Source organism: Carcharodon carcharias, chromosome 13, assembly GCF_017639515.1.
Source record: "Carcharodon carcharias isolate sCarCar2 chromosome 13, sCarCar2.pri, whole genome shotgun sequence".
NCBI classification, from domain to species: Eukaryota; Metazoa; Chordata; class Chondrichthyes; order Lamniformes; family Lamnidae; genus Carcharodon; species Carcharodon carcharias.
In genome coordinates this window covers 79904999-79976717 of record NC_054479.1, presented here as the reverse complement: position 1 = coordinate 79976717, position 71719 = coordinate 79904999, and the positions used below count along the sequence as shown (strand labels likewise).

Here is a 71719-nt window from a genome sequence, read left to right as displayed (position 1 = left end):
TGTCCCCTTTCTTCCTCTGTGTCTGTCCACTGTCTCCCCCAGAGACTGTCTACTCTCACTCTCAGAGCCTGACCCCTGTCTCATTCAGAGCATCTCCACTGTCTCCCTCATGTTCACTCCACTGTCTCCCTCAGAATCTCTCCAGTCTCACTCAGAGACTGTCCACGGAATCTCTCAGAGCCTGTCCCCTGTCTCTCTCATACCCTCTCCACTTTCTCCCTCAAAGTCTGTCCACTGTCACCCTCAGAGTCTGTCAACTGTGTCCCTCAGATCCTGTACCCAATCTAACTCTGAACCTGTCCACTGTCTACCGCAGAGCCTTTCCACTTTCTCCCTCAGATCCTCCCCACTGTCTACCTCAGAGTCTGTCCTCTGTCTCTCTCAGAGTCTCTCCATGGCCTCAGAGAATGTCCACGGTCTCTCACAGGATCTGTTCATCTTCTCACTCAGAGCCTGTCCACTGTCTCCCTCAGAAACTTTCCGCTGGCTGCCTCAGAGCCTCTTCTCTGTCTCGCTCAGAGTCTGTCCACTGTCCCTCATAGAGTCTGTCCGCTGTCTCCCTCAGACCCTGTCCACTGTCTACCTCAGAATCTGTCCACTGTGTCCCTCAGAATCTGTCCGCTCTCTTCCTCAGAGTCAGTCCACTGTTTCCCTCAGAGTCTGCCCAAATTCTCTCTTAGAGACTGTCCCCTGTCTCCCTCAGATCCGTCTCCCCTGTCTCCCTCTGAGTCTGTCCAGGGTCACCCTCAGAGTCTGTCCACTGTCTCCCTCAGGTTCTCCCTCAAAGTCTATCTACTGTCTCCCTCAGCGTCTGTTCACTGTCTCCCTCAGACCCTTTCCACTGATTCTCTCGGAGCCTGTCCCCTGTCTCCTTCAGATTCTATCCACTGTCTCCATTAGAGTCTGCACACTGTCGCTCTCAGAATCTGCCACTGTCTCCCTCAGAGCCTGTCGCCTTTCTCCTCAGAATCTCTCCACTGTCTCTCTTATACTCTGTCCACTGTCTCCCTCAAATTCTGTCCACTGTTTTGTTGAAAGCGACTCCACTGTCTCCCTCAGAGACTGTCCACTGCCACCCCCAGAGTCTGTCCACTGTCTCCCTCAGATCCTGTCCACTGCCACTCCCAGTGTCTGTACACTGTGTCCCTCAGAGCCTGTCCCTTGTCTCCCTCAGTATCTGTCCACTTTCTCCATCTGTGTCTGTCCACTGTCTCCCCCAGATCCTGTCTACTCTCACTCTCAGAGCCGCTCCACTCTCTCCCTCAGAGCCTGACCCCCATCTCATTCAGAGCCTCTCCACTGTCTCCCTCATTTTCACTCCACTGTCTCCCTCAGAATCTCTCCAGTCTCACTCAGAGTCTGTCCACGGAATCTCTCAGAGCCTGTCCACTGTCTCTCTCATACCCTCTCCACTTTCTCCCTCAGATCCTCCCCACTGTCTACTTCAGAGTCTGTCCTCTGTCTCTCTCAGAGTCTCTCCATTGTCTCAGAGAATGTCCACAGTCTCTCTCAGAATCTGTTCATCGTCTCACTCAGAGCCTGTCCAGTGTCTCCCTCAGAGACTTTCCCCTGGCTGCTTCAGAGCCTCTCCTCTGTCTCACTCAGAGTCTCTCCAATGTCTCTCTCTGAATCTGTCCACCATCTTGCTCAGAACCTGTCCCCTTTCATTCTCAGAATCTGCCCACTGTCTCCCTCAGAGCCTGTCCCCTTTCTCCTCAGAGTCTCTCCGCTGTCTCTCTTAAAGTCTGTCCACTGTCTCCCTCAAATTCTGTCCACTGTTTTGTTCAAAGCACTCCACTGTCTCCCTCAGAGACTGTCCACTGCCACCCCTAGAGTCTGTCCACAGTCTCCATCAGAGCCTGTCCACTGCCACCCCCAGAGTCTGTCCACTGTCTCCCTCAGAGCCTGTCCCCTGTCCCCCTCTGTGTGTCTCTCCACTGTCTCCCCCAGAGCCTGTCTACTCTCACTTTCAGAGCCTCTCCACTCTCTCCCTCAGAGCCTGACCCCTGTCTCCGTCAGAGCCTCTCCACTGTCTCCCTCATGTTCTGTCCACTATCTCCCTCACAGTCTGTCCACACTCTTCCTCATAGTCTGCCCCCTGTTTCCCCCAGATTCTGTCCACTGTCTCCCTCAGGTTCTCCCTCAGAGCCTATCTACTTTCTCCACCAGCGTCTGTTCACTGTCTCCCTCAGACCCTTTCCACTGTTACCCTCGGAGCCTGTCCCCTGACCCCTTCAGATTCTATCCACTGTCTCCATTAGAGTCTGCACACTGTCGCTCTCAGAATCTGCCCACTGTCTCCCTCAGAGCTTGTCGCCTTTCTCCTCAGAATCTCTCCACTGTCTCTCTTATACTCTGTCCACTGTTTTGTTCAAAGCCACTCCACTGTCTCCCTCAGAGACTGTCCACTGCCACCCCCAGAGTCTGTCCACTGTCTCCCACAGAGTCTGTCCACTGTCTCCCTCAGAGCCTGTCGCCTTTCTCCTCAGAATCTTTCCACTGTCTCTCTTATACTCTGTCCACTGTCTCCCACAAATTCTGTCCACTATTTTGTTCAAAGCCACTCCACTGTCTCACTCAGAGACTGTCCACTTCCACCCCCAGAGTCTGTCCACTTTCTCCCTCAGAACCTGTCCACTGCCACTCCCAGTGTCTGTACACTGTGTCCCTCAGAGCCTGTCCCTTGTCTCCCTCAGTATCTGTTCCCTTTCTCCCTCTGTGTCTGTCCACTGTCTCCCCCAGAGCCTGTCTACTCTCACTCTCAGAGCCGCTCCACTCTCTCCCTCAGAGCCTGACCCCCATCTCATTCAGAGCCTCTCCACTGTCTCCCTCATGTTCACTCCACTGTCTCCCTCAGAATCTCTCCAGTCTCACTCAGAGTCTGTCCACGGAATCTCTCAGAGCCTGTCCACTGTCTCTCTCATACCCTCTCCACTTTCTCCCTCAAAGTCTGTCCACTGTCACCCTCAGAGTTTGTCAACTGTGTCCCTCAGATACTGTACCCAGTCTAACTCAGAACCTGTCCACTGTCTACCGCAGAGCCTTTCCACTTTCTCCCTCAGATCCTCCCCACTCTCTACTTCAGAGTCTGTCCTCTGTCTCTCTCAGAGTCTCTCCATGGTCTCAGAGAATGTCCATGGTCTCTCTCAGAATCTGTTCATCGTCTCACTCAGAGCCTGTCCAGTGTCTCCCTCAGAGACTTTCCCCTGGCTGCTTCAGAGCCTCTCCTCTTTCTCGCTCAGAGTCTGTCCATTGTCTCTCTCAGAGTCTGTCCGCTATCTCCCTCAGAGCTGGTCGACTGTCTCTCTCAGAATCTGTCCCCTGTCTCCCTCAGAGCCTCTCCCTTGTCTCCCTCAGAATCTGTCCACTCTCTCCCTCAGCATCTGTTCACTGTCTCCCTCAGGGCCTGTCCATTGTTTCCCTCAGAGACTGTCCACTGTCTCCTTTAGATTCTCTCCACTGTCTCCCTCAGAGTCTCTCCACTGTCTCTCTCAGAATCTGTCCACCGTCTTGCTCAGAATCTGTCCCCTTTCATTCTCAGAATCTGCCCACTGTCTCCCTCAGAGCCTGTCCCCTTTCTCCTCAGAGTCTCTCCGCTGTCTCTCTTAAAGTCTGTCCACTGTCTCCCTCAAATTCTGTCCACTGTTTTGTTCAAAGCACTCCACTGTCTCCCGCAGAGACTGTCCACTGCCACCCCTAGAGACTGTCCACTGTCTCCCTCAGAGCATGTCCACTGCCACCCCCAGAGTCTGTCCACTGTCTCCATCACAGCCTGTCCCCTGTCTCCCTCTTTGTAAGTCCACTGTCTACCCCAGAGCCTGTCTAATCTCACTCTCAGAGCCTCTCCACTCTCTCCCTCAGAGCCTGACCCCTATCTCCCTCAGAGCCTCTCCACAGTCTCCATCATGTTCTGACCACTATCTCCCTCAGAGTCTGTCCAATGCCTCCCTCAGAGCCTCTCCACACTCTTCCTCATAGTCTGCCCCCTGTTTCCCCCAGAATATGTCCACTGTCTCCCTCAGAGTCTCCCTCAGAGCCTGTTCCCTATCTCCCAAACAGTCTGTCCACTGTCTCCCTCAGAGCCTTTCCACTGTTTCCCTCAGAGACTGTTCACTGTCTCCTTCAGATTCTGTCCAATGTCTCCCTCAGAATCTGTCCACAGTCTCCCTCAGAGCCTGTCCACTATCTCTCTCAGTCTGTCCACTGTCTCCCTCAGATTCTCCCTCAAAGCCTATATACTGTCTCACTCAGTGTCTGTTCACTGTCTCCCTCAGACCCTTTCCACTGTTTCCCTCGGAGCCTGTCCATTGTTTCCCTCAGAGACTGTCCACTGTCTCCTTCAGATTCTATCCACTGTCTCCCTTAGAGTCTGCACACTGTCTCTCTCAGAATCTGCCCAATGTCTCCCTCAGAGCTTGTTGCCTTTCTCCTCAGAATCTCTCCACTGTCTCTCTTATACTCTGTCCACTGTTTTGTTCAAAGCTACTCCACTGTCTCCCACAGAGTCTGTCCACTGTCTCCCTCAGAGCCTGTCGCCTTTCTCCTCAGAATCTCTCCACTGTCTCTCTTATACTCTGTCCACTGTCTCCCTCAGAGACTGTCCACTGCCACCCCCAGAGTCTGTCCACTTTCTCCCTCAGAGCCTGTCCACTGCCACTCCCAGTGTCTGTACACTGTGTCCCTCAGAGCCTGTCCCTTGTCTCCCTCAGTATCTGTCCCCTTTCTCCCTCTGTGTCTGTCCACTGTCTCCCCCAGAGCCTGTCTACTCTCACTCTCAGAGCCGCTCCACTCTCTCCCTCAGAGCCTGACCCCCATCTCATTCAGAGCCTCTCCACTGTCTCCCTCATGTTCACTCCACTGTCTCCCTCAGAATCTCTCCAGTCTCACTCAGAGTCTGTCCACGGAATCTCTCAGAGCCTGTCCACTGTCTCTCTCATACCCTCTCCACTTTCTCCCTCAAAGTCTGTCCACTGTCACCCTCAGAGTTTGTCAACTGTGTCCCTCAGATACTGTACCCAGTCTAACTCAGAACCTGTCCACTGTCTACCGCAGAGCCTTTCCACTTTCTCCCTCAGATCCTCCCCACTGTCTACTTCAGAGTCTGTCCTCTGTCTCTCTCAGAGTCTCTCCATGGTCTCAGAGAATGTCCACGGTCTCTCTCAGAATCTGTTCATCGTCTCACTCAGAGCCTGTCCAGTGTCTCCCTCAGAGACTTTCCCCTGGCTGCTTCAGAGCCTCTCCTCTGTCTCGCTCAGAGTCTGTCCATTGTCCCTCATAGAGTCTGTCCGCTATCTCCCTCAGAGCTGGTCGACTGTCTCTCTCAGAGTCTGTCCCCTGTCTCCCTCAGAGCCTGTCCCTTGTCTCCCTCAGTATCTGTCCCCTTTCTGCCTCTGTGTCTGTCCACTGTCTCCCCCAGAGTCTGTCTATTCTCACTCTCAGAGCCACTCCACTCTCTTCATCAGAACCTGACCCCCATCTCATTCAGAGCCTCTCCACTGTCTCCCTCATGTTCACTCCACTGTCTCCCTCAGAATCTCTCCAATCTCACTCAGAGTCTGTCCACGGACTCTCTCAGAGCTTGTCCACTGTCTCTTTCACACCCTCTCCACTTTCTCCCTCAAATTCTGTCCACTGTCACCCTCAGAGTCTGTCAACTGTGTCCCTCAGATACTGTACCCAATCTAACTCAGCACCTGTCCACTGTCTACCGCAGAGCCTTTCCACTTTCTCCCTCAGATCCTCCCCACTGTCTACCTCAGAGCCTCTCCTCTGTCTCGCTCAGAGTCTCTCCATTGTCTCAGAGAGTGTCCACGGTCTCTCTTAGAATCTGTTGATCATCTCACTCAGAGCCTGTCCATTGCCTTTCCCAGAGCCTGTCCACTGTCTCCCTCAGCGCCTGTCCACTGTCTCCCTCAGAATCTGTCCGCTCTCTTCCTCAGTGTCAGTCCACTGTCTCCCTCTGAATCTACCCACTGTCTCTCTCAGAGTCTGTCCCCTGTCTCCCTCAGATCCGTCTCCCCTGTCTCCTTCTGAGTCTGTACACGTTCTCTCTCAGAGCCTGTCCACTATCTCTCTCAGTCTGTCCACTGTCTCCCTCAGAGACTGTCCGCTGTCTCCCTCAGAGACTGTCCACTGTGTCCCTTAGAGACTGTCCACTGTCTCCCTCAGACACTCTCCCTTGTCTCCCTCAGAGTCTGTTCACTGTCTCCCTCAGATTCTTCCTCAAAGCCTATCTACTGTCTCCCTCAGTGTCTGTTCACTGTCTCCCTCAGACCCTTTCCACTGTTTCCCTCGGAGCCTGTCCCCTGTCTCCTTCAGATTCTATCCACTGTCTCCCTTAGAGTCTGCACACTGTAGCTCTCAGAATCTGCCCACTGTCTCCCTCAGAGCTTGTCGCCTTTCTCCTCAGAATCTCTCCACTGTCTCTCTTATACTCTGTCCACTGTTTTGTTCAAAGCCACTCCACTGTCTCCCTCAGCGACTGTCCACTGCCATCCCCAGAGTCTGTCCACTGTGTCCCTCAGTATCTGTCCCCTTTCTCCGTCTGTGTCTGTCCACTGTCTCCCCCAGAACCTGTCCCCTTTCTCCCTCATAGTCTGCACCCTGCTTCCCCCAGAATCTGTCCACTGTCTCCCTCAGAGTCTCCCTCAGAGCCTGTTCCCTATCTCCCACACGGTCTGTCCACTGTCTCCCTCAGAGCCTTTCCACTGTTTCCCTCAGAGACTGTTCCCTGTCTCCTTCAGATTCTACCCACTGTCTCCCTCAGAATCTGTCCACGGTCTCCCTCAGAGCCTGTCCACTATCTCTCTCAGTCTGTCCATTATCTCCCTCAGAGACTGTCCACTGTCTCCCTTAGAGACTGTCCACTGTCTCCCTCAGACACTCTCCCTTGTCTCCCTCAGAGTCTGTCCACTGTCTCCCTCAGATTCTCCCTCAAAGCCTATCTACTGTCTCCCTCAGTGTCTGTTCACTGTCTCCCTCAGACCCTTTCCACTGTTTCCCTCGGAGCCTGTCCCCTGTCTCCTTCAGATTCTATCCACTGTCTCCCTTAGAGTCTGCACACTGTCGCTCTCAGAATCTGCCCACTGTCTCCCTCAGAGCTTGTCGCCTTTCTCCTCAGAATCTCTCCACTGTCTCTCTTATTCTCTGTCCACTGTTTTGTTCAAAGCCACTCCACTGTCTCCCTCAGAGCCTGTCCACTGCAACGCCCAGAGTCTGTCCACTGTGTCCCTCAGAGCCTGTCCCCTTTCTCCCTCAGTATCTGTTCCCTTTCTCCCTCTGTGTCTGTCCACTGTCTCCCCCAGAACCTGTCTACTCTCACTCTCAGAGCCGCTCCACTCTCTCCCTCAGAGCCTGACCCCTGTCTCATTCAGAGCCTCTCCACTGTCTCCCTCATGTTCACTCCACTGTCTCCCTCAGATCTCTCCAGTCTCACTCAGAGTCTGTCCACGGAATCTCTCAGAGCTTGTCCACTGTCTCTCTCCACTTTCTCCCTCAAATTCTGTCCACTGTCACCCTCAGAGTCTGTCAACTGTGTCCCTCAGATACTGTACCCAATCTAACTCAGCACCTGTCCACTGTCTACCACAGAGCCTTTCCACTTTCTCCCTCAGATCCTCCCCACTGTCTACCTCAGAGTCTGTCCTCCGTCTCTCTCAGAGTCTCTCCATTGTCTCAGAGAGTGTCCACGGTCTCTCTCAGAATCTGTTGATCATCTCCCTCAGCGCCTGTCCACTGTCTCCCTCAGAATCTGTCCGCTCTCTTCCTCAGTGTCAGTCCACTGTCTCCCTCTGAATCTACCCACTGTCTCTCTCAGAGTCTGTCCCCTGTCTCCCTCAGATCCGTCTCCCCTGTCTCCTTCTGAGTCTGTACACGTTCTCTCTCAGAGCCTGTCCACTGTCTCTGCCATTTTGTCCACTGTCTCCCTCAGAGACTGTCCACAGTGTCTCTCAGAACCTCTCCTCATTCTCGCTCAGAGCCTCTCCCTTGTCTCCCTCAGAGCCTGTCCATTGTTTCCCTCATAATCTGTCCACTGTCTCCTTTAGATTCTCTCCACTGTCTCCCTCAGAGTCTCTCCACTGTCTCTCTCAGAATCTTTCCACTGTCTCCCTCAAATTCTGTCCACTGTTTTGTTCAAAGCACTCCACTGTCTCCGTCAGAGACTGTCCACTGCCACCCCCAGAGTCTGTCCACTGTCACCCTCAGAGTCTTTCCACTGTCTCGCTCAGAGCCTGTCCCCTGTCTCCCTCTATGTCTGTCCACTGTCTCTTCCAGAGCCTCTCCACTCTCTCCCTCAGAGCCTGACCCCTGTCTCTCTCAGAGCCTCTCCCTTGTCTCCCTAAGAGTCTGCCCACTGTCTCCCTCAGCGTCTGTTCACTGTCTCCCACAAATCCTTTCCACTGTCTCCCGCAGAGCCTGTCCACTGTCTCCTTTAGATTCTGTCCACTGTGTCTCTCAGAGTCTGTCCACTGTCTCTCTCCGAACTGTCCAGCATCTCATTCAGAGCCTGTCCCATGTCTCTCTCAGAATCTGCCCACTGTCTCCCTCAGATCCTGTCCCCTTTCTCCTCAGAGTCTCTCCACTGTCTCACTTATAGTCTGTCCACTGTCTCCCTCAGAATCTGTCCCCTTTCTCTCTCAGTGTTTGTCCAATGTATCCCTCATAGCCTCGCCTCTGTCTCTCTCAGAGCCTGTCCACTGTCTCCCTCAGAATCTGTCCCCTTTCTCTCTCAGTGTTTGTCCAATGTATCCCTCATAGCCTCGCCTCTGTCTCTCTCAGAGCCTGTCCACTGTCTCCCTCAGAATCTGTCCCCTTTCTCTCTCAGTGTTTGTCCAATGTATCCCTCATAGCCTCGCCTCTGTCTCTCTCAGAGCCTGTCCACTGTCTCCCTCAGAGCCTGTCCACTCTCTCTCTCAGATTCTGTCCACTATCTCCCTCAGATTCTCTCTCCACGGTCTATCTCAGAGTCTGTCCATGTTCTCTCTCAGAATCTGTTCACCGTCTCATTCAGAGTCTGTCCATTGTCTCCCTCAGAGACATTCCCCTGGCTACCTCAGAGCCTCTCCACTGTCTCACTCAGACCCTGTCCACTCTCCCTCAGAGCCTGTCCCATGTCTCTCTCAGAGTCTGTCCCCTTTCTCCCCCAAAATCTGTCCACTGAATCCCTCAGAGCACGTCCCCTTCTCTCTCAGAGTCTGTCCTCTGTCTCCCTGAGCGCCTGTCCACTGTCTCCCTCAGAGCCTTTCCACTGTTTCCCTCAAAGCCTGTACCCTGTCTCCTTCAGAATCTGTCCACTGTCTCCCTCAGCGCCTGTCCACCGTCTCTCCCGGAGTCTGTCCCTTGTCTCCCTCACAGCCTGTCCCCTGCCTTCCTCAGAGCCTTTCCACTGTTTCCCTCTGAGCCTCTCCACTGTCTCCCTCAGATTCTGTCCCCTGTCTCCCTCAGAGTCTCCCTCAGACCCTGTCCCCTGTCTCCCTCAGAGCATGTCCCCTGTCTCCTTCATATCCTCTCCCCTGTCTCCCTCAGCGCCTCTTTACTTTCTCCCTCAGAGTTTGTCGACAGTTTCCCTCAGAGCCTGTCCCGTGTCTCCCTCAGAGTCTGACCACTGTCTCCCTAAGAGTCTGTCCACTGTCTCCCTCATAATCTGTCCCCTGTCTCTCTCAGATTCTGCCCACTATCTCCCTCAGAGTTCGTACCCTTCTCTCTCAGAGTCTGTCCTCTGTCTCCCTGAGCGCCTGTCCACTGTCTCCCTCAGAATCTGTCCACTGTTTCCCTTAGAGTCTATCCCCTGTCTCACTCAGTGTCTGTCCGCGGTCTCTCTCAGAGTCTGTCCACTCTCTCTCTCAGAGTCTGTCCACTGTCTCCCTCAGAGTCTGTCCACTTTCTCCCTCATAGTCTGTCCACTTTCTCCCTCACAGTCTGTCCCCTGTCTCTCTCAGATTCTGTCCACTGTCTCCCTTAGATCTCGTCCCCTTCTCTCTCAGAGTCTGTTCACTGTCTCCCTTAGTGCCTGTCCACTGTCGCCCTCAGAGCCTGTCCCCTGTCTCCCTCAAAGCCGTGCCCTGTCTCCTTCAGAATCTGTCCACTGTCTTCCTCAGTGCCTGTCCACCGTCTCTCCCAGAGTCTGTCCGTTGTCTCCCTCACAGTCTGTCCACTGTCTCTCTCAGAGACTTTCCACCGTCTCCCTCAGAGCCAATCCCCTTTCTCCCTCCGTGTCTGCTGCCTGTCTCCCCCAGAATCTCTCCACTGTCTCCCTCAGAGCCTGTTTACTATCTCCCTCAGAGTCTCCCTCAGAACCTGTCCCTTGTCTCCCTCAGAGCCTGTCCACTATCTCCCTTAGGGTCTCCCTCAGAATCTGTCCCCTGTCTCCCTCAGAGCCTTTCCACTGTTTCCCTCTGAGCCTCTCCACTGTCTCCCTCAGATTCTGTCCCCTGTCTCCCTCAGAGTCTCCCTCAGACCCTGTCCCCTGTCTCCCTCAGAGCATGTCCCCTGTCTCCTTCATATCCTCTCCCCTGTCTCCCTCAGAGCCTCTTTACTTTCTCCCTCAGAGTTTGTTGACTGATTCCCTCAAAGACTGTCCTGTGTCTCTCTCAGAGTCTGTCCACTGCCTCCCTCAGAGCCTCTCCACCGTCTCCCTCATAATCTGTCCCCTGTCTCCCCCAGAATCTGTCCACTTACTCCTTCAGAGCACGTCCCCTTCTCTCTCAGAGTCTGTCCTCTGTCTCCCTCAGAGCCTTTCCACTGTTTCCCTGAGAGCCTGTCCCCTATCTCGTTCAGAGTCTGTCTTCTGTCTCCCTCAGAATCTGTCCACTGTTTCCCTTAGAGTCTGTCCCCTCTCTCCTTCAGAGTCTGTCCACTGTCTCCCTCGGAGTCTGTCCACGGTTTCTCTCAGAGACTGTCCACTGTCTCTCTCATACCCTCTCCACTTGTTCCCTCAAGGTCTGTCCACTGTCTCCCTCAGAGTCTGTCCACTGTGGTCCCTCAAATCCTGTACCCAATCTAACTCACTACTTGTCCACTGTCTACCGCAGAGCCTTTCCACTTTCTCCCTCAGATCCTCCCCACTGTCTACCTCAGAGCCTCTCCTCTGTCTCGCTCAGAGTCTGTTCACCGTCTCACTCAGAGCCTGTAGACTGTCTCCCTCAGAGACTTTCCCCTTGCTGCCTCAGAGCCTCTCCTCTGTCTCGCTCAGAGTCTGTTCACCGTCTCGCTCAGAGCCTGTCCCCTGTTTCCCTCAGAGCCTGTCCCCTGTCTCCTTCAGAGTCTGTCCACTGTCTCCCTCAGAGTCTGTCCACGGTCTCTCTCAGAGACTGTCCACAGTCTCTCTCATACCCTCTCCACTTGCTCCCTCAAAGTCTGTCCACTGTCTCCCTCAGAGCCTGTCCCCTGTCTCCCTCAGAGCCAATCCCCTTTCTCCCTCCGTGTCTGCTGCCTGTCTCCCCCAGAATCTCTCCACTGTCTCCCTCAGAGCCTGTTTACTATCTCCCTCAAAGTCTCCCTCAGAACCTGTCCCCTGTCTCCCTCAGAGCCTGTCCACTGTCTCCCTTAGGGTTCCCTCAGAATCTGTCCCCTGCCTCCCTCAGAGCCTTTCCACTGTTTCCCTCTGAGCCTCTCCACTGTCTCCCTCAGATTCTGTCCCCTGTCTCCCTCAGAGTCTCCCTCAGACCCTGTCCCCTGTCTCCCTCAGAGCATGTCCCCTGTTACCTTCATATCCTCTCCCTTGTCTCCCTCAGACCCTCTTTACTTTCTCCTTCAGAGTTTGTTGACTGATTCCCTCAGAGACTGTCCCGTCTCTCTCTGAGAGTCTGTCCACTGCCTCCCTCAGAGCCTCTCCACCGTCTCCCTCATAATCTGCCCCCTGTCTCCCCCAGAATCTGTCCACTTACTCCCTCAGAGCACGTCCCCTTCTCTCTCAGAGTCTGTCCTCTGTCTCCCTGAGCGCCTGTCCACTGTCTCCCTCAGAGCCTTTCCACTGTTTCCCTGAGAGCCTGTCCCCTATCTCGTTCAGAGTCTGTCTTCTGTCTCCCTCAGAATCTGTCCACTGTTTCCCTTAGAGTCTGTCCCCTCTCTCCTTCAGAGTCTGTCCACGGTCTCTCTCAGAGACTGTCCACTGCCTCTCTCATACCCTCTCCACTTGTTCCCTCAAAGTCTGTCCACTGTCAACCTCAGAGTCTGTCCACTGTGTCCCTCAAATCCTGTACCCAATCTAACTCACTACTTGTCCACTGTCTACCGCAGAGCCTTTCCACTTTCTCCCTCAGATCCTCCCCACTGTCTACCTCAGAGCCTCTCCTCTGTCTCGCTCACAGTCTGTTCACCGTCTCACTCAGAGCCTGTCCACTGTCTCCCTCAGAGACTTTCCCCTGGCTGCCACAGAGCCTCTCCTCTGTCTCACTCAGAGCCTGTACCCAGTCTAACTCAGAACCCTGCCCCACGGAACTCATTTCTCGTTATCTTGACTCCCTTCTCTCTCCCCTTGTCCAGTCCCTTCCCACCTACATCCGTGATTCCTCTGACACCTTACGTCACATCAACAGTTTCCAGTTCCTTGGCCCCAACCACTTCCTCTTCACCATGGACGTCCAATCTCTCTACACCTCCATCCCCCACCAGGATGGTCTGAGGGCCCTTAGCTTCTTCCTCGAACAGAGGCCCGAACAATCCCCATCCACCACTACTGTCCTCTGTCTGTCTGAACTTTTTCTCACACTGAACAATTTCTCCTTCAACTCCTCTCACCTCCTCCAAATAAAAGGTGTGGCTATGGGTACCCGCATGGGCCCCAGCTATGCCTGTCTCTTTATGGGGTATGTGGAATATTCCTTATTCCAGTCCTACTCCGGCCCCCTTCCACAACTCTTTCTCCGGTACATCAATGACTACTTCGGTGCTGCTTCATGCTCTCGTCGGGACTTGGAAAAATTTATTAATTTTGCTTCCAATCTCCACTCCTCCATCATTTTCACGTGGTCCATCTCTGACACTTCCCTTCCCTTCCTTGACCTCCTCGTCTCAATCTCTGGTGATAGACTGTCCACCAGTATCCATTACAAGCCTACCGACTCCCACAGCTACCTCGACTACAGCTCCTCACTCCCCGATTCCTGTAAGGACTCGATCCCATTCTCTCAGTTCCTTCGCCTCCATCACATCTGTTCTGATGATGCTACCTTCAAAAACAGTTCCTCTGACATGTCCTCCTTCTTCCTTAACCGAGGTTTTCCACCCACAGTCGTTGACAGGGCCCTCAACCTTCTCCGGCCCATCTCCCGCGCATCCACCCTCACGCCTTCTCCTCCCTCCCAGAAACATGATAGGGTCCACCTTGTCCTCACTTATCACCCCACCAGCCTCTGCATTCAAAGGATCATCCTCCGCCATTTCCGCCAACTCCAGCATGATGCCACCACCAAACACATCTTCCCTTCACCCCCCCCCGGCAGCATTCCGTAGGGATCGTTCCCTCCGGGACACCCTGGTCCACTCTTCCATCACCCCTACTCCTCAACCCCCACCTCCTCATGCCCACGCAAAAGATGCAACACCTGCCCCTTCACTTCCTCTCTTCTCACCGTTTCAAGTGAAGCAGCATTTCACTTGCATTTCCCCCAACTTAGTCTACTGCATTTGTTGCTCCCAATGTGGTCTCCTCTGCATTGGAGAGACCAAACATAAACTGGGCGACTGCTTTGCAGAACACCTGTGGTCTGTCCGCAAGAATGACCCAAACCTCCCTGTCGCTTGCCATTTTAACACTCCACTCTCTTGCCCACATGTCTGTCCTTGGCTTGCTGCATTGTTCCAGTGAAGCCCAACACAAACTAGAGGAACAACACCTCATCTTCCGACTAGGCACTTTACAGCCTTCCGGACTGAATATTGAATTCAACAACTTTAGATCTTGAACTCTCTCCTCCATCCCCACCCCCTTTCTGTTTCTTCCCCCTTCCTTTTGTTTTTTCCAATAATTTATGTAGATTTTTCTTTTCCCACCTATTTCCATTATTTTTAAATCTTTTATGCCCCCCCAACCCCATTAGAGCTATACCTTGAGTGCCCTACCATCCATTCTTAATTAGCACATTCATTTAGATAATATCACCAACTTCAACACCTGTGTTTTTTTGTTCTTTTGTCTGTGACATCTTTTGATTATCTGCTCCTATCACTGCTTGCTTGTTCCTACAACCACACCACCCCTTCCACTTCTTTCCCCAACCCCCACCCCCACCTTAAACCAGCTTATATTTCACCCCTCTCCTTGGATTCACCCAGTTCTGTTGAAGGGTCATGAGGACTCGAAACGTCAACTCTTTTCTTCTCTGCCAATACTGCCAGACCTGCTGAGTTTTTCCAGGTAATTCTGTTTTTGTTTTGGATTTCCAGCATCCGCAGTTTTTTGTTTTTAACTCAGATCCTGTCAACTTTCTTCCACAGATCATCCCCACTGTCTACCTCAGTGTCTGTCCTCTGTCTCTCGCAAAGTCTGTCCACTATTTTCCTGACAGCCTGTCCACTGTCTCGCTCAGAGTCTGTCCGCTCTCTCCCTCAGAGTCAGTCCACTGTCTCCCTCAGCATATGTTTCCTATCTCCCTCAGAGTCTGTCCCCTGTCTCCCTCAGAGTCTGTCCACTCTCTCCATCAGAGTCTGTCCACTGTCTCCCTCAGAGTCTGTCCTCTGCCTGCTTAAGAATATTTCCCCTCTCTCCTCAGAGCCTGTCCCAACCTGAAATCTGCTGTTGTGTCAGCCAGCACACTGCACACCTTCACTGGAGGTGGGTGTGAGAAACTCACATTTACTGTTGTCGAAAAATTTCTTCGAATCAGCACTGGAGTGAAGAAGACGTTGGTTTCTGTTTTAAAGCTTACAGCCAAGTTTAAATAATGATAATCAGCAAATTGATCTAAATTTGTATGTTACCTCCAGATTTTCAAACAGGCGTATCCTATTAGCATAGCATCCATCTAACAGCTGTGTTTACCTTTTCACCAAGATAATTACTCAGTTTTGATGCAGTTGGTTAAGAGATATGACCAGTGAGAGAACAGTACAGAGCAGTAAAAAACAGAAGATTCTCTGCATCTGTGGAGAGAAAGAAGCAAAGTAAATGTTTCAACTTATAAAAACAAAAAAACTGCGGATGCTGGAAATCCAAAACAAAAACAAAAACACAATTACCTGGAAAAACTCAGCAGGCATGGCAGCATCGGAGGAGAAGTCGAAGGGTCATGAGGACTCGAAACGTCAACTCTTTTCTTCTCCGCCGATGCTGCCAGACCTGCTGAGTTTTTCCAGGTAATTCTGTAAATGTTTCAGCTAAATGACTTTTCCCCTGTGCTTGAGGAGTCACAACCTGAGAGCCTGTGTGTTGTGTCGCAGGAGGAAGAGAGAGCAACAGGTAATGCAGAAACCTACAGGAGGAGCAAACACTCCAGGCAAGAGACAGGTCAGGCACTGAGTCTGCTGGGTGGACAGTAGACAAAGTGAAGGTTCAGGCTAGACAGAAAACAGGGGAGGAAGCTGGGTTTTGGCCCAGAGTGAAGGCAGCAAATGGCAGAGCAGCTCAGTGATCACACTCCTCCTGTCTCACAGTGGTGGTGTGCTCAATTCCAGTTGCAACTAAAACTGTTTCAATCCCTTCTGCTTCTTTACTATTCCCTTTTTGTCCTTTCCATTTACTCTTCTGTTTTATTTCCCTCTATCTCTCCACTTGCTTCCTCTCTTTCAATTGCTCTCTCTGATTCTCACAAAGTTTCTCGGTCTCTCCCTCTTCTTTGTCTTTTTCTCTCTTTTCTCCTTCCGTCTCTTTCATGTTTTAGGATTTATCACATTTGCTTTGTCCAGCGAATGCTAACTGTGCACTTGACATTAACACATTAGTTGGTGCTTGAAACAATATAGGCAGGGAGACCGTTTAACTGAACAAACACTGGTGGTTTATTGGAACTAAGAACAGAATACTAACACCACGTGTGCTTCTGCAATCACCTCTAGCTTCAGACTTCCAGTTACCCAAGGTGCCAGCACTGTGTAGTGATTGGCCAATACAGTCACATGGTCAACTAACCACATTCACTTAAAGGTACATAGCACTCCACTTTACCACAGTCTCTGTCTCTTTTACTCTCCTCACAATTTCTCTCTCCCTCTCTCTCTCTCTGTCACAGGTTAGTAAGGAGCAACAGCCCTGGTGGTCCTGTGTCTGTAGTAAATTCCAGAAGAGATGTTGAGGATTCTGTGTACAATGGCAGGGTTTGGAGCCTCTGTTGGCTGTGTGGATATGATGTTTTAGGTGTGAGGTTTTGCTTGGAGAACAGTGTGAAACAGTGGAAGAGTTCTGTCTCTGACAAGCCATCATGTGACTGTTCCTTCTATGGCCACAACCATCCTTAGAACAGCTCATATAGTTGGGTGGCAGGGGAGGGGGGAGGTGTTGCAGTCAGTTCTTTATGGTGGGAGGGTGTGTGGTTTATGGGTTTCCTCAGCCCAGGCAATAAGAGATTCCTCCCCCACCACCCTGACACACACACACACACACACACACACACACACACACACACACACACCGGATCCATATATCCCACCTGATGCCAATTGGAATTCCAAGCTGGTGCTCTGGTGCCCAGTCACAGGGACTGTCTGCAGTGGGGTTGGAACCCTGGGTTGCAGGGGTGTGGGGATGTGAGGGGGTGATGTTATCTCTGAGCCAGAGGCTTTCCTACACCCCGTCCACCCCCATGGATCAGTAAGGGCACTGGCACATTCTGAATCAGCAATTCCCTGCAATCCTTCACAGGGGCTGGTTTGGATCCAGCAGTCGCCCTAGTGTGGGCTGGGTGAACATTGATACCAGTGTCACCTCTGACCCTCACTGTGCTTTGGTGTCTTTGATAACAACTTTGGCAGAAGCTGTTTAGGGAGGCGAGGAAGTGACAAATGGCTTCTCATTGTTCCCAGTGCACCAATCTCAACCTGTGCCTCCTGCCCCAGCAGAACTGCTTGTCTCTCCCCAGTTAGCGGGAGCTTAGCCAACTGTGATCCCAAGAGGGGTGAGCAGGGCTGATGTGAGTAGGCACTGGGTGCCAGTCCACTGCCCCTTGGCTGAGAGAGCCCCTGGCTCTTGACTAACTGATTGCACCATCTCATGTGTGTGGCAGCAGGTTTACAGAGGTTGCTGCAGTTTAATTACTAACCCTCAGCTAAACCAGCCTATACTCTCTGCTAAACTGAGGGATTGGGGGACAGACAGGAAGCGGAATGAAACCCCTTGGTGATTATACAGCTTTAATTGCTTTTACACGAAAGGTGAGGCGATTAGGATGAGGTATGAAGAGAATTCAATAGACCCTGAGAGCAAAGCAAACAGGATTTACGGAAGGTTGAGAAAACACAACAAATAATCATGAAATAACTAGGAAATACACAAATCCATAAAACCTGGTTTGGCAATTCAAAATACGAAATGGTAATTGAAGCAGTCGTCTATCTTGCTGCAGCATTTAATGTTCGACAGCTATGAAAAATACTAATTATTGTGTGCAAGATGCAGCATAAAATTTTCAGCCTGCAGCTTTGGCGATATATGTGTAAATGAATTGAAGCTGCCTGTGAAATGAATGGGCTGGAGTACAGCTGTCTGAATGTGCTGCGGGGCTACTATTTCAAATTAGGACCATCAGTAATGTGATCTGTGCATACAGCCAGCAGCATGACATCCAGATGAGCCACAGCATTGCTGCAAGCTGCCCTGATAGTTACTGCAGCACTCCGAATCTGCCAGGAAGAAAGGAACAATTTGTAATTCAAAATAACAGAAAGGATTGCATTTCTATAGCGCCTGCACAACCATCAGGATGTCCCAAAGTGCTTTACAGTCAATGAATTACTTTTGGAATGTAGTCCCTGTGGAAATGTGAGAATTGCGACAGCCAATCTCTGCACAGCAAGATCCCAAATACAGGAGCGTGCTAATGACTAAGTAATCTGCTTTATTGATGTTGGTCGAGGGATAATATTAGCCAGGACACCGGGGAGAACTCTGCAGCTTTTCAAATAGTTCAAGGAGTCTATTATAGCCACTTGGTTTTTGTCTCATCCGAAAGACTGCACTTCTGACAGTGCAGCACTCCCTCAGTAATGCCACTGGGAGTGTCAGCCTGGACATGTGCTCTAGTCTTTGGAGTGGGGCCGTATTAGGATAAAAACCTTTGGGCACATTATCTTAACAACACCAACAAACAACATTATTTACTAAAGAATAGAGGCTGTGCCTGTAGCTGTCAACCAAACTGCCAGATATATCAGCATTGTATTTGCTAATGAGAGTAATGTGCTGTATAATTCTGTTCAGTGTAAGAATAGTATATTGTTTAATCTTTTGAGCATCAAAGCAAAACTAGCAGTTACACTAATTATACAAGAAGCAAGGCTGCAATAATTGCATCATTGTGTCTTATCCTTAGCCTTATAAGGTGATTTACATTATCAAAGTCAAAACTCAAAACGATAACCAATCAATCAGCTGCCTGACCTCGAGCTGCCCAATCAAAATTCTCAAGTTTTTATTTTTTTCTTCTCAAACCTTTGAACAAACCAAAGGAAAACTTTAAACCTAAATGAGAACATTATTTCCGATCCCCACCAAGCACACCAGCCCCTGCGGTGTCCGTCAGCCACTGTGAGCTTTCCACATGCCCCCAAACTTCGACACCGAGCGCTGCTCCCCCTGGGTCACCTGGACACCGAGCGCTCCTCCCCCAGGGTCACCTGGACACCGAGCGCTGCTCCCCCAGGATCACCTGGACACCGAGCGCTCCTCCCCCAGGGTCACCTGGACACTGAGCGCTGCTCCCCCGGCTCACCTGGACACCGAGCGCTGCTCCCCCTGGGTCACCTGGACAACAAGCGCTGCTCCCCCTGGGTCACCTGGACACCGAGCGCTCCTCCCCCAGGGTCACCTGGACACCGAGCGCTGCTCCCCCAGGGTCACCTGGACACCGAGCGCTCCTCCCCCCGGGTCACCTGGACAGCCACATGACTGTGGAAGTGAGGCAGAGAGCTGAAGTGACGACCACCATTCACACCCTCACCATAGGCCGTGTCTGTCCTGGGCTTGTAGATCACCACCATGGCCAGGCCCACAAGCAATAGTTAAAGAGGACTGTAAGATTTTGTGTTGCGGCAGAAATGAAAGGGTTAATCTGACAAAAGATTATTAGCGGTGGAATTATACTTTCCGTCACAGCAGACAGCTACAAAGCCAGGTGGTAAGGGAGAGGTGACAGTGGTTGGAGTTATTTCTGATTTTTGATGTTTGTGTTTTCTTCCTAGATACTATGAACTTATTGAACGATGTATTGACGCGTCCGTAGTGACTCCGCTGACTGAGGAATGCCTGCAGAGTCTATGCCTATGTCCCAACTGACCTCTACACACAACTGAAGGACCTGTGTCAGCATTCAACACAGGTTGGAGCTGAGGGGGTCTCTGTATTTACTGGTATGTTGTTTATGGGTATGACATGGTTTGTAGCCTGTGATGGCAGTGAGTGAATGGTCAACAGGTTCATTCTTGGCTATCTTAGAGGAGCTGTCAATATATTTTACATGGATTAACTTAAACTGGTATTAACTAGCAGAGAGAGGAAAGTACACAGATATTCAGAATACAGCTGATAGCCTTCAACCATCTTCTCCGGGCTTTTAGAATTATTTTAACTCTGCTTTTATTGCATTAGGAAGATCAGATTTGAGCCCTACCAGAAAGGTTTAACATCATTTTTGTGTTCAAATGTGCTCAAAAACAGTGATCATTTGACATCAAATGTTCTAATTTGGAATGAGGTTTTCATGCAGCAGGCAGCATTTTACCATCCTTCACATCAAAGGTAAAAGGCACTCAAAATGTGTTCGAAGGCAGCAAATGCAGTCAGCAATCTGCATTGAAAAATACAAGGAAATTAATGATTTAAATAATGCCTGAATTTATTAATTTTTTTCATTTAGTCCAAAAGATCTTTCTACTATACGTGCTTGAGAGCAGCATTGGATCATCAGCAGTTCTGAATTAATTTTCTCCAATCATTAATCGCCATCCTGGGAAAAAAAACATGCAGGATGTTTGGTGTGAGTGTTGGCATTCCTGGGGCCTTGCTCCCTGCCGCCCCCATGATATCCTCTCAGCATTCCCTGGTGCTTCCCTTCCCCAATCCGATCACCTCCCAGTGGCCTAGCAACCCCACTCACCCTAGTCTCAGGGCCTACATGCCCCCTCTCCCAGTCTTGGGGCCTATACCACCACCCAGCCACCCAGTCTCAGGCCTACAGCAACCCCTGCCCCCTACCCCATCCCTCCCCTCTCAGTGCCTCTCCATCTACCACCAACCTTCAAGCCCACGCCGCCGAACTCTGGGCTTCAGGTTCCCCTCTTGCATTGAACTCCAAGCCCAGGGCCCCACCGATGAATCTTTCTCCAGGCCTTGCCCCCAACCCCCATCACCACCCCCAGACAACTTTTTCTTCAGTCCACCTGCCCCCACCACCAAACTCTGAACCTCAAACCTTGGGCCTTGGGCACACCCCCCCCCCCCAACCGCCCGATGAGTCTCTCCAATCTGAACCTCTCTCCTGCAGCCATTACTGGTCACACAATGGCTGGAAAACTGCAGCTGAGCTGGCCTCAGCATCACTTCCGGTACCAGCTGGCTATGCAACCTGAGGTCTCCGCGGAAGTGGGGGAAGGGGAGAGAGAGAGAGAGAGAGAGAGAGACGGGGAGAGAAAATGTTGTAATATGTCTTTAAGGGATTGCAACATGACATCACTAGGGAGGAAGTGCATCCTGTGATCCAGTTTTAGTTTCACTTTTGCTTTCAGCAGAACACACACACAGCTCTGCAGCTCTGGTATGTCTTGAAGCTTTATGCATCTATTTAAATGTTGCCATGTGCCTAATCTCAATAAATGAACCCACAACATGTTTGCACAATTCCTTATGAGTGCTTGGTACCTTTATATCATTATAACACACACGACATGGTGGCAGCAATGGTTCCTTCTAAATGACTTGGTGCTCAGCCTGGCAGCAAGATTCACTACAGGTAAGACATAGTAACCAGTTTTAGATCATGCTACAAGGCATGAGACGACCCTAGACATTCTGGTTAGACTGCAATGGAGACGCAGCATTGGCGAGCATTGAAATTCTAGCGTGCTGACTGCACAGAAAAATCTTTGAAGACACAGTACTGAGACAGTGCTCAAATAAAGAGCCAGTAAGCAGAGAGATCCCTCGTGGTGAGATTGCAGCTGTTCAGTGAGTGGGACAGTGCGTCGAGAGGAACAGCACTGGGTTTGCTCAGTTGGAAAGGAGAGTGACCAGGATGTGGGCTGGATTGATAGTGAGCAAAGGAGAGTCAAACAAAAAAAAGTATAAAAATTGGGTAAGAGAAGGTTGTGATTGTCTGGGCAGAGCTTTGGAAAAGCATGTGTAAGCGGCTACAGTGACACTCATCCCAGGTACTATAGGAGAACAAAAGGATATTGTCAGAATGTCCATAAAATTCCCCAGTTTAAATTGGGATGCAACTTCCTACTATCTGATTTAAAATCTTTCAATAATGTACAGAGCTATGGTTTCTTGATTCAGGTGTGTCTGGTCAGACAAGCAAGCCATAAAAATTCACCTAGCAATTGGGTATGAAGGTCTAAACAGGCTGAACACAACAGGATTAACAGAAGAAGATAAAAACAAAAAAACTGCGGATGCTGGAAATCCAAAACAAAAACAGAATTACCTGGAAAAACTCAGCAGGTCTGGCAGCATCGGCGGAGAAGAAAAGAGTTGACGTTTCGAGTCCTCATGACCCTTCGACAGAACGTTCTTCGACGTTCTGTCGAAGGGTCATGAGGACTCGAAACGTCAACTCTTTTCTTCTCCACCGATGCTGCCAGACCTGAGTTTTTCCAGGTAATTCTGTTTTTGTTAACAGAAGAAGAGCTGGAGGATCTCCAAAAGATGTGGACTATATTGGAAGACAGGTTCAGAGTCAGGTTAAACCTCTGTATTCATCAGCTAGAGTTCATGTCATATCAACAACAGCCCACAGGATCCATAGGCCACTTTGACAGCAGGTGCAGAGAAAAGGCTGTGTACTGTGATGTTTCAAGCACAGAGCTAGCAGACAGAATTGTTGAGCTGGTGATTGCATCCACTCCCATAGAAGCTTTCTAGAAAGATCTGCTAGACAAACCTAAAATGTATAGCATCGAAAAGCTATTCAAGGATGGATATAAGTACAAAGCAATCCTTGCAGGTCAACAAAGCTTATAAGTGCTAAGCACAACCCCAATTGTTGATACACTCACTAGAACACCCAAACCTAGCAAGACTTGTGGAAGATGTGGACTTTCACATGCACCAAGGAAATGCCCAGCTTTCCATCAATCCAGCAAGGCATATGGCAGAAAGGGCCACTGGCAGCAGTGGTGCACTAGAACAGAGAGCCATGCACTGATCTAAACAGACCATACACAGCAGATAGCTTCAGGCAATAAGAATGACCAGCCAGTATCCTGTCAGAAACATATCCCTGAAGTGATTGACAATCCAGAGCATGATGATTATGTGCATTACGAGAGCAGTGAACATATGTTTCACAGTGTCAACTTTGTGGAAAACATAAACACCATCTCAATTGTTTGTCAAGATTCAAATTATCTTCCCTCAGAAAGTAGGTAACTACTTGTTATTTGTCAAGATTGACACAGGAGCAAGAGCCAACATACTACCTCTGCAAATTCTAAAAGATATGTATCCACAGACATGGAAAGCCATGGGGAAACTTACTACAGTGTAACTTTCAGCATATAACAGTTCCATGCCAGGATTCATAGCCCTGGAGTTCAAGCACAATCAATCCTCTGGGGTGTCACAGATGTTCTACATCATGGAAACTAAAGGCTGGTGATCAGAGGTCTACCAGCATGACATGAACTCACACTAGTGATAATCCATGGCATCAGTCAGACCTCATACCTCAGAAACTAGGCCCTCAGTTCATGACCTAACATTGAAATATCCAGAATGTTTTGACAAAATTGGCAGTTTCAAGGAAGCTGCAACATTTTACTTGCAGGAGAATACAAATCTGTCAATTGATCCACCATGTAAGTGCAGCATACACTTACAAGACAAATTGTTGGGCAGACTATATAAAATGTAGAAAGACAGAATCATTAGTAGAGTACAAGAGCACACAGTTTGGCGCAACTCAATTAAGCATGTGTCATAAAGAAGGATGAATCATTGAGAGTATGCTTCGATCCATGACATTTCAACACAGCTTTGAAACATTGTGCTTAGAAGCTATCCACATTAGAAGAGTTAAATCCAAGATTTGCAAGTACAAAATTCTTCTTGAAGCTTGATGCCAAACATGGCTACTGGTCGATACATCCCCATTCGGACGGCACAGTTTTCAACAAAGCACGAACATGACCATAATCCGCACTTATTGATGCAAGCGACACATAGGGTAGCATTTTTAGGTTGGTGTGCAGGCACACACCTAACCCGATCACACACAAAATTGCATGAGATATTTCAATCAGTGGACGCGTGCAAGTGTCAGAAGTGAGCCTGCTGACAATTAAGAAGACAATTAAAGTTGATAAAGTTCCAATTGTCCCTGATTCTTCACGCTTACGGTTGGCAGATGGGTGAATCTGCCAAGTGGACTTTGCATTTTTGCTGAAACCTCATCCAAGGGCAGGATGAGGTTTCCATTATTAAATTAAAAAAATAAAAATGTATGGACAGAAGTTTCATCATCTTTCTGTTCAGGTGACTGATTCTGATGCGTGGACATTTTTTTCCGGATTTTAAAATCTTTATTTAACTGTTTTGAAGTCTTCAGCTCCCTGAGGCAGCTCCCTACCTTCGGGTGGCTTTTGCTCAGCGCTCTCCCCACACCCGTGCTTATGTCAGTGCCCGGCCTCCTGCTGCTCCCACCCCAGCAGCGCTGAGCATTTCAGCGTGCACAGCCAGCGTGAAATCAGGGTCAGGGGCGATCGTGGGCAGTGGCACCCCAGCAGCGCTCCCTAGCTGCTCCCAGGCCTGCCAATCTCTCCTGCACTAAAAAACCTGCCCATAGTGAAGGATTGGTGTTTAACTGTCTGAAATATGGCTATAATATGCAGCAGATCAATTTCTTTGGTTCTGTTTATTCCTGTCTGCCATGTGTCCCAATCCAAGTGAAGTAGAGGATATTAAGGCCATGTCAACTCCTCAAGATAAGGACAATATTTGAAGATGTCTAGGTCTCTTTACTTTCTTGTTTCCATACATTCCCAATTTCACTCAAAAATCTTCATCACTAAGGGAATTATTGAGAAATGATGTGCCTTTCCTATGGCACAAAGACCACCAGTAGCCCTTCCAAGCCCTGAAATCGTCATTATCAGAAACATCGACATTGCAATTTTACGACCTGAGGGAGACAACTACCCTGGAGATAGATGCCTCACAGAATGGTTTGGTAACATGCATGCTACAATTAAGACAAACCGATTGCATTTGCTTCAAAATCTATGTTCATAACGCAGTCCAACGACTCCAACATCAAGTGGGAAACATTAGCTTTAGTGTTTGGTATCATACATTTTCGTACCTATCCATTTGGCAAAAGATTTATTGTGGAGACCGACCACAAGCCACTGGAGATGATGTGTTGAAAACCATTGACCAGGGCACCGCCTTAATTGCAACATCTCCTGGTAAAGATACGAGGTTACAACTGTGAGATTAGGTACAAACCAGGTCATTTAGTTGTCACATCAGACCCACAGCAGATTTCCTAACCCAGTGAAAATAGAAGATGTATCCTTGGATCTCTAAGTTGACTTTATTGCCATTGAACTTGAAGATGTTCTCCAAATTCACAGAATCACATGGTGCAGAAGAGGGCCTTCAGCCCATCGAGTCTGCACCGGCACGTGAGAAACACCTGACCTACCTACCTAACCCCATTTACCAGCACTTGGCCCATTGCCTTGAATGTTATGACGTGCTCATCCAGGTACTTTTTAAAGGATGTGAGGCAACCCGCCTCCACTACCCTCCCAGGCAGCGCATTCCAGACCGTCACCATCCTCTGGGTGAAAAGGTTTTTCCTCATATCCCCCCTAAAACTGCTGCCCCTCGCCTTGAATTTATGTCCCCTTGTGATTGACCCTTCAACTAAGGGGAACAGCTGCTCCTGATCCACCCTGTCCATGTCCCTCATAATCTTGTACACCTTGATCAGGTCACCCCTTGGTCTTCTCTGCTCAATCTGGTACATTTTGGCAATGCAACTGCCAGCAACTGCAAGAAGAAACAGTGAAAGATTCCACACACCAGAAACTGGAAAACCGTCAGTGAAGGTTGGGCTGATTCAATTCAACATGTCCATGAACACATGAGACCATTTTGGCCTTATTGGGATGAGCTAGGCATCTCCGAGGGAATCATTTTTAAAGGCAGGCAGGTTATCAGACCGGAATCTTTGCAACCTGATATTCTTCAACAACTTCATCACTCACATATGGGCATAGATCAGATGAGAAGCTTCGCAAGAGAGACCGTCTATTGGCTGAGTATGAACAATGACATTGAAGTCATCATCAAGAGTGCAAGGCAAGTTAACAGCATATTCCAAGTCAGCACAAAGCACCATTGATTCCACATGAAGCTCCTAACCACCCTTGGTCCAAAATTGGATCTGACCTCTTTCAAGTCCATGGCATTGACTTCATTGTCATCGTTGACTACATTACCAAGTACCCCATGATTAGACAATTGCACAACACGTCAACACAACTGTCATACACACTTTAAGTGCTATTTTCAGTTTATTTGGTGTGCCTAGAGAGATCATTATGGATAACAGTCTATAATTTATTTGTAAGCCATTTCAGGGTCTCTGTGAGAAGTGGAATATCGATCATTCTACTTCTTCTCCTCATTGCTCTAGATCTAACAGCCTAGCTAATGAATGAATTAATATTTTGAAATCCCTAATTCTTAAATGTAGGCAGACCAAGCAAGATCTACACATTGCCATATTACATCTGAGAGCAACACCTTTAAGTGCAACTATTCCATCACCAGCAGAGCTCATGTTTGGCAGGCCTGTGTGTACAATCTAACTATTCTATTCACTTAGAAACGAGAGAGAAACTTGTAAAACTGCAGGAGAAGGTGACCAACATGCATGATAAAAATGCAGGTACAGAATTACCAAGTTCAGAGTTGGGAAAACAAGTTTACATCCAGGATCCCACAGGAGGTACATAGTCACCTGCCAAGATGACAAGAGTTTGTTTGGAACCAAGGTCCTATGAAGTCATTACACACAAAGGTACAACGGTGAGGCGTAACTGAGGACAAATCAGATCCATCTCAGATTCTCAACCACCATGCAGTCCTATTGCATTTAGGACAAGATCCCAAATGCAACCAGGAAAAACATCCAAGAATGACAATCCCACAGATCACTGTGAGCAATTAAAGAAACCTCCAGACCAGGTTACTGTGAGAAGATCTGGATGTACCATTAGATTATCTCTATGCTTTAAAGACTCATAGATTCATCTGTTCTATACACCTATGTAATGGTGACTGAACATGTACGTGCATTGTAAATAGTTATATTTCTTCAGAAGAGGGAAAGTATCTTTAAATAGAAAGGGGGATGTTGTAATATGGCTTTAAGGGATTGCAGCATGACATCACTAGGAAAGAAGTGTGTCATGTGATCCAGTTTTAGTTTCGCATATGTTTTCAACAGAATACACACACACTGCTCTGCACCTCTGCTGTCAAGCTTTATGCCTTTGTATAAATGTTCCATGTGTCTAGTCTCAATAAATGAACCCACATGTTTTCACAATCCTTTACGAGTGATTGGTGCCTTTATATCATTATAACACACAACAGGAAATGTGGTGGGGGGGGGGGGAGGGTTTGGGAGACAGTGGGGAAGAGAGGGTTGAAAGATGGGGGGCAAAGAGAGGGGGGAAGGAGAGAGATAGGGGTGAAGAGAATGGGGAAGGAGAGGTGGGCAAAAGAGGGGGCAGAGATGGGGAAGAAAACAAAAAGTTGCAATCTGGGGGTGGGGAGAGTGCAGTGCAGGGGTTTGCTGCACTAGTTAATGGTTTTGAAGAAAAACATAAAGCTAGCTTATCAAAACGTATCTGTTAAAACCGAGTTTGCTTTTTCAAAAGTTAGCTCACTTTTAGGATGTTTGTAGGTATGGAAATTCAGGAATATGGAGAACAAACTCTGTGATTGCTTTTAGTGTCAGAATGCCTAAGCCAAATGATTTTGCTATTCACAAATGTTTGAGAGCTGCTGTTTGGGGCAATTGATGACAATAATGTCAGTTATGCTACCTGAAATGTTAATTGATAGCTAAATGATTGCTTATGATGTCAAATGAGTGCAAATGAACATTGCTGAATGCAAATGATGTCAACATTTTCTAGTAGGATTGATAAGATTAAAAATTAAACTTCAAAAAATTTCCAAGAATCACAATCCACCCACTTTTGGAAGCAATAATCTTGTTTCTCTCTTTTCCCACACTCTGCCTTTCCCTCCCACATCCTTTTCCCCTTCCTTCACCCTCCCATGATCTTCAGCTTTCCATCCCAGAGCCGTCCCCCCTTCTTAGCCCTCAAACTCATTCCACCCTGTATCCACTCCCCATCCCATACTCCTCACCCTCACCATCCTCCCCTAATTATCCATTCTCCTCCCCTTCCTTTAACCTCCCATACGCCTTCTACCTTCCCTTTTCCTTAACCCTCACCATCTCCATCGCCCTTACCTCCCAGGTCCCCTTAGCCCTCAGTCTCCTGCTCCCCTCCTCCCTATTTTTATTCTCTCTAACCCAAGGCGGCCATGTTGTTAGTCCTGTCCTAATCCTCGCTTGGGACCCTGAGCTGAACAGTTTAACACTCATTGCTGTTACCAGCTCAGCCATTTAGGGATGTAGGAACACAGGACTCAGGAGCAGGAGTAGATTATTCAGCCCCTCGAGCCTGCTCCGCCATTCAATAAGATCATGCCTAATCTGGTTGTGTCTCAACTCCACTTTCCGGCCTGCCCACATCCACCCCCCACCATAACCCCTGACTCCCTTGATGATCAAAAATCTGTCTGACTCTTCCCAGCCCCCATGGCTTTCTGGGGAAGAGAATTCCACAGACTAATGACCCTCTGAGAGAAAAATAATTCTCCACATCGCAGTCTTAAATAGTAGATCTCTTATTCTTAAACTGTGTCTCCTGGTTCTAGTCTCTCCCACAAGAGAAAACATCCTCCCGGTATCCACCCTATCAAATCCCCTCAGGATCTTATATGTTTTAATAAGATCACCTCTCATTCTTTTAAACTCCACAAATGCTGCTGATCTGCTGTGTATTTCCAGTTTTTATTCCAGTCTGTTTTTATTTCAGATCTCCAACATTAGAAGTATTCTGCTTTTATTGCAGTTGTGTTTGTGCTGGTTATTTTTGATATGTGACTGTTCCATCACTTCACTGGACTGGCTCTGATGGGATCCAGTCCCCTTATCCAAGGCCATAGAGGGAGTGCAGCAGAGGCTCACCAGACTGACTCCTGGGATGGTGGGACTGTTCTATAAGAAGAGATTGAGGAGTCTGGGCCTCTATTCACTACAGTTTAGAAGAATGAGAGATGATCTCATTGAAATTTATATAATTCTTAAGGGACTAGACAGGGTAGATGCAAAAAGGATGTTTCCCCTGGCAGAGAGGACGAGGAGACACAATCTCAGAATAAGGGGTAGGTATTTAGGACTGGGATGAAGAGGAATTTCTTCACTCAGAGGGCTGTGAACCTTTGGAATTCTCTGCCCCAGAGAGCTGAGGAGGCTCAGTCATTAAGAATGTTCAAGACAGAGATCAATAGATATCTACATGTTAAAAACATCAAGGGATATGCAGATAGTGTGGGAAAGAAGTGTCGAGATAGACAATCAGACATGATCTAGTTGAATGGTGCAGCAGGCTCGATGGACTGAATGGCCTGCTCCTACTCCTGCTCATGCTCCTACTCTTGCTCCCATTCCTACTCCTGCTCCAGCTCCTGCTCCTACTCTTGCTCCCATTCCTCCTCCTGCTCTTGCTCCTGCTCCTACTCCTGCTCCTACTCTTGCTCCCATTCCTACCCCTGCTCCTGTTCCTGCACCTGCTCCTACTCCTGCTCCTACTCCTGCTCCTGCTCCTGCTCCTGCTCTTATTTCTACTCCTACTCCTGCTCCTGCACCTACTCCTGCTCCTGCTCTTATTCCTACTCCTACTCCTGCTCCTGCTCCTACTCCTCCTCCTGCTCTTATTCCTACTCTTACTCCTGCTCCTGCTCTTATTCCTACTCCTACTCCTGCTCCTGCTCTTATTCCTACTCCTACTCCTGCTCCTGCTCCTGATCCTGCTCTTACTCCTGCTCCTTTTCTTATTCCTACTCCTACTCCAGCTCCTGCACCTACTCCTGCTCCTGCTCCTGCTCCTACTCCTACACCTGCTCCTACTCTTGCTCCCATTCCTGCTCCTGCACCTGCTCCTAGTCCTGCTCCTACTCCTGCTCCTGCTCCTGCTCTTATTTCTACTCCTACTCCTGCTCCTGCACCTACTCCTGCCCCTGCTCTTATTCCTACTCCTACTCCTGCTCCTGCTCCTACTCCTCCTTCTGCTCTTATTCCTACTCTTACTCCTGCTCCTGCTCTTATTCCTACTCCTACTCCTGCTCCTGCTCCTACTCCTGCTCCTGCTCTTATTACTACTCCTACTCCTGCTCCTGCTCCTACTCCTGCTCCTGCTCTTATTCCTACTCCTATTCCTACTCCTGCTCCTGCTCCTACTCCTGCTCCTGCTCTTACTCCTACTCCTGCTCCTGTTCATACACCTACTCCTGCTCTGCTGCTGCTCTTACGCCTACTCCTACTCCGGCTCCTACACCTGCTCCTGTTCTTACTCCTATTCCTAATCCTGCTCTTGCTCCTAATCCTCCTCCTGCATTTACTGCTACTCCTACTCCTACCCCTGCTCCTACTCCTGCTCTTACTCCTGCTCCTGCTCCTACTCCTGCTCCTGCTCTTACTCCTGCTCCTACATCTACTCCTACTCTTATTCCTGCTCCTACTCCTACTCCTGCTCTTAATCCTACTCCTACTCCTGCTCCTACTCCTGCTCTTACTCCTGCTCCTGCTCCTACACCTCCTCCTACTCCTGCTCTTACTCCTGCTCCTGCTCCTACTCCTGCTCCTAAACCTATGCCTGCTCCTACTCCTGCTCTTAGTGCTGCTCCTGTTCCTACTCCTAATCCGACTCCTACTCTTACTCCTGATCCTGCTCCTGCTCTTACTCCTGCTCCTACTCCTGCTCTTACTCCTACTCTTACTCCTACTCCTACTCCTGCTCTTACTCCTGCTCCTGCTCCTACTCCTGCTCCTGCTCCTACTCCTACTCCTGCTCTTACTGCTGCTCTAACTCATACTCCTACCCCTACTCCTGCTCCTACTTCTATTCCTGCTCCTACTCCTACTCCTGCTCTTACTCCTGCTCCTGCTCCTGCTCTTGCTCCTGCTCCTGATCCTACTCCTATTACTGCTCCTGCTCTTATTCCTACTCCTACTCCTGCTCCTACTCCAGCTCCTGCTCCTACTCCTGATCCTACTCCTGCTCTTAGTGCTGCTCCTGTTCCTACTCCTAATCCGACTCCTACTCTTACTCCTGATCCTGCTCCTGCTCTTAATCCTGCTCCTGCTCTTGCTCCTGCTGCTGCTCCAACTCCTGCTCCTGCTCTTACTCCTACTCCCACACCTACTCCTGCTGCTGCTCCTACTCCTGCTCTAACTCATACTCCTAACCCTGCTCATGCTCCTACTTCTATTCCTGCTCCTACTTCTATTCCTGCTCCTATTCCTACTCCTACTCCTGCTCTTACTCCTGCTCCTGCTCCTACTCCTGCTCTTACTCCTGCTCCTGCTCCTACACCTGCTCCTGCTCTTACTCCTGTTCCTGCTCCTACTCCTAATCCTGCTCTTACTCCTGCTCCTGCTCCAACTCCTGCTCCTGCTCTTACTCCTACTCCCACACCTACTCCTGCTGCTGCTCCTACTCCTGCTCTAACTCATACTCCTACCCCTACTCCTGCTCCTACTCCTATTCCTGCTCCTACTCCTACTCCTACTCCTGCTCTTACTCCTGCTCTTGCTCCTACTCCTGCTCTTGCTCCTACTCCTGCTCTTAATCCTGCTCCTGATCCTACTCCTACTCCTGCTCCTGCTCTTATTCCTACTCCTACTCCTGCTCCTACTCCTGCTCCTGCTCCTACTCCTGCTCCTACACCTGCTCCTGCTCGAACTCCTGCTCTTAATTCTACTCCTGCTCCTGGTCCTGCACTTACTCCTACTTCTACTCCTAATCGTGCTCCTGCTCCTACTCCTGCTTTTGCACCTACTCCTGCTACTACTCCTATTCCTGCTACTATTCCTACTCCTACTCCTGCTCCTACTCCTGCTCCTGCTCCTGCTCCTACTCCTATTCCTACTCCTGCTCTTACTCCTGCTCCTGCTCCTACTCCTGCTGCTACTCGTACTCCTACTCCTACTCCTACTCCTGCTCATATCCCTGCTCCTGCTCCTACTCCTGCTCCTGCTCTTACTTCTACTCCTACTCTTATTCCTGCTCCTACTCCTATTCCTGCCCATCCTCCAGCTCTTGCTCCTACTCCTTCTCCTGCTTCTACTCCTACTCCTGGTCTTACACTGCTCTTGCTCCTACTCCTGCTCCTGCTCTTACTCCTACTCCTACTCCTACTCCTGCTCCTGCAACTGCTCTTACTCCAACTCTTGCTCTTACTCCTGCTCCTGATCTTATTCCTACTCCTACTCCTGCTCCTGATCTTATTCCTACTCCTACTCCTACTCCTGCTCTTACTCCTGCTCCTGCTCCAATTCCTACTCCTAGTCCTACGCCTGCTCCTACTCCTACTCCGGTTCCTGCTCCTGCCCCTGCTCTTACTCCTACTCCTACTCCTACACATACTCATGCTCCTACTCCGGTTCCTGCTCCTGCCCCTGCTCTTACTCCTACTCCTACTCCTACCCCTACTCCTGCTTTTACTCCTGTCTCTTCCTACTACTCCTGCTCCTACTCCAGCCCCTGCTCTTACTCCTACTCCTACTCCTGATCCTACACCTACACCTACCCTGCTCTTACTCCTGCTCCTGCTCCAACTCCTAATCCTACTCCTACTCCTGCTCCACTCCTGCTCTTACTCCTGCTCCAACTCCTACACCTCCTCCTGCTCCCAGTCCTGCTCCTGCTCTTACTCCTACTCCTGCTCTGGCTCCTACGCCTGTTCCTGCTCCTGCTCCTGCTCTTACTCCTACTCCTACTCCTGATCCTACTCCTACTCCTACCCTGCTCTTACTCCTGCTCCTACTCCTGCTCCTACTCTTACTCCTACTCCTGCTCCTACTCCTATTCCTGCTCCTACTCCTGCTCCTACTCCTGCTCTTACTCCTGCTCCTGTTCCTACTCCTGCTCTTACTTCTGCTCCTGATCCTACTCCTGTTCCTACTACTACTCCTGCTCTTAATTCTACTCCTGCTCCTGCTCCTGCTATTACTCCTGCTCCTGGTCCTGCAATTACTCCTACTTCTACTCCTACTCCTGCTCTTACAACCACACCTGCTCCTACTCCTATTCCTGCTACTATTCCTACTCCTACTCCTGCTCCTACTCCTGCTCCTGCTACTGCTGCTGCTCTTACTCCTACTCTGGCCCCTGGTCTTACTCCTACTACTACTCCTGCTCCTGCTCCTGCTCCTACTCCTGCTCCTGCTCCTACTTTTGCTACTAATCGTACTCCTACTCCAGTTTCTAGTTCTATTCCTGTTCCTACTCCTGCACCTACTCCTGCTCCTGCTCTTACTCCTACTCCTAATACTGTTCCTGCTCCTGCTCCTACTCCTATTCCTACTCCTGCTCTTACTCCTGCTCCTGCTCCTACTCCTGCTGCTTCTCGCACTCCTACTCCTACTCCTACTCCAACTCCTGCTCCTACACCTGCTCTTACTCCAACTCCTGCTCCTACTCCTGCTCCTGATCTTATTCCTAATCCTACTCTGACACCTACTCCTGCTCTTACTCCTACTCCTACTCCTATGCGTACTCCTGCTCCTACTTCTATTCCTGCTCGTTCTTCTGCTCTTCCTCCTGCTGCTACTCCTACCCCTACTCCTGCTTTTACTCCTGCTCTTCCTACTACTCCTGTTTCTGCTCTTACTCCTAATCCTACACCTACTCCTACCCTGCTCTTACTCCTGCTCCTGCTCCAACTCCTAATCCTACTCCTACTCCTGCTCCACTCCTGCTCTTACTCCTGCTCACACTCCTACACCTCCTCCTGCTCCTAGTCCTGCTCCTGCTCTTACTCCTACTCTTGCTCTGGCTCCAACGCCTGCTCCTGCTCCTACTCCTGCTCTTACTCCTACTCCTACTCCTGATCCTACACCTATTCATACCCTGCTCTTACTTCTGCTCATACTCCTGCTCCTACTCTTACTCCTACTCCTGCTCCTGCTCCTATTCGTGCTCCTACTCCTACTCCTACTCCTGCTCTTACTCCTGCTCCTGTTCCTGCTCCGGCTCTTACTCCTGCTCCTGCTCCTACTCCTGTTCCTGCTCTTAATCCTACTCCTACTCCTGCTCCTACTCCTGCTCTTACTCCTGCTCCTGCTCCTACACCTCCTCCTACTGCTGCTCTTACTCCTGCTCCTACTCCTGCTCCTACTCCTGCTCCTGCTCCTACACCTCCTCCTACTCCTGCTCTAAATCATACTCCTACCCCTACTCCTGCTCCTACTTCTATTCCTGCTCCTACTCCTACTCCTGCTCTTACTCCTGCTCCTGCTCCTGATCCTACACCTACTCCTGCTCCTGCTCTTATTCCTAATCCTACTCCTGCTCCTACTCCTGCTCCTACTCCTGCTCTTAGTGCTGCTCCTGTTCCTACTCCTAATCCGACTCCTACTCTTACTACTGATCCTGCTCCTGCTCTTACTCCTGTTCCTGCTCCTACTCCTACTCCTGCTCTTACTCCTGCTCCTGCTCCAACTCCTGCTCCTGCTCTTACTCCTACTCCCACACCTACTCCTGCTGCTGCTCCTACTCCTGCTCTAACTCATACTCCTACCCCTACTCCTGCTCCTACTTCTATTCCTGCTCCTACTCCTACTCCTGCTCTTACTCCTGCTCCTGATCCGACTCCTACTCCTGCTCTTACTCCTACTCCAGCTCCTGCTCCTGCTCCTACTCCTGCTCCTACACCTGCTCCTGCTCGAACTCCTGCTCTTAATTCTACTCCTGCTCCTGCTCCTGCTCTTACTCCTGCTCCTGGTCCTGCACTTACTCCTACTTCTACTCCTACTCGTGCTCCTGCTCCTACTCCTGCTCTTACACTTACTCCTGCTACTACTCCTATTCCTGCTACTATTCCTACTCCTACTCCTGCTCCTACTCCTGCTCCTGCTCCTGCTGCTGCTCTTACTCCTACTCCGGCTCCTGGTCTTACCGCTACTTTTACTCCTGCTCCTACTCCTGCTCCTACTCCTGCACCTGCTCTTATTCCTACTCCTACTCCTGCTCATGCTCTTATTCCTACTCCTGCTCCTGCTCTAATTCCTAAGCCTACTTTTGTTCCTACCCTGCTCCTTTACCTACCCATGCTCCTGCTCCTAATCCTACTCCTATTCCTGCTTTTACTCCTGCTCCTGCTCCTACTCCTGCTCCTGCTCTTACTCCTACTCCTGATCCTACTCCTACCCTGCTCTTATTCGTGCTCCTTCTCCAACTCCTAATCCTACTCCTACTCCTGCTCATACTCCTACTCCTTCTCCTGGTCTTACACTTGCTCCTGCTCTGACTCCTACTCCTGCTCTTACTCCTGCTCCTGCTCCAACTCCTGCTCCTACTCTTACTCGTACTCCCACACCTACTCCTGCTGCTCCTACTCCTGCTCTAACTCATACTCCTACCCCTACTCCTGCTCCTACTTCTATTCCTGCTCCTACTCCTACTCCTACTCCTGCTCTTACTCCTGCTCCTGCTCCTACTCCTGCTCTTACTCCTGCTCCTGATCCTACTCCTACTCCTGCTCTTGCTCTTATTCCTACTCCTACTCCTGCTCCTACTCCTGCTCTTAGTCCAACTCCAGCTCCTGCTCCTGTTCCTACTCCTGCTCCTACACCTGCTCGAACTCCTGCTCTTAACTCTACTCCTGCTCCTGCTCCTGCTTTTACTCCTGCTCCTGCTCCTACTTTTGCTCCTAATCCTACTCCTACTCCAGTTCCTACTTCTATTCCTGTTCCTACTCCTGCTCTTACACCTACTCCTGCTACTACTCCTATTCCTGCTACTATTCCTACTCCTACTCCTGCTCCTACTCCTGTTCCTGCTCCTGCTGCTGCTCTTACTCCTACTCCGGCTCCTGGTCTTACTCCTACTCCTACTCCTGCTCCTGCTCCTGCTCCTACTCCTGCTCCTGCTCCTACTTTTGCTCCTAATCCTACTCCTACTCCAGTTCCTACTTCTATTCCTGTTCCTACTCCTGATCCAACTCCTGCTCCTGCTCTTACTCCTACTCCTAATACTGCTCCTGCTCCTGCTCCTACTCCTAATACTGCTCCTACTCCTGCTCCTACTCCTGCTGCTGCTCGTACTCCTTCACCTGCTCATATCCCTGCTCCTGCTCCTACTCCTGCTCCTGCTCCAATTCCGACTCGTAGTCCTACGCCTGCTCCTACTCCTATTCCTGCTCCTACTCCTATTCCTGCCCATCCTCCAGCTCCTGCTCCTGCTCCTTCTCCTGCTCCTACTCCTACTCCTGGTCATATACTGCTCCTGCTCCTACTCCTACTCCTGCTCTTACTCCTACTCCTACTCCTACTCCTACCCAACTCCTACTCTTGCTCCTGCAACTGCTCTTACTCCAACTCTTGCTCCTACTCCTGCTCCTGATCTTATTCCTACTCCTACTCCTGCTCTTACTCCTGCTCCTGCTCCAATTCCTACTCCTAGCCCTACGCCTGCTCCTACTCCTACTCCTGCTCCTACTCCTACTCCGCTTCCTGCTCCTGCCCCTGCTCTTAATCCTACTCCTACGCATACTCCTGCTCCTACTTCTATTCCTGCTCGTTCACCTGTTCTTCCTCCTGCTCCTACTCCTACCCCTACTCCTGCTTTTACTCCTGCTCTTCCTACTACTCCTGCTCCTACTCCAGCTCCTGCTCTTACTCCTACTGCTACTCCTAATCCTACACCTACTCCTAGCCTGCTCTTACTCCTGCTCCTGCTCCAACTCCTAATCCTTCTCCTACTCCTGCTCCACTCCTGCTCTTACTCCTGCTCCAACTCTTACACCTCCTCCTGCTCCCAGTCCTGCTCCTGCTCTTCCTCCTACTCCTGCTCCGGCTCCTATGCCTGCTTCTGCTCCTGCTCCTGCTCTTACTCCTACTCCTACTCCTGATCCTACTCCTACCCTGCTCTTACTCCTGCTCCTTCTCCTGCTCCTACTCTTACTCCTACTCCTGCTCCTACTCCTGTTCCTGCTCCTACTCCTACCCCTACTCCTGCTTTTACTCCTGCTCCTGCTCACACTCCTGCTCCTGCTCTTACTCCTACTCCTGATCCTACTCCTACTCCTGCTTTTACTCCTGCTCCTGCTCACACTCCTGCTCCTGCTCTTACTCCTACTCCTGATCCTACTCCTACTCCTATGCTGCTCTTATTCGTGCTCCTTCTCCAACTCCTAATCCTACTCCTACTCCTGCTCATACTCCTACTCCTTCTCCTGGTCTTACAACTGCTCCTGCTCCTACTCCTACTCCTGCTCCTACTCCTGCTACTGCTCCAACTCCTGCTCCTGCTCTTACTCCTACTCCCACACCTACTCCTGCTGCTGCTCCTACTCCTGTTCTAACACATACTCCTACCCCTACTCCTGCTCCTACTTCTATTCCTGCTCCTACTCCTACTCCTACTCCTGCTCTTACTCCTGCTCCTGCTCCTACTCCTGCTCTTACTCCTGCTTCTGATCCTACTCCTACTCCTGCTCCTGCTCTTATTCCTACTCCTACTCCTGCTCCTACTCCTGCTCTTAGTCCAACTCCAGCTCCTGCTCCTGCTCCTACTCCTGCTCCTACACCTGCTCCTGCTCGAACTCCTGCTCTTAATTCTACTCCTGCTCCTGCTCCTGCTCTTACTCCTACTCCCACACCTACTCCTGCTCTAACTCATACTTCTACCCCTACTCCTGCTCCTACTTCTATTCCTGCTCCTACTCCTACTCCTACTCCTGCTCTTACTCCTGCTCCTGCTCCTACTCCTGCTCTTACTCCTGCTCCTGATCCTATTCCTACTCCTACTCCTGCTCCTACTCTTGCTCTTAGTCCTACTCCAGCTCCTGCTCCTGCTCCTAATCCTGCTCCTACACCTGCTCCTGCTCGAACTCCTGCTCTTAATTCTACTCCTGCTCCTGCTCCTGCTCTTACTCCTGCTCCTGGTCCTGCACTTACTCCTACTTCTACTCCTACTCGTGCTCCTGCTCCTACTCCTGTTCTTACACCTACTCCTGCTACTACTCCTATTCCTGCTACTATTCCTACTCCTACTCCTGCTCCTACTCCTACTCCTGCTCCTGCTGCTGCTCTTACTCCTACTCTGGCTCCTGGTCTTACTCCTACTCCTACTCCTGCTCCTGCTCCTGCTCCTACTCCTGCTCCTGCTCCTACTTTTGCTCCTAATCCTACTCCTACTCCAGTTCCTACTTCTATTCCTGTTCCTACTCCTGATCCTACTCCTGCTCCTGCTCTTACTCCTACTCCTAATACTGCTCCTGCTCCTACTCCTAATACTGCTCCTGCTCCTGCTCCTACTCCTGCTGCTGCTCGTACTCCTACTCCTGCTCATATCCCAGCTCCTGCTCCTACTCCTGCTCCTGCTCCAATTCCGACTTGTAGTCCTACGCCTGCTCCTACTCCTATTCCTGTTCCTACTCCTATTCCTGCCCATCCTCCAGCTCCTGCTCCTACTCCTTCTCCTGCTCCTACTCCTACTCCTGGTCTTACACTGCTCCTGCTCCTACTCCTGCTCCTGCTCTTACTGCTACTCCTACTCCTGCTCCTGCAACTGCTCTTACTCCAACTCCTGGTTCTACTCCTGCTCCTGCTCTTATTCCTACTCCTGCTCCTGCTCTAATTCCTAAGCCTACTTTTGTTCCTACCCTGCTCCTTTACCTACCCGTGCTCCTGCTCCTAATCCTACTCCTACTCCTGCTTTTACTCCTGCTCCTGCTCATACTCCTGCTCCTGCTCTTACTCCTACTCCTGATCCTATTCCTACTCCTATGCTGCTCTTATTCGTGCTCCTTCTCCAACTCCTAATCCTACTCCTACTCCTGCTCATACTCCTACTCCTTCTCCTGGTCTTACACCTGCTCCTGCTCCTACTCCTACTCCTGCTCCTGCTCCAACTCCTGCTCCTGCTCTTACTCCTACTCCCACACCTACTCCTGCTGCTGCTCCTACTCCTGCTGTAACACATACTCCTACCCCTACTCCTGCTCCTACTTCTATTCCTGCTCCTACTCCTACTCCTACTCCTGCTCTTATTCCTACTCCTACTCCTACTCCTGCTCCTGCTCCTACTCCTACTCCTGTTCCTACACCTATTCCTGCTCCTGCTGCTGCTGCTCATACTCCTAGTCCTACTCTGGCTCCTACTATTACTCCTACTCCTAATTCTGCACCTGCACTTACTCCTGCTCCTACTCCTGGTCCTGCTCTTACTCCTACTCCTACATCTATTCCTGCTCTTACTCCTGCTCCTACTCCTGCCCCTGCTCTTAATCCTACTACTACTCCTACTCCTGCTCCTACTCCTTTTCCAAATCCTAATCCTACTCCTGCTCATGCTCTTACTCCTCCTCTGCTCCTAGTCCTGCTCCTGCTCTTGCTCCGAGTCCTGCTCCTGCTCCTACTTCTGCTCATGCTCCTGCTCCTGCTCTTACTCCTACTCCTACTCCTGCTCCTACTCCTACTCCTACCCTGCTCTTACTCCTGCTCCTACTACTGCTCCTACTCTTACACCTTCTCCTGCTCCTACTCCTATTCCTACTCCTGCTCCTACTCCTGCTCCAGCTCTTACTCCTGCTCCTGCTCATGCTACTCTTACTGTTCCTACTCCTGGTCCTGCTCCTACTCTTGCTCCCATTACTACTCCTACTCCTGCTCCTGCTCGTTGTCCTGCTCCTACTCCGGCTCCTACACTTATTCCTACTTCTACTCCTGCTCCTACTCCTACTCCTGCTCCCGCTCTTATTCCTACTCCTACTCCTACTTCTGCTCCTGCTCCTACTCCTGCTCTTACACCTAAGCCTGCTCCTACTCCTATTCCTGCTACTATTCCTACACCTACTCCTGCTCGTACTCCTGCTACTACTCCAGCTCCTGCTCTTACTGCTACTCCTGATCCTACTCCTACTCCTACCGTGCTCTTACTCCTGCTCCTGCTCCAACTCCTAATCCTACTCCTACTCCTTTTCTTACTCCTGCTCCTGCTCCAACTCCTACTCCTACTCCAGCTCATGCTCTTACTCCTCCTCCTGCTCCTACTCCTGTTCCTGCTCTTATTCATACTCCTGCTCCTGCTCTAATTCCTAAGCCTGCTCTTGCTCCTACCCCTGCTCCTACTCCTACTAGTGCTCCTGCTCCTATTCCTAATCCTCCTACTCCCGCTCCTGCACTTATTCCTACTCCTACTCCTGCTCCCGCTCCTACTCCTGCTCCTGCTCCTGTTCCTACACCTATTCCTGCTCCTGCTGCTGCTCATTCTCCTAGTCCTACTCCAGCTCCTCCTATTACTCCTAATCCTAATCCTGCACCTGCACTTACTCCTACTCCTACTCCTGGTCCTGCTCCTGCTCTTACTACTGCTCCTGCTCCTACTCCTGGTCCTGCTCTTATTCCTACTCCTACATCTACTCCTGCTCTTACTCCTGCTCCTGCTCCTACTCCTGCCCCTGCTCTTAATCCTACTACTGCTCCTACTCCTGCTCCTACTCCTATTCCAAATCCTACTCCTACTCCTGCTCATGCTCTTACTCCTCCTCTGCTCCTAGTCCTGCTCCTGCTCTTACTCCGAGTCCTGCTCTGGCTCCTACTTCTCCTCCTGCTCCCGCTCCTGCTCTTACTCCTACTCCTACTCCTGATCCTACTCCTACTCCTACCCTGCTCTTACTCCTGCTCCTACTACTGCTCCTACTCTTACTCCTTCTCCTGCTCCTACTCCTATTCCTACTCCTGCTCCTACTCCTGCTCCAGCTCTTACTCTTACTCCTGCTCCTGCTACTCTTACTGTTCCTACTCCTTGTCCTGCTCCTACTCCGGCTCCTACACTTATTCTTACTTCTACTCCTGCTCCTGCTCCTACTCCTGCTCTTACACCTAAGCCTGCTCCTACTCCTATTCCTGCTACTATTCCTACACCTACTCCTGCTCGTACTCCTGCTACTACTCCAGCTCCTGCTCTTACTCCTACTCCTGATCCTACTCCTACTCCTACCCTGCTCTTACTCCTGCTCCTGCTCCAACTCCTACTCCTACTCCAGCTCATGCTCTTACTCCTCCTCCTGCTCCTACTCCTGTTCCTGCCCTTATTCGTACTCCTGCTCCTGCTCTAATTCCTAAGCCTGCTCTTGCTCCTACCCCTGCTCCTACTCCTACTAGTGCTCCTGCTCCTACTCCTACTCCTGCTCCTACTCCCGCTACTGCTCTTATTCCTACTCCTACTCCTGCTCCCGCTCCTGCTCCTATTCCTACACCTATTCCTGCTCCTGCTGCTGCTCATACTCCTAGTCCTACTCCGGCTCCTACTATTACTCCTACTCCTAATCCTGCACCTGCACTTACTCCTACTCCTACTCCTGCTCCTGCTCTTACTACTGCTCCTGCTCCTACTCCTGGTCCTGCTCTTATTCCTACTCCTACATCTACTCCTGCTCTTACTCCTGCTCCTGCTCCTACTCCTGCCCCTGCTCTTAATCCTACTACTACTCCTACTCCTGCTCCTACTCCTATTCCAAATCCTACTCCTACTCCTGCTCATGCTCTTACTCCTCCTCTGCTCCTAGTCCTGCTCCTGCTCTTACTCCGAGTCCTGCTCCGGCTCCTACTTCTCCTCCTGCTCCCGCTCCTGCTCTTACTACTACTCCTACTCCTGATCCTACTCCTACTCCTACCCTGCTCTTACTCCTGCTCCTACTACTGCTCCTACTCTTACTCCTTCTCCTGCTCCTACTCCTATTCCTACTCCTGCTCCTACTCCTGCTCCAGCTCTTACTCCTACTCCTGCTCCTGCTACTCTTACTGTTCCTACTCCTGGTCCTGCTCCTACTCTTGCTCCCATTACTACTCCTACTCCTGCTCCTGCTCCTTGTCCTGCTCCTACTCCGGCTCCTACACTTATTCCTACTTCTACTCCTGCTCCTGCTCCTACTCCTGCTCTTACACCTAAGCCTGCTCCTACTCCTATTCCTGCTACTATTCCTACACCTACTCCTGCTCGTACTCCTGCTACTACTCCAGCTCCTGCTCTTACTCCTACTCCTGATCCTACTCCTACTCCTACCGTGCTCTTACTCCTGCTCCTGCTCCAACTCCTAATCCTACTCCTACTCCTTTTCTTACTCCTGCTCCTGCTCCAACTCCTACTCCTACTCCAGCTCATGCTCTTACTTCTCCTCCTGCTCCTACTCCTGCACCTGCACTTACTCCTACTCCTACTCCTGCTCCTGCTCTTACTACTACTCCTGCTCCTACTCCTAGTCCTGCTCTTACTCCTACTCCTACACCTACTCCTGCTCTTACTCTTGCTCCTGCTCCTACTCCTGCCCCTGCTCTTAATCCTACTACTACTCCTACTCCTGCTCCTACTCCTGTTCTTACTCCTGCTCCTGCTCCTACTCATACTCCTGCTCTTAATCCTGTTCCTGATCCTACTCCTGCTCCTGCTCTTACTCATATTCCTACTCATACTTCTATTCCTGCTCCTGCTCCTATTCCTACTCCTGCTTCAATTCCTGCTGCTGCTGCTGCTCCTGCTCCTGCTCCTACTCCTATTCCTGCTCCTACTCCTGCTCCTGCTCCTACTCCTGCTGCTGCTCGTACTCCTACTCCTGCTCATATCCCTGCTCCTGCTCCTGCAACTGCTCTTACTCCTACTCCCACACCTACTCCTGCTGCTGCTCCTACTCCTGCTCTAACTCATACTCCTACCCCTACTCCTGCTCCTACTTCTATTCCTGCTCCTGCTCCTACTCCTACTCCTAATCCTACTCCTGCTCTTACTCCTGCTCCTGCTCCTACTCCTGCCCCGCTCTTAATCCTACTACTGCTCCTACTCCTGCTCCTACTCCTGTTCCTACTCCTGATCCTACTCCTACTCCTATGCTGCTCTTATTCCTGCTCCTTCTCCAACTCCTAATCCTACTCCTAATCCTGCTCATACTCCTACTCCTTCTCCTGGTCTTACACCTGCTCCTGCTCCTACTCCTACTCCTGCTCTTACTCCTGCTCCTGCTCCAACTCCTGCTCCTGCTCCTGCTCTTACTCGTACTCCCACACCTACTCCTTCTGCTCCTACTCCTGCTCTAACTCATACTCCTACCCCTACTCCTGCTCCTACTTCTATTCCTGCTCCTACTCCTACTCCTACTCCTACTCCTGCTCTTACTCCTGCTCCTGCTCCTACTCCTGCTCTTACTCCTGCTTCTGCTCCTACTCCTACTCCTGCTCCTGCAACTGCTCTTACTCCAACTCCTGCTCCTACTCCTGCTCCTGATCTTATTCCTACTCCTACTCCTACTCCTACTCCTGCTATTACTCCTGCTCCTGCTCCAATTCCTACTCGTAGTCCTACGCCTGCTCCTACTCCTAGTCCTACTCCTACTCCTACTCCTGTTCCTGCTCCTGCCCCTGCTCTTACTCCTACTCCTACTCCTACGCATACTCCTGCTCCTACTTCTATTCCTGCTCGTTCACCTGCTCTTCCTCCTGCTCCTACCCCTACCCCTACTCCTGCTTTTACTCCTGCTCTTCCTACTACTCCTGCTCCTACTCCAGCTCCTGCTCTTACTTCTTTTGCTACTCCTGATCCTACATCTACTCCTACCCTGCTCTTACTCCTGCCCCTGCTCCAAATCTTAATCCTACTCCGACTCCTGCTTCTACTCCTACTCCTTCTCCTGGTCTTACATCTGCTCCTGCTCCTACTCCTGCTCCTGATCTTATTCCTACTCCTACTCCTGCTCCTGCTCCTACTCGTGCTCCTGATGTTATTCCTCCTCCTATTCCTAATCCTACTCCTGCTCTAACTCCTGCTCCTACTCTTATTCCTACTGCTACTCCTGCTCCTACACCTACTCCTGCTCCTGCACATATTCCTACTCCTACTCCTGCTCCCGCTCCTACTCCTGCTCTAACTCCTGCTCCTACTCTTATTCCTACTGCTACTCCTGCTCATACTCCTAGTCCTACTCCGGCTCCTACTATTACTCCTACTCCTTCTCCTGCTCCTACTCCTATTCCTACTCCTGCTCCTACTCCTGCTCCAGCTCTTACTCCTACTCCTGCTCCTGCTACTCTTACTGTTCCTACTCCTGCTCCCGCTCCTACTCCTGCTCCTGCTCCTGTTCCTACACCTATTCCTGCTCCTGCTGCTGCTCATACTCCTAGTCCTACTCCGGCTCCTACTATTACTCCTACTCCTTCTCTTGCTCCTACTCCTATTCCTACTCCTGCTCCTACTCCTGCTCCAGCTCTTACTCCTACTCCTGTTCCTGCTACTCTTACTACTCCTACTCCTGCTCCTGCTCCTTGTCCTGCTCCTACTCCGGCTCCTACACTTATTCCTACTTCTACTCCTGCTCCTGCTCCTACTCCTGCTCCCGCTCTTATTCCTACTCATACTCCTACTCCTGCTCCTACTCCTGCTCTTACACCTAAGCCTGCTCCTACGCCTATTCCTGCTACTATTCCTACACCTACTCCTGCTCCTACTCCTGCTACTAATCCAGCTCCTGCTCTTACACCTACTCCTGATCCTACTCCTACTCCTACCGTGCTCTTACTTCTGCTCCTGCTCCAACTCCTAATCCTACTCCTACTCCTTTTCTTACTCCTGCTCTTGCTCCAACTCCTACTCCTACTCCATCTCAAGCTCTTACTCCTCCTCCTGCTCCTACTCCTGCTCCTGCTCTTATTCCTACTCCTGCTCCTGCTCTAATTCCTAAGCCTACTTTTGTTCCTACCCTGCTCCTTTACTTACCCGTGCTCCTGCTCCTAATCCTACTCCTACTCCTGCTTTTACTCCTGCTCCTGCTCCTACTCCTGCTCCTGCTCTTACTCCTACTCCTGATCCTACTCCTACTCCTATGCTGCTCTTATTCCTGCTCCTTCTCCAACTCCTAATCCTACTCCTAATCCTGCTCATACTCCTACTCCTTCTCCTGGTCTTACACCTGCTCCTGCTCCTACTCCTACTCCTGCTCTTACTCCTGCTCCTGCTCCAACTCCTGCTCCTGCTCTTACTCGTACTCCCACACCTACTCCTTCTGCTCCTACTCCTGCTCTAACTCATACTCCTACCCCTACTCCTGCTCCTACTTCTATTCCTGCTCCTACTCCTACTCCTGCTCTTACTCCTGCTCCTGCTCCTACTCCTGCTCTTACTCCTGCTCCTGATCCTACTCCTACTCCTGCTCCTGCTCTTATTCACACTCGTACTCCTGCTCCTACTCCTGCTCTTACTCCTACTCCAGCTCCTGCTCCTGCTCCTACTCCTGCTCCTACACCTGCTCGAACACCTGCTCTTAACTCTAGTCCTGCTCCTGCTCCTGCTCTTACTCCTGCTCCTGGTCCTGCACTTACTCCTACTTCTACTCCTACTCGTGCTCCTGCTCCTACCCCTGCTCTTACACCTACTCCTGCGACTACTCCTATTCCTGCTACTATTCCAACTCCTAATCCTACTCCTCCTTTTCTTACTCCTGCTCCTGCTCCAACTTTTACTCCTACTCCAGCTCATGCTCTTACTCCTCCTCCTGCTCCTACTCCTGTTCCTGCCCTTATTCATACTCCTGCTCCTGCTCTAATTCCTAAGCCTGCTCTTGCTCCTACCCCTGCTCCTACTCCTACTAGTGCTCCTGCTCCTACTCCTACTCCTGCTCCTACTCCCGCTCCGGCTCTTATTCCTACTCTTACTCCTGCTCCCGCTCCTGCTCCCGTTCCTACACCTATTCCTGCTCCTGCTGCTGCTCATAGTCCTAGTCCTACTCCGGCTCCTACTATTACTCCTACTCCTAATCCTGCGCCTGCACTTACTCCTACTCCTGCTCCTGCTCTTACTACTGCTCCTGCTCCTACTCCTGGTCCTGCTTTTACTCCTACTCCTACATCTACTCCTGCTCTTACTCCTGCACCTGCTCCTACTCCTGCCCCTGCTCTTAATCCTACTACTACTCCTACTACTGCTCCTACTCCTGTTCTTACTCCTACTCCTGCTCCTACTCCTGTTCTTACTCCTGCTCCTGCTCCTACTCATACTCCTGCTCTTAATCCTGTTCCTGATCCTACTCCTGCTCCTGCTCTTACTCATACTCCTACTCATACTTCTATTCCTGCTCCTACTCCTATTCCTACTCCTGCTTCAACTCCTGCTGCTGCTGCTGCTCCTACTCCTGCTCCTACTCCTATTCCTGCTCCTACTCCTGCTCCTGCTCTTATTCCTACTCCTACTCCAGCTGCTGCTCTTGTTCCTACTCCTACTCCTGCTCCTGCTCCTACTCCTGCTCCTGCTCTTATTCCTACTCCTGCTCCTGCTCTAATTCCTAAGCCTACTTTTGTTCCTACCCTGCTCCTTTACCAACCCGTGCTCCTGCTCCTAATCCTACTCCTACTCCTGCTTTTACTCCTGCTCCTGCTCATACTCCTGCTCCTGCTCTTACTCCTACTCCTGATCCTACTTCTACTCCTATGCTGCTCTTATTCGTGCTCCTTCTCCAACTCCTAATCCTACTCCTACTCCTGCTCATACTCCTACTCCTTCTCCTGGTCTTACACCTGCTCCTGCTCCTACTCCTACTCCTGCTCCTACTCCTGCTCCGGCTCCAACTCCTGCTCCTGCTCTTACTCCTAATCCCACACCTACTCCTGCTCCTACTTCTATTCCTGCTCCTACTCCTACTCTTACTCCTGCTCTTACTCCTCCTGCTGCTCCTACTCCTGCTCTTACTCCTGCTCCTGATCCTACTCCTACTCCTGCTCCTGCTCTTATTCCTACTCCTACTCCTGCTCCTACTCCTGCTCTTAGTCCTACTCCTGCTCCTGCTCCTGCTCCTACTCCTGCTCCTACACCTGCTCCTGCTCGAACTCCTGCTCTTAATTCTACTCCTGCTCCTGCTCCTGCTCTTACTCCTGCTCCTGGTCCTGCACTTACTCCTACTTCTACTCCTACTCGTGCTCCAGCTCCGACTCCTGCTCTTACACATACTCCTGCTACTACTCCTATTCCTGCTACTATTCTTACTCCTACTCCTGCTCCTACTCCTGCTCCTGCTCCTGCTGCTGCTCTTACTCCTACTCCGGCTCCTGGTCTTACTCCTACTCCTACTCCTGCTCCTGCTCCTGCTCCTGCTCCTACTCCTGCTCCTGCTCCTACTTTTGCTCCTAATCCTACTCCTACTCCAGTTCCTACTTCTATTCCTGTTCCTACTCCTGCTCTTACACCTACTCCTGCTACTACTCCTATTCCTGCTACTATTCCTACTCCTACTCCTGCTCCTACTCCTGTTCCTGCTCCTGCTGCTGCTCTTACTCCTACTCCGGCTCCTGGTCTTACTCCTACTCCTACTCCTGCTCCTGCTCCTGCTCCTGCTCCTACTCCTGCTCCTGCTCCTACTTTTGCTCCTAATCCTACTCCTACTCCAGTTCCTATTTCTATTCCTGTTCCTACTCCTGATCCAACTCCTGCTCCTGCTCTTACTCCTACTCCTAATACTGCTCCTGCTCCTGCTCCTACTCCTAATACTGCTCCTACTCCTGCTGCTGCTCGTACTCCTTCACCTGCTCATATCCCTGCTCCTGCTCCTACTCCTGCTCCTGCTCCAATTCCGACTCGTAGTCCTACGCCTGCTCCTACTCCTATTCCTGCTCCTATTCCTATTCCTGCCCATCCTCCAGCTCCTGCTCCTGCTCTTACTCCTACTCCTACTCCTACTCCTGCTCCTGCAACTGCTCTTACTCCAACTTCTGCTCCTACTCCTGCTCCTGATCTTATTCCTACTCCTACTCCTACTCCTACTCCTGCTCTTACTCCTGCTCCTGCTCCAATTCCTACTCGTAGTCCTATGCCTGCTCCTACTCCTACTCCTGCTCCTACTCCTACTCCTGTTCCTGCTCCTGCCCCTGCTCTTACTCCTACTCCTACTCCTACGCATACTCCTGCTCCTACTTCTATTCCTCCTCGTTCTCGTGCTCTTCCTCCTGCTGCTACCCCTACCCCTACTCCTGCTTTTACTCCTGCTCTTCCTACTACTCCTGCTCCTACTCCAGCTCCTGCTCTTACTCCTACTGCTACTCCTGATCCTACACCTACTCCTACCCTCTCTTACTCCTGCCCCTGCTCCAACTCTTAATCCTACTCCGACTCCTGCTTCTACTCCTACTCCTTCTCCTGGTCTTACATCTGCTCCTGCTCCTACTCCTGCTCCTGATCTTATTCCTACTCCTACTCCTGCTCCTGCTCCTACTCGTGCTCCTGATGTTATTCCTCCTCCTAATCCTACTCCTACTCCTGCTCTAACTCCTGCTCCTACTCTTATTCCTACTCCTACTCCTGCTCCTACACCTACTCCTGCTCCTGCTCTTATTCCTACTCCTACTCCTGCTCCTGCTCCTACTCCTGCTCCTGCTCTTATTCCTACTCCTACTCCTACTCCTGCTCCTGCTCCTGCTCCTACTCCTACTCCTGCTCCTGCTCTTATTCCTACTCCTGCTCCTGTTCCTACACCTACTCCTGCTCTGCTGCTGCTCTTACTCCTACTCCGGCTCCTACACCTGCTCCTGTTCTTACTCCTACTCCTAATCCTGCTCTTGCTCCTACTCCTCCTCCTGCATTTACTGCTACTCCTACTCCTACCCCTGCTCCTACTCCTGCACTTACTCCTGCTCCTGCTTCTATTCCTGCTGCTGCTCCTACTCCAACTCCTAATTCTACACCTGCTCTTACTCCTGATCCTGCTCCAACTCCTGCTCTTACTCCTACTCTTACCAATACTCCTGCTCCTACTTCTATTCCTGCTCCTACTCTTACTCCTACTCCTGCACTTACTCCTGTTCCTGCTCCTACTCCTGCTCTTACTCCTGCTCCTACTCCTACTCCTATTCCTGCTCCCACTACTACTCCTACTCCTGCTCCTACTTCTATTCCTGCTTCTACTCCTGCTCCTGCTCTTAATCTTACTCCTAATCCTGCTCTTATTCCTACTGCTACTCCTACCCCTGCTCCTACTCCTGCACTTACTCCTGCTCCTGCTCCTACTCCTGCTCCTGCTCTTAATCCTACTCCTACGCCTGCTCCCAAACCTACTCCTGCTCCTGCTCCTGCTCCTACTCCTGCTCCTGCTCTTGCTCCTACTCCTACTCCTGCACCTACTCTTACTCCTGCACCTACTCTTGCACCTACTCCTGCTCCTACACCTGCTCCTGCTCTTACTCCTACTCTTACCCATACTCCTGCTCCTACTTCTATTCCTGCTGCTGCTCCTACTCCAACTCCTAATTCTACACCTGCTCTTACTCCTGATCCTGCTCCAACTCCTGCTCTTACTCCTACTCTTACCCATACTCCTGCTCCTACTTCTATTCCTGCTGCTACTCTTACTCCTACTCCTGCACTTACTCCTGCTCCTGCTCCACTCCTGCTCTTACTCCTGCTCCTACTCCTACTCCTATTCCTGCTCCCACTACTACTCCTACTCCTGCTCCTACTTCTATTCCTGCTTCTACTCCTGCTCCTGCTCTTAATCTTACTCCTAATCCTGCTCTTATTCCTACTGCTACTCCTACTCCTGCTCCTACTCCTGCTCCTGCTCCTGCTCCTACACTTACTCCTGCTCCTGCACTTAGGAGCAGGTGTAGGAGTAAGAGCAGGAGCAGATGCAGGAGCAGGAGTAGGAGTAAGAGCAGGAGCAGGAGTAGGAGCAGGAGTAGGGGAAGGAGCAGGAACAGGAGTAGGAGCAGGAGTAGGAGATGGAGCAGGAGTAGCAGTAAAAGCAGGAGTAGGAGCAGGAGAAGGAGTAGGAGTAAGAGCAGGAGCAGGAGTAAGTGTAGGAGCAGGAGCAGGAGCAGGACTAGGAGCAGGAGTAGGAATAGCAGTAGGAATAAGAGCAGGAGTAGGAGTAAGATTAAGAGCAGAAGCAGGAGTAGGAGCAGGAATAGAAGTAGGAGCAGGAGTAGGAGTAGTAGTGGGAGCAGGAATAGGAGTAGGAGTAGGAGCAGGAGTAGGAGCAGGAGCGGGAGCAGGAGTAGCAGTAAGAGCAGGAGCAGGAGCAGGAGTAGCAGTAAGAGCAGGAGTAGGAGCAAGACCAGGAGTAGGAGCAGGAGCAGGAGTAGGAGCAGGAGTAGGAGTAGGAGCAGGAGTAGGAGTAGTAGTGGGAGCAGGAATAGGAGTAGAGGCAGGAGCAGCAGTAGGAGTAGGAGCAGGAGCAGGACCAGGAGTAGGAGTAGGAGTAGGAGCAGGAGCAGGAGCAGGAGTAGGAGTAGGACTAGGAGCAGGAGCAGGAGCAGGAGCAGGAGAGGAGTAGGAGTAGGAGCAGGGGCAGGAGAAGGAGCAGGAGCAGGAAAGGAGTAGGAGCAGGAGTAGGAGTAGTAGTGGGAGCAGGAATAGGAGTAGAGGCAGGAGCAGCAGTAGGAGTAGGAGCAGGAGCAGGACCAGGAGTAGGAGTAAGAGCAGGAGTAAGAGCAGGAGCAGGAGCAGGAGTATGAGATGGAGCAGGAGCAAGAGTAGGAGCAGGAGCAGGAGTAGAAGTAGGAGTAGGACTAGGAGCAGGAGTAAGAGCAGGAGCAGGAGAGGAGTAGGAGTAGGAGCAGGAGTAGCAGTAAAAGCAGGAGCAGGAGAAGGAGTAGGAGTAGAAGTAGGAGCAGGAGCAGGAGAAGGAGCAGGAGCAGGAGAGGAGTAGGAGATGGAGCAGGAGTAGCAGTAAAAGCAGGAGCAGGAATAAGACCAGGAGCAGGAGTAGGAGTAAAACAGGAGCAGGATCAGGAGTAGGAGTAAGAGCAGGAGCAGGAGCAGGAGTAGGAATAGGAGCAGGAGTAGGAGCAGGAGTAGGCGCAGGAGTAGGAGCAGGAACAGAAGTAGGAGCAGGAGTAGGAGTAGGAGAAGGAGCAGCAGTAGGAGCAGGTGTAGGAGTAAGAGCAGGAGCAGGAGCAGGAGTAGGAGTAGGAGTAGGAGTAGGACTAGGAGCAGGAGTAGGAGCAGGAGCAGGAGAAGGAGCAGGAGCAGGAGAGGAGTAGGAGATGGAGCAGGAGTAGCAGTAAAAGCAGGAGCAGGAGCAGGAGTAGGAGCAGGAGCAGGAGTAGGAGTAAAACAGGAGCAGGACCAGGAGTAGGTGTAAGAGCAGGAGCAGGAGCACGAATAAGAGCAGGAGTAGGAGCAGGAGAAGGAGTAGGAGTAGGAATAAACGTAGGAGTAGAGGTAGGATTAAGAGCAGGAGCAGGAGTAGGAGAAGGAATAGAAGTAGGAGCGGGATTAGGAGCAGGAGCAGGAGAAGGAGCAGGAGCAGGAGCAGTAATAGGAGTAGGAGTAAGAGCAGGAGAGGAGTAGGAGTAAGAGAAGGATCAGGAGTAGGAGCAGGAGCAGGAGAAGGAGCCGGCACAGGAGCAGGAGTAGGAGTAGGAGCGGGTTTAGGAGCAGGCGTAGGAGTTGGATTAAGAGCAGGAGCAGGAGTAGGAGCAGGAGCTGCTCCTGCTCTTACTCCTACTCCTACTCCTACTCCTGCTCCTATTCCTGCTTCTACTCTTGCTCCTGCTCCTACTCCTACTCCTGCTCCTGTTCCTACTCCTGCTCCTGTTCCTACTCCTGCTCCTGCTCTTACTCCTACTCCTGCTCCTGCTCATCCTGCTACTTCTCCTACTGCTGCTCCTACTCCTACTCCTACTCCTGCTCCTTCTTCTGTTCCTGCTCCTACTCCTGCTCCTACTTTTATTTCTACTCCTGCTCCTGCTCCTGCTCTTACTTCTACTACTGCTCCTGCTCCTGCTCTTATTCCTACTCCTCATCCTACTCCTGCACCTACTCCTGCTCCTTCTCCTACTCCTACTCCTACTCCAGCTCTTATTCCTACGTCTTCTCCTATTTATATTCCTGCTCTTACTCCTACTCCTACTCCTGCTCCTACTCCTATTCCTGCTCTTACTCCTACTCCTGCGCCTGCTCCTGCTCCATCTCCAACTGCTGATCCTGCTGCTGCTCCTGCTCCTGCTCCTGCTCGTGCTCTTACTCCTACTCCTGCTCCTGCTCCTGCTCCTGCTCTTACTCCTGCTACTCCTGGTCCTGCTCCTGCTCCTACTCCTGCTCCTACTACTGCTCCTACTCCTATTCCTGCTCCTACTCCTGCTCCTGCCCCTACTCTTATTACTACTCCTGCTCCTGCTCCTGCTCCTACTCCTACTCCTACTCCTACTCCTGCTCCTGCTCTTACTCCTACTCCTGCTCCTGCTCTTACTTCTACTCCTGCTCCTGCTCCTGCTCTTACTCCTACTCCTGCTCCTGCTCCTGCTCCTACTCCTACTCCTATTCCTTCTCCTACTCCTGCTCCTGCGCATACTCCTGCTCTTGCTCCTACTCCTGCTGCTGCTCCTTCCCCTGCTCTTACTCCTATTCCTGGTCCTGCTCCTACTCCTACTCCTACTCTTGTTCCTACTCCTGCTCCTGCACCTACTCCTGCTCTTACTTCTACTCCTGCTCCTGCTCTTATTTTATCTCCTGCTCCTGCTCTTACTCCCACTCTGACTCCTGCTCCTTCTCCTACTCCTGCTCCTGCTGCTGCTCCTGCTCCTACCTCTGCTCCTACACATACTCCTGCCCGTACTCCTATTCCTGCTCCCGCTACTACTCCTAATCCTGTTCCTACTCCTGCTTCTGCTCCTACTCCTGCTCCTGCTCCTGCTCTTACTCCTACTCCTACTCTTGCTCTTATTCCTACTCCTACTCCTACTCCTGCTCCTGCTCCTGCTCCTTCTCTTACTCCCACTCCTGGTCCTGCTCATGCTCCTGCTCTCGCTTTTATCCTACTCCTGCTCCTGCTCCTACTCCTGCTCCTGCTCTTACTCCTACTCCTGCTACTGCTCTTACTCCTACTCCTGCTCCTGCTCCTGCACCTGCTCTTACTCCTTCTCTTGCTCCTGCTTTTACTCCTTCTCCTGCTCCGGCTCCTACTGCTGCTCCTGCTCTTACTCCTGCTCCTGCTTCTGCTCCTACTCCTGCTCCTTCTCCTGCTCCTGCTCCTACTACTGCTCCTACTCCTACTCCTAGTCCTGCACCAACTTCTATTCCTGCTCCTACTCCTGCTCATACTCCTTCTGCTATTACTCCTACTCCTACTCCTGCTCTTATTCCTACTCCTACTTCTGCTCCTACTCCTGCTCCTACTCTTGCTCTTACGCCTACTGCTGCTCCGGCTCCTGCTCCTACTCCTGCTCTTACTCCAACTCCTTCTCCTGCTCCTGCTCTTGCTTTTACTCCTACTCCTCCTGCTCCTGCTCCTGCTCCTGCTCCTGCTCCTCCTCCTACTTCTGCTCCTGCTCCTGCTCCTGCTCTTACTCCAACTCCTTCTCCTGCTCCTGCTCTTGCTTTTACTCCTACTCCTCCTACTTCTGCTCCTGCTCCTACTCCTGCTCTTACTCCTGCTCCTGCTCCTGCTCCTGCTCCTGCTCTTACTCCTACTCCTGCTCCTGCTCCTACTCCTACTCCAGCTCTTATTCCTACGCCTACTCCTACTTATATTCCTGCTCCTACCCCTACTCCTGCTCCTGCTCCTACTCTTACTCCGACCGTTACTCTTACTCCTGCTCTTACTTCTATTCCTGCTCCTACTCCTACTCCTACTCCTGCTCCTGCTCCTGCTCCTGCTATTATTCCTACTCCTGCTCCTGCTCCTGCTCTTACTCCTACTCCTACTCCTGCTCTTACTCCTACTCCTGCTCCTACTGCTGCTACTGCTCCTGCTCTTACTCCTACTCTGACTCCTGCTCCTGCTCCTGCTCTTACTCCTACTCCGACTCCTGCTCCTTCTCCTGCTCCTGCACCTGCTCCATCTCCTACTCCTGCTTCTGCTGCTGCTCCTGCACCTACTCCTGCCCCTACTCCTATTCCTGCTCCCAGTACTACTCCTAATCCTGCTCCTACTCCTGCTTCTGCTCCTACTACTACTCCTGCTCCTGCTCCTGCTCCTGCTCCTGCTCTTACTCCTACTCATACTCCTGCTCTTATTCCTACTCCTACTCCTACTCCTGCTCCTACTCCTGCTCCTGCTCGTCCTCCTACTTCTGCTCCTGCTCCTGCTCTTGCTCTTACACCTTCTCCTGCTCCTGCTTCTGTTATTACTCCTACTCCTAAACCTGCTCTTATTCCTACTCCTACTCCTACTTCTGCTCCTACTCCTGCTCTTACGCCTACTCCTGCTCCAGCTCCTGCTCCTACTCTCGCTCTTACTCCAATCCTTCTCCTGCTCCTGCTCCTGCTTTTACTCCTACTCCTTCTCCTGCTCCTACTCCTGCTCCTGCTCCTACTCCTGCTCCTGCACTTACTCCTGCTCCTGCTCCTGCTCTTACTCCTTCTCCTGCTCCTGCTCTTACTCCTACTCCTACTCCTGCTCCTGCTGCTGTTCCTGCTCCTGCTCTTCCTCCTACTCCTACTCCTGCTCCTATTCCTGCTCCTTCTTCTACTCTTGCTCCTGCTCCTACTCCTACTCCTATTCTTGCTCCTACTCTTATTCCTACTCCTGCTCCTGTTCCTACTCCTGCTCCTGCTCTTACTCCTACTCCTGCTCCTGCTCATGCTCCTACTCCTGCTTCTGCTCCTACTGCTGCTCCTACTCCTACTCCTGCTCCTTCTTCTGTTCCTGCTCCTACTTTTACTCCTACTCCTGCTCCTTCTCCTGCTCTTATTCCTACTCCTACTCCTGCACCTACTCCTACTCCTGTTCCTTCTCCTCCTCCTCCTCCAGCTCTTACTCCTACTCCTGCTCCTGCTCTTACTCCTACTCCTACTCCTACTCCTGCTCCTGCTCCTACTCCTACTCCTACTCCTACTCCAACTCTTATTCCTACATCTACTCCTACTTATATTCCTGCTCCTACTCCTACTCCTGCTCCTGCTCCTACTCTTACTCCTACTCTTATTCCTGCTCCTACTTCTATACTGCTCCTGCTCCTACTCCTACTCATGCTCCTTCTCCTGCTCCTGCTCCTGCTCTTACTCCTACTCCTGCTGCTGCTCCTGCTCCATCTCCTACTCCTATTCCTGCTCCTACTTCTGCTCCTGTTCCATCTCCTACTCCTGCTCCTACTCCTATTCCTGCTCCTGCTCCTGCTTTTACTCCTACTCCTGGTCCTGCTCCTGCTCTTACTCCTACTCCTGCTCTTACTCCTACTCCTGCTCCTGCTCCTGCTCCTGCTCTTACTCCTTCTCCTGCTCCTGCTCTTACTCCTGCACCTGCTCCTGCCCCTACTCCTGCTCCTACTCCTGCTCCTACTCCTGCTCTTACTCCTACTCCTACTCCTGCCCCTGCTCCTACTCCTGCTCCTACTTCTATTCCTGCTCCTACTCCTACTCCTGCTGCTGCTCCTACTCCTACTCCTGCTCCTACTTCTATTCCTACTCCTGCTCCTGCTCTTACTCCTACTCCTGCTCCTGTCTCCTCCTGCTCCTGCTTCTACTCCTTCTCCTACTCCTACTCCTACTCCTTCTCCTGCTCCTACTCCTACTCCTGCTCCTACTCCTGCTCCTACTCCTGCTCCTACTCCTGCTCCTACTCCTGCTCCTACTCCTGCTCCTACTCCTGCTCCTACTCCTACTCCTGCCTACTCCTGCTCCTGCTCCTAGTCCTACTTCTGCTCCTGCTCCCGCTACTGCTCCTACTTCTACTCCTGCTCCTACTCCTACTCCCTATGTTCCTATGTGCCATGGAGTCTCTGATAGCTCAGTTGCAGAGAACAAATACTATTCCTACAAATGGTATAATGAATAGGATAGATTGTTTATCACATCCAATGTAGTATCTGCTGTAAATAATACTTAACTTGGAAAGAGTTACCTTGTTTAAGCAGTTAACAGTATTTCCTAGTCTTGATCAGCCTATAAACACCTTTACTGTAATCACTGATATGTAACCAACATCAGAGCTTCTGACATCTTATTGAAAAGTCTCAAATTCTTTTCTCAGTGCAGTTCATTAAGATAATCACAGTCTATTGCAGAAAATCTATTTGTGAGGATGCATTAACTAATTATCAGCAGGAACACAGAAACTGACATTCAGCCTGTTGCAGAGTAAAACATTGTGTACAGTGACTCTCCTCCCTGCCCCACAAATCTGCCTCAATGATGGTGGAGCAGGAAATTGGCAATGGTAGGAATGAAAAGCACTTTGAATGTTTTGTCCTGAGGATACTCCACATTTGAGCATTCAGTGATACCTGTATGGAAAGTGTTGATTCAGCCCTGATAGACCAGAGAATACTTCCTCTGAATTGGATCCCTTGCTGATGGAAATAGGCATCCACTATCAATCATGTATCTAAATAAATTGATATTTCTTTATGCATCATTGAATCTTATGAGATGTGAAAAACAAAAAATTGCTTTCCATTCTATAATTCTTGCCAATGTGATGACATATTAATATTTTAAGTTCTGCACGTTTCGGCAGAATTTTCGGAGGAGTCAGTGAACATACATCGAAGTGGTTGTGACTTCCTCCAAGTTGTAACAGAAAGTAAAGGCTATCATTGGTCTACATTTCTTGAAATATTTCCCTTGAACTATCTGTTGGGAATTTATAAATACAACTTCCGGCAGCATGATATATCTTCATGTAAACATTCATTTACCTTTTTTTTATTCATTCATGGGATGGGGCATCGCTGGCTAGGCCAGAATTTATTGCCCATCGCTAACTTCCTTGAGAACTGAGAGGTCATTGCAGAGGGAAGTTAAGAGTCAACCCCATTAGTGTGGGTCTGGAGTCACATGTAGGCCAGTCCAGGTTAAAGGACGGCAAATTTCTTTCCCTAAAGTGAACCAGATGATTTACAGCAATCGACAGCAGCTTCATGGTCATCATTAGGCTTTTAGTTCCAGATTTTTTATTGAATTCAAATTTCACCTTCTCCCATGGTAGGAATCGAACCCGAGTCCCTAGAGCATTACCCTGGGTTTTATGTTTTAGGTTATCAGGTTTGCTTTGCCCAGGAAACATTAGCTGCCCCCTTCCCCTTGATATTAACACATTAGTTGGTGCTTGAAACAATACAGGCAAAGATAACAATTAACTGAATAAACACTGGTAGTTTATTGGAACTAAGAACAAGGCACTAACACTAGTGACATCTCTCTCATTTCAAGCACACCCCCACTTGTAAGTAGCATTTCAGCACCTCCTCCAAATAAGTGAAGCGTTCCTTGTCAGCTAGTCCAGTAACTAAGACATCATCCATATAAACAATGACACCGGGAAGTCCTTGAAGTAGATTTTCCATGGTACGCTACAAAATAGCACATGCTGATGAGACCCCAAAGGGTAGGCGAGTATATTGGTACAATCCTCGATGTGTATTAATGGTCACAAATTCCTTGGAGTCTCCTTCAAACTCTACCTCTACCTACCTCCCCCACTGCCAATTTCAAATATAATTCATCAATCTTCGCTAACGGATGTCTATTAAGTTTAGCTACTCTGTTTACAGTTAACTTATGGTCACTGCATAAGTAATCACTTTGGTCTGGCTTCAGTCCGGGCACTCTGGGTGCTGCCCACGTGGAAAATCGCACCGGTTGTAACATACCTAACTTTTCCAGCCTGTTTATCTCGGTCTCGACCTTGTCCCGTAGAGCATGAGGGACTGATCTGGCTCTGATAATTCTGGGGCTTGCATTAGGGTCTACGTAAATTTTGGCTTCTAGCCCACGAATTCTTCCTAGCTTATCACTGAAAATGGATGTGTACTTCTGTAATAATTCCGGTAAGTTTTTTGTTCTGATTTGAAAGATCTCGACCCATCTCAATTTAATCTTTTTGAGCCAGTTGCAACCAATTAAACTGGGGCCAACCCCAGTTAATATCAAAAGGGGTAAATTTACAGACGGAACCCCACAGTGCACCAGGATTTGGCATATCTCTTTCACTCTTATTTCTTCACCCATATATGTTTTTAATTTAATGTTTGATTCTTCCAAATTTAAAGGATGGACTCCTTTATTCAAGTCTCTGGATGTATGTTCTCCTATGACAGACATTGATGTCCCAGTACTGACCTCCATCTTCTTGGGTTATTCATTGACTAATGACTACCTGGTTTGGCTCAGTTCTACCCACTTTCAGATTGAATAATGAACAGATGTCCGATTCTGCTTCCTCTGGTTCCTCAATCAGACAGATTTCCTGATTCCTACCTTTGACTTTAAAATGCTGCCTCAGTCTATCTTTGCAGTATCACATTATGTGATCATTGTGGGGGCAGAAAAAGCATTCGATATTTCTGAACTGTCGATCAGACTGCAGGCTGCCTGGATGCATTTCTCTCATTAATGTCGTGGGTTTTCACTGTCATACTGTTGTTCTTCAATGGTCTGTACATAGTGGGCATTTCCTACCTTTCTGCAGAGTCCGACATTTTTGCGCCTTTCGTTCCAGGCCCTGCCCACCCTACAAGATGTACGGTGCTATTTTGTGTATCTTTTATTGCCTCCGAGTCTCTCTCCCAGCCTCTTCATGGCTGTTGCCAATTCTAATGCCTTACTGAAGTCCAGTTTAGTCTCAGATAGCAATTGATTTTGAATAGCATTGTCCCTGATTCCACATGGCAATCGGTCTCTCAACATGTCATTAATTGAAGTCCCGAACACACAATATTCCATTAATTCCTTTAAAGCAGCAATATAGCCAGTGATTGTCTCTCCTGGAAGCCTATTCCTCCAATTGAATTTGAAACGCTGCATAGTGACTGAGAGCTTTGGCTTCAGGTAGTTTTTTACAATGTTTACTAACTCGTCGAAAGTCTTGGTATTGGGCGTGTTAGGTGACGTGAAGCTGTGGATCAGCCCATATGTTTTGCTCCTGCATGTGGACAAAAGAATCGCCCTCTTGTTGTCCTCCCCCGCAATGTCATTAGCGATAAAGAAGAACACTAGGCATTCGACGTAATGAGACCAATCATCAGAAACGGGGTCGAATGGCCCAAGATGCCCAAACCGCAGCATATTTGGTGACTATGGAGACTGCGCTTTCTAACAGCTTTCAACGTAATGGTGAAGCAATGTAGCTGGGTTTCTGCGGTTTTCTTGATTGCCGTCAATTGATCTGGTTTATCCTTATCACCAGTTTTATGTTTTTTTGGTTATCAGGTTCACTTTGTCCAGTGAACGCTAGCTGCACCCTTGACATTAACACATTAGTTGGTGCTTGAAACAATACAGGCAGAGACCGATTAACTGAACAAACACTGGTGGTTTATTGGAACTAAGAACAGGTCACTAACACCATGTGTGCTTCTTCAATCACCCCTAGCTCGAGACTTCCAGCTACGCATGAAGCCCGCGCTGTGTAGTGATTGGCCAATACAGTCACATGTTCAACTAATTAAATTCTCTTAAAGGTAAGTAGAACTCCACATAACCATCTTGGGAGCAGAATTTTGCCGTCGGTGAGCAGGGGGCAGGGCCCGCTCGCCGATGTGTAAACTGACACGTGATGATGCCGGGAGGAACCCCCAACATCATCCTGCCCCATTTAAATTTTCAGGAAGGCGGGGGCGCAGCAAAATCAGCTGTGTGCCCGGCGACTTGTCAATGGCCAGTTGAGACAGATCAATTAAAGTACTTAGTCTACCTGCCCGTCCAACCTTAAGGTTGGTGGGCAGACCAGGAGCTCCGGGGTCAAACAGATAAAAGATGAAACCTCATCCACAGGTAGGATGAGGTTTTATGCAGGGTTTTAAAATTTTTAATAAAATTATTATGTTAATTATGAACATGTCCCATCTCATGTGACATTGTCACATGAGGGAGACATGTTAGAGAATTTACTTCTTGCTGTTTTTAAAATTTTTAAAAGTGTAAGCGATCTCCCTGAGGCAGCACTTGGCCTCAGGGAGATGTGCGCTCTGTCGTGTGCATGCATGAAAGAGCGCACTCTTGTTTTCAAGGAATCCCCGCCCCCCCCCCCCCGCCCCCTTCAACCCACCCCTGCCTGCACAGGATGCACACAGCTGATTTTGCTCCCCGCCCGCCAGACTTTGGGTCAGGCCCGCCCGCCCGACAGGCAGAAAATTCTGTCCCCGGATTACCAGTCCAGTGACTATGCCACCACCTATGGTCAGCATTGCCCTAGCATTATCCGTTATTTGAGTTTGTATTTCATGCAGAATCCATTAATCACTTTATCCATTCTGAAGCACCCAGCACCCATTGCAGCACCTAACTGATTCCTGAATACACCGCGGCTTGTAACTCTGCCAGCCTATCTGGAGGGGTCCACTGTTGGCCAGTGTTTCAGATCTCACTCTTTGTAAACCGTTTTTCTTCATGGTTGTGCCACTAAAGAACCAAAGAGCTCGGAAAGAGGCCATTCAGTCCTTCATGCCTTTACTGGCTCTTTGAAAGACTATCCAATTAGTCCCAATCCACTACCCTTTCCTGATAACACTACAGATTTTCCCTTTTTAACTTTTTAGTCAATTCTCTTTTGAAAGTTACAATGGAATCTGATTCCACCGCCCTTTCAGACAGCGTATCTCAGCTGACAAGAATACATTGTTGTTTTCTGTCACCAGTCCTGGATTTAGCTTAATGAGTGGCACTCAGAAATAACTGCAGTTTCAAAAATGTACTTTGGGATGGAGGTTCTCCTTGTCAAACTGAAATTTGTTTGTGCTGAACCTGTTGTTGAGTTATTAGCTACCGAAACTCATCAAATGGTGACTTTATTCAAGAAAAAAATTCAAATTTACTGCTTTCTGTTCAATTTCCCATAGCAATTTAGCAATTCTTTAAACAGTCAGTACCTCAGAAACTCTAATTCTTTTTATCACACAGGAGATTGAGCATGTGTACACAGGAGCTATAAGGAAGGCCAAACTCGACTATGTGCTGTTAGATCCAGTGGCACAGGAGAGACCTGCCATTGACCTCCCTCCTAAGGTATGTAGGGAATATAATGTTTGTGTTCTAGTGATTGGAAAAGCTGTGGGAAATTTAGAGAATCTTCAATGTAAGGAGATTAGATATCCCTCATATGTCCCTGAATTTTGAATAATTGATGGTACATTCATGGAATCGGGCTGTGCCAGGATGTGGTCAGGAAGCGTTTCTCACAGAGAGGGTAGTGGAAATGTGGAGTTCTCACCACCAGTAGGTTGTTAAGGCTGGGGGCTCCATCAAATATTCCAGAGCTGAGATTGGTAGGTTTTGTTTGTAATGGCATTAAGGAATCTAGAATGAAGATGGGTTATGGAATTAAAATACAGATCACCAATAGTCTGACTGAATAGTGGGACAAGTTTTCAGGGTTAATTGGCCTACTCCTATCCCTCTGTACCAGGCTCAGAGGCTGAATGCCTCCTTATGTTACTTTGGCCCAAAGAATATCCTTGTATTCTTTTGAATTTTCACCTTATCTCCAGAATTCCTGATTGACCTCGTTCAAAGGGAACTGTTTGAATGGTGGAACAGTTTCAAAGGGCTGAATGGCCTCTTCCTGTTCCTCTGTTTGTTTGGAAAGGATGTGGGTTTCAAGGTGAGCTTGCCATATGTGTCTGTTATGACACAGCAGCTGGTAAAGGGTGAGTTATTTAAAATCTCAGAGGGAAGCGTTAAACAACTGTCATAACCTATAATTTTCAATTGGTATGCTTGAGATGCAAATCTGAATTCAGAAATGAAACCAGCAAGCCTCCAGAGGTTTTTTTATATAAATTAAATTAAACATTTATTAATTTAACAACAAATTTAAATACATACACATGTCTACAAATTACTATCATAATAACTATTAAGCAAATCCTCAAATGAATCACTCCCAGGTAATCTTTCCCAAGGCAACAATAACCCATAAACTTTAAACAGACACCAGGCAAAGCACATTTTATCTTAAAAATTCAAAATTAGGTTCCTTTCAATTTGTTTCCTTGGCACAGCTGAAGGCTTGCTGGCGGCTTAGATCTCCCATGTCTCTAACTTCCACACACAAAGCTCTTCTCTATATACCTAGCCTTCCCTTTGAATGCAAATTCTTATTGTATTACCAGGCCCTTTGAACTCCACCGCTTCTAACAATAAAACCCCTTTCATAGTACCAATTTTATTAGTAATATAAACATATTGCTTGGTGTCTCCTAGCTAGGTGCAAGATTTCACTCCCAGTCTTTGAATGGTTTATTCAACAAAGGTGAAGTCCCCTTCACCTTACTGTTTAACAATTCAAAACTATTGTACATCAAAGCACCCAGGCTGGCTGGCTTTAATTCAAGACACACAGACAGACACACCCACAGACACAGACCCTACTACAAATCCAATTTAAAATAATTTCCAATAACATTATTTACATTAATATTTCTTCATGACAGTGTCACTGTGGCAGTTGTGCCATTGTGTTGGGGTCATCAATGGATACAATCAAAAGAGTAGTTGTCAGGACCATAACCTTCAATTCTAATGACAGACTGACAGATACAGGCTAAATCCCTGAAACACACTGTACCGGAGAGTAATGGATACAGGCTAAATCACACACACACACACACACACACACACAGTACCAGAGATAACAGATACTGGCTAATTCCCCCACACACGCACAGTACCAAATAGTGACACATACAGGCTAAATCCCACCACCACACACTGTACCAGAGAGTAACAGATATAGGCTAAAAACACACACACACACACACAGAATCAGAGATCAACAAATACAGGCTGAATCCCACAACACACACAGTAACAGGGAGTGACAGATACAGGCTGAATTCCAAACATACACACAGTACCTGAGAATAACAGATACAGACTGAATCCCACAACACACACAGTACCAGATGGTAAGAGATACAGGCTGAATCCCATCCTTACATTCAGTTCTATGCACTGGCAGCTAGAAGCTTAACTCTGCTTCAGTACCTGAAATGGCATTGCATAAGAGAGTGTAATGTGAACTTATTTACGCTAGTATGTGACTGGAAGAAATTGGAATTATGGATTGTGATTCTGTTATAAGGTTCTGTTTGCCTGTTCCAGTTATTTCATTAACCCTTCTCTCTAGCTTCCAGCATTCGGGGATTGTTGGTATGATTCAGGCATGGGGCTGGAAGGGAGCAGTTGGTACAGTAGCTAACTCAGCACCAACTGGACACCTGTTTATTAAAGAAAGTTGGTTTTATTGCCAGAACAATAGTAATCCCCCCCCCGCCCTTCCACAGTAATATACAGTGGGAGTGGGTGGGGTGGTGTCAATTAGCTCAGTTATCTAGAAAGATGCAGAATAATGCCAACAGGTTGTGCTCATTCCCTGTACTGGCTGAGTTAGTTCTTGGGGCCCCATCTCCTCACCTTGCCTATAGAGCTATCATGGCATAAGCCAAGATTATGAGTGCTCAAACAATGAGGACTCTACATGAAGAGAGAGAGAGACACACACACCCAGAGTACTTCGTGTCATAGGACAGGTCTCCAAACTCAAGGAGAGCCAGAGTCATAGTCAAGGGTACTAAACATCAGCCAAACCTAATGAACCAATTGGCTCTGACATCAATGCCCATGACAGCAAGTCAGGAATGTCAACTTGATACCAGGGAGGAACACTATATGAGGAAAACTCAAATGGGGAAATTATATAGATTTGAGATCATCCACCTTTATGAGCAGGATAATATTACTAGAGGATCACAATGAAAGCTGGTGAAATGCAGAATTGAGCAACTGTCTCAGTCATGAGCTTAATGAACTAATTGCTCATGAGCTCCCAAGATTGCCTCAATGTGTGCCTTTATTCTTTCCGTTGTCCCTGCAAACTGTCTGGTTTGTTTATTAGTCACGATGGGATCACCTATAGGCCACACACAAACCAACACTGCATTATGTCCTTACTGCTCTTAATATTAATGACCCATGCTGCATACATATCAGATGATATTTGTAACAGGATGCCAATGATGGGCATCAAAATTTCATTGGCACCTTCCTGTGATTGTTTGTTGAATTGTTTGGTAAGTCTTGAAAGAGGAAAAAGTACCATTGTGTGATTGAGTGGGGGGTGGGGGGGTTGTTGGGGGGTGGGGGGTGGGGGGGTGAGGGAGGGTGTGAATAAGGGCCTGGAAACAAACAAGCACCAGCGCCCATGATTTCTCTCTCTGGCCCTGGACTTACCCACTTTCCTCATCCACCCTACCCCCTTACACACTTACTTTATCCCCTACCCCCTTACCCACATACCTCACCCACCTTTTCCCCTTACACCAACCTGTCTGCCGCAGATGCATCTGTCCATGGCAGTATCGATAGGAGTCCCGCCTTCACATTGAGGATACCCTCCATCGTGTTGTGTGGCATTACCACCATGCTAAATGGGATAGATTTCGAACAGATCTAGCAACTCAAGACTGTGCATTCTTGAGATGCTGTGGGCCATCAGCAGCAGAACTGTACTCAAACATAATCTGTAACTTCAGGGCCTGGCATATCCCCCACTCTACCATTATCACCAAGCCAGGGGACCAACTCTGGTTCAGTGATGAGTGCAGGAGAGCATGACAGGAACAGCACCAAGCGTACCTAAAAAAATGAGGGTCAGCCTGGTGAAGTTACAACACAGGACTACTTGCATGCCAAACAGCATAGGCAGCAAGTGATAGGGAGAGCTAAGCGATCCCACAGCCAACGGATCTAAGCTCTGCAGTCCTGCCACAGTCACTTGTGAATGGTGGTGGGCAATTAAACAACTAATTGGAGGAGGAGGCTCCATAAATATCCCCATCCTCAATAATGGAGGAGCCCAGCACATCAATGCAAAAGACAAGGCTGAAGCATTTGCTACAATCTTTATCCAAAAGTGCCGAGTGGATGATCCATCTCAGTCTCCTCCTTAGATGCCAGTCTACAGCCAATTCAATTCACTCCACGTGATATCAAGAAACGGCTGAAGGCACTGGATACTGCAAAGGCCTTGACAATATTCCGGCAATAGTACTGAAGACCTGTGCTCCTGAATTTGCCGCGCCCCTACCTAAGCAGTTCCAGTACAGCTATAACACAGGCATCTAACTGGCTATGTGGAAAATTGCCCAGGTACGTCCTGTACACCAAAAGCATGACAAATCCAACCTGGCCAATTACTGCCCCATCAGTCTACTCTCCATTATCAGTGAAGTCACAGAAGGGGTCATCAACAGTGCTATCCTGCTCACTAACGCCCTGCTAGGGCTCCGTCAAGAGCACTCAGCTCCTGACTTCATTACAGCCTTAGTTTAAACATGGACAAAAGTGCTGAACTCACGAGATGAGGTGAGAGTGACTGCCCTTGACATTCAGCCTGCATATGACAGAGTGTGACATCAAGGAGCACTAGCAAAACTGGAGTCAATGGGAATTGAGGGAAAACTCCCCACTGGTTGGAGTCATACCTCACACAAAGGAAGTTGGATGTGGCTGTTGGAGGTCATCTCAGATCCAGGACATCACTACAGGAGTTCCTGAGGGTAGTGTCCTCAGTCCAACCATCTTCAGCTGCTTCATCAATGACCCTTCTTCCAGCATAAGGTCAGTGGTGGGGATGTTCGCTGATGATTGCACAATGTTCACCACCATTCGCAACTCCTCAGATACTGAAGCAGTCCATATCCAAATGCAGCAAGGCCTTGACAATATACAGGCTTGGGCTGACAAGTGGCAAGTAACTTTTGCGCCACACAAGTGTTAGGCAGTAAACATCTCCAACAAGAGAGAATCCAGCCGTTGTTCCTTGACATTCAATGGCATTAATATCACTGAATCCCCCACCATCAACATCCTGGGGGTTATCATTGCCCAGAAACTGAACTGGACTAGCCATATAAATACTGTGGCTACAAGAGCAGGTCAGAGGCTAGGAATCCTGCAGCGAGTAACTCACCTCCTGACTCCCCAAAGCCTGCCCATCATCTACAAGGCACAAGTCATGAGTGTGGTGGAATACTCTCCACTTGCCTGGATGAGTGCAGTTCTCACAACACTCAAGAAGCTTGACACTGTCCAGGACAAAGCAGCCTGCTTGATTGGCACCACATTCACAAACATTCACTCCCTCCACCACTGACGCACAGTAGCAGCAATGTGTACCATCTACAAGATGCACTGCAGGAATTGACCAAGGCTCCTTCAACAGCACCTTCCAAACAAACGACCACTACCATCTAGAAGGACAAGGGCAGCAGATAGATGGGAACATCACCACCTGGAAGTTTCCCTCCAAGTCACTCACCATCCTGACTTGGAAATATATCACCGTTCCTTCACTTTCGCTGGGTCAAAATCCTGGAGCTCCCTCCCTAACAGCCACTGTGGGAGTACCTACACCACAGGGACTGCAGCGGTTCAAGAAGGCAGCTCATCACCACTTCTCAAGGGTAACTAAGGATGGGCAATAAATGCTGGCCCAGCCAGCAAAGCCCACATCCCATGAATAAATAAAAAAACACACTCCTATCCTAGCAATCTCACCTCACAAAGCCTGCTCACATTAGTAGGCTTTCATTAGCAACAAAATAAACAGAACCCCAGCCATGATCCCACCCTCTGTTCACAAGATAATTATGGTTGACAAAGGCCATCTAACCCAGCTCATCTCATCTTTCCAGAATGATATACGAACGTGTGTGTTAGGAGCAGGAGTAGGCCACTCATCCCCTCAAACTTGACCTACATTATACTAGTGACTACAACTCAAAAGTACATAATTGGCTGTAATGCAATTTGGGATATCATGAAAAGTGCGGTATAAATGTAGGTTTTGTCTTTCTTTCATTACACCTGCATGCAGTAGGCAGTGACTGTAGCATTGGTGAAATTAGAGGCCCAATGCCGAGTCTGTAAGGATAATTAATATCAGAGCAATCAACTAATGCTAGGAAAGTGGCTACAAAGAAATCACTACATTTACAAAACAATTCAACTCTGTAGCTAATACAACCTTACTATTCTGACTTCTTTGGCACTGTCATACAATTGTGTTGTACATTGTGAATGTACAGCCTATCCATAGGTTCCATATGATGTTTCATTACATTTGTACTTAATGAATGTGCAAATAGTATTTTTTTTCATTCTAATTGTGGTTTGAGGTGTGAGAGAAACAGGCAAATTAAGCAGAAAAATGTAACTAACAAATAAGAAACTCCAATAGCAGAACTAAGTGACAGCAAAATTCCAACAGAAATCATTTCTAGAAGCTCTTAAGTCATAGGATTGGGTTTCTATAAAGGCCCTTTATGCTGTTTCTCTGGGATTTCAATGGACTTTTTTGCCAAAGTTACAATGGATGATTGGGAATCCTCAGCCCCCAGAGAAATCCCACAGTGTCACACCCTCTGCTAGAGTTTAAACAGAATGGTGCAGGATGGGGTGAACACAGGATGGTGTAGAGACTTGTAAAACTTTTCTTTAAGCAATCTCTTTGTGACAAATCGGGATTTCATTCCCAGACTTTGCAAGAGTAATAAATGGGCTATAATGGGTCAACACCATGTTTTGTAACACTCCCAGTTTTTAGTTTCTTACATTTATTTATGAGGCCCAAGATTCTCAAGCTTCTGGTATGTCAGCACAGCGTATTATCGGAATAATGTCTACTTTAGGATATAATGAAATTTTAGGCTGCTATGTATATGCTGGGTTAAATTCAAAACAGAAATTTGAGAAGTGCACAGTATTTGATTATGTGATACTAAACCTTAAAAGTGACACCTCACCCCCACCCCTTTCCAACCCCCCAACCACTCCCATTCCTCTCCAACCTCCCCACCCACCAACCTCCCTCCCCCCGCCCCCTCCAACTCCCAACCTATGCCCTAGCCCTCAACCAACCACCCAACCCCCATCAACCTCTCCCCAACACCCAACCTCTCCCAACCCCCTTCAACCTCCCACCCATTCCCCCAACCCCCCCTCACCCCAACCACTCCAACCTACCACACCCCATCCACCTTCCCCCTACTCCCACCCCCAACACCCCCAATCCCTCCCCCAACCTCTCACCCAACCCCATCCAACCACCCACCCAATCACCCAGCATTCCCCCACCCCTAAAACCCCCAACCTTTCTCCACCCCAAACATCCCTAATCTCCCCCGATGCCTCCCACATCACCCTCCCCCACCGACCTACCACCTGCACCCCCTCCAACCTTCCCCTCAGCCCCCAACCCCCTCCAACATCCCATCACCCCCAAATCTCCACCCATGCACACACACTGACACAAATACACACACACACACATACATACACAAACACACACATACACACACATACACACACACACACACACACACACATACACACACATACACACACCTACTCCCACACACACATACATACACACACACATACACACACACACAAACCTACACACACACACACACACACATACACACAGACACACACACATACACACACACACATACACACACCTACTCCCACACACACACACATACATACACACACATACACACACACACACACACCTACACACACACACACACATACACACAGACACACACACATACACACACACACACATACACACATACACACTCACACATACACACACATACACACATACACACACACATACACACACACACCCCTACACACACACACCTACACACACCAACACACACACACACACACACACACACACGTACACACACACACACACACACCCCTACACACACACACCAACACACACCAACACACACACACATACACACACACACACACACACATACACACACACAAATACACATACACACACACACACACACACACACACACACACACACACACACAGAGCTCTGATTGTAAAATTGTAGGGTTTTCATTTGCCATTTCATGGAAAGCACTCTGTTGACAGTTGCTGAGCTGCTGCTGCAGATCTTCAGGCAGTTTGGTGGTTTCCTGACGGGCTTAGGAAAAAACAACTGAAGGACCCTGAAGCTGTGCGAAGTTCGGAAGAAACCGTGCGCCAACTGGTGAAGCTGACCCGACACTAAGACCGACAGTAAAAAAATCAGAACATGCAGCCTGACACTGCCAAATTTTTAAGCCGGCCTTTAAGATCTGAAGCTCTGGCTGGATGACTTGAATACTCTGTTTAAAACCCTGAGCCCGAGCCCCCACTAGTCCTGTACCCTGGTGTTTGGCACCGTCTGCACCCACCTCTCCCATGCTGTGGGTATGGGGTGGCAGGGGGATGGTGAGATAAGCGGAAAAGGAGGTGGGTGGGTGAGGTAAACTTGCAGGTGGCAGCTGGGTAGGGTGTTGGGGTTGGGTCTGGGGGAGTCAGGAGGTCAGGAGAGGAGATGAGGCGGAGGTAGGGAGTTGGGTGGTGCAGGATTGCCAGGTTAGGGCCGAGGCAGTCAGAGGGTTGGGAGGGGGGGTGGTCTGGGGTCAGGGGAAGTCACTGTGAGTGATTGGAGGGTCAGTTGCATAGTTACCCAACAGTTAGACTAGGATTTTCTTGTCTCACATTTCCAGGTAAATATGTCGGAACTGTCTAAAGTCCCTGACTCTAACTCAGAGCTGGAAACTTTTTTGGAGGATCCCAGGGAGCAGGGGAATTGCCCATCAGAAGTCCAGACTTCCCGGGCAATTCTCGTTGAGTCATCGTGTTGGGGCTTCCAAGGGGTCCTGTAGTGCATCTGTCTGATCTCTGACAACCCAGGCTCTGGAAGATGTGACAATTGTTTACAGTCAGGAGATTTTACTCTTTCTACCTCCTACACACTCGACTCTGTCTATTACAGTCGCAAAACAATTTTCAAATGCTCTTTTTTTCATCACCCTGTCTCCAACAAAACCATTTCCACAATGCCTCCCTATTCTAAACTGACCAATCAAACTGAGTCAGGTTTCTCATCAGCAGCTGAGCTAAGTGCACCAAACAGTCAAGTCAAAAACCACAGAGTAGTTTATCCCTCGGCCCAAACGCCTAGCACACCAACATTCTATTATATCTCCTTCCTCAAACAACACAACACACTGACTTAACATCAGCAACAACACAGGAGGCCTGTGAGCAAGACCTTAAGAACAAATTGTTAAAAAGCTTCTACAAGGAAGTTATAACTGACTTATTTAATATTACCATATCCTGCAAAGCATTCTAGGATTTGACTCAGTGGTGACACTCTTGCCACAGTCTGAAGATCATCGGTTCAACCCTACTTCAGAGGCTTGAGTGCGTAATCCAGGTTGACATGTCAGTGCAGTACTGAGGGAGTGCTGCACTGTTGGAGATACCTTCTTTTGGATGTGATGTTAAATCAAGGCCCTCTCAGACAGATATTAAAAATCCCAGGGCACTATTCAAATATTTGGAGACTATTCTATTTTAAAGAAGAGCAGGGGAGCTCTCCCCAGTGTCCTGGCCAATATGTATCTCTCAATTCACATCACTGAAACACATTATCTGCTCATTATCACATTGCTCTTTTGGGGATCTTGCTATGCACAAATTGCCTGCCATATGTCACTGCATATACTTCACAGGCTGGAATGTACTTTGGAACTTCCTCATGTCAGGAATGTTGCCAGATGAATGGGTTTACATTTCTATCGTGCCATTTGTAACATCATGACACCACAGAACATACGCAGCCAATGAAATAATTTTGAATTTGAATCATTTATAATGTAGAGAAAATCTGTGTGTTTTTTTCATTCACTTTAATAAAGTGTATTTTGTTGGTAATGTGCATTTTTGTGTTACAGATACAGACACTTCTGATTGATTGAACCAGAGGCTCTCTCACAGGTTTACCCCTTTTCCCTGGATCAGCAAATTAACCATGTCGCCTTGGTTACGGAGAGCAGGGGTATTGTTTTGCAGGATCGGTGGTTGAAGAATTGTTCTGATATTATCAGTGAGAACAGGGAAAATGTAGAGTCCGGGATGCCCTAAGATAATGAGGTAAAATACCTTGTGGGAATATTTCTATTCAGAATGAATTCCACTGGAAAATTCTGATTGGCAATAATGCTACTCACATGCCTCCAATTTGCTTATTGGACAGTAAACAAAGGACAGTAAACAAAGTGGACAAACTATGCCCCCCCTTAACCCTCTCCCCTCCATCCCCACCCTTTTCCCCTCCAAACCCTCTCTGCCCCTATGGTCTCCTCCCACACCCCTCTCCATTCCACCCCACCCTTTTCTCCACAACCCTCTCTTCTACCCTTCTCACCTCCATCCTAACCCCTTTTGCCTCCACCATCGCTACTTTTAATTTCATGCCTACCCCTCCCACCCTCAACCCCACCTCTCTCACCCTCAGCCCCAACATCTGCCCCTTGTCCTCTGACCTCTGCCCCATTCCATGTTGCAGTGCTTGATTCATGAGATCTTAGCTTTTAAACCAGGGGCCGGATTTTCATATTAGAGTCAGGAACCATGTGTTTAGCCCTTTCCCGATGTTGCATCCCTGCCTCTTGTATAACCCACACGCACATGTTATTTTCCTATGGAGATTGGGGTTTGGGTTGGAGTCGGGGCTGCTGCCTTCTGAAGCAGGCCCAAGGTGGGAATGGAGGTTTATGGATGCCGAGACCAGCAGGTTAGAAGGCCCACCTCTGTTCACTGGGACATTAGCCCAGTTCTATTCATGATTGCCCCCCTCGTCCATACTTCTCACCCCTATGCCACCCCCATGCCTGCTCCATACTGCTATGAATTCTCCATACCCCCTCATGTCTCCCATGTCCCTCATATCTCTAAGCTCTGGGTCCAGATGACATATTAATATCTGATACTCTTTACTGTTGAATGCATAAGAGCCTTTTATCTATGGAGAAAGTACTCTAATGCATCTAAATACTGACACAATAATGATCACGTACCTTTTAATGACAAATCCCATGATCAGTCACTGCATTCAAAACATGTATTACTTACTGTGTAGCATTTTATTTTGGCATGTAAAGTTGGCAAGACCATTTAAACTTACCTGTCAAAGATTCCTGAGTCCACACAACAGACAAGGTTCAGGACCTGAGCAACCTAACATGGTTCATA

At 49.4% G+C, this 71719-nt stretch overlaps 1 protein-coding gene across 1 annotated transcript; it reads right to left on the bottom strand.

Annotated features, from left to right (window-relative positions):
* Window positions 1–47242: 47242 nt before the first annotated feature.
* On the bottom strand, window positions 47243–58662 carry LOC121286089 (uncharacterized protein DDB_G0287625-like). Its single transcript, XM_041203084.1, has 4 exons — window positions 58447–58662; window positions 56820–56948; window positions 56141–56229; window positions 47243–47756 (listed from the first exon to the last, which is right to left on the bottom strand). Exons 1-4 carry the CDS (start codon window positions 58660–58662, stop codon window positions 47243–47245), a joined length of 948 nt encoding a protein of 315 aa, XP_041059018.1.
* Window positions 58663–71719: the final 13057 nt, after the last annotated feature.

What these genes read in the sequence shown, in the direction of transcription:
- LOC121286089 (XM_041203084.1), bottom strand. Translation starts at nt 58,662, where the DNA reads ATGCTGCGGTTTGGGCATCTTGGGCCATTCGACCCCGTTTCTGATGAT. An exon ending in TGCTGAAATGCTACTTACAA is followed by an intron (nt 56,230 to 56,819) that starts GTGGGGGTGTGC and finishes AATTCCCAACAG; the next exon opens with ATAGTTCAAGGGAAATATTT. An exon ending in GAAGTCACAACCACTTCGAT is followed by an intron (nt 47,757 to 56,140) that starts GTATGTTCACTG and finishes GATCAGGAGTAG; the next exon opens with CAGTAGGAGTAAGAGCAGGA.